Consider the following 51,049-nt stretch of genomic DNA (forward strand, 5'->3'; position numbering starts at 1 on the left):
CTGTGGTACAAAGAGAAAGGGAAGACATGGATGACTGGTAAAAGAAAGATAGAAACAGCTGAGGATGTTCTAGGTCTAGTAGAAGCTAAGCATAAGGATGGATATTTAGAGGTTTTTTGCACAGTATCAGATGACACTTCCCCTAGTCAGGACCCACAAACCACTGTTGTTGAAGATAAGAATCCCAAAGTAAATCCCACTTTAAACCAGCTGCAATCCACATCAAAAAACCCCAAGTCCAAATCCACTTCAGCCCACACTGCTACTACATCAAACCCAACCCAAAAAAGGCCTAGACAAAGACAACAAACTGCAATTCCACAGCCCAGTTCACCTCAAACTCAAGATAACTCAAACACAAATGCATTTGTACTGAGAAGGAGCCCTAGACTAACTGTTATACCTGAAATAAAAGAGACAGTGAAAGAGGGGTTGGTGAGGAGAAGCCATAGGTTTTCTAGATCTCTTGAGAAGGGGGAGGGTAAGCTGACAGAAGCAGCTGGCAGTTCTGTCTTGAGTGTGAAAGATCCTGGGGCAGGGAAGGGTAAGACTGGTTTAGGTAAAGGGAAGGGAAGTAAAGCAAGGAGGGCTTTAAGGTTGGATGATGAAGATGATGCATCAGGTTCTAGTTCTTCCAGCTCAGATGAGTCTGATCTTGACATAGATTGGGAGGTTGGTGAAGAGGAGGGAGACAGTGATGTGGATGAGGATGACAAGGCAGGTTCTCAAGCAATTTTAGGTGAGGTTAATAGGATTTTGGAGGTTGTCACATATAGGGAAGAAGAGAAAAAGGAGTCAGATTTGCAAAGGGAGGAAAAACTAAATCAACTGGTAAAGGACATAGGTGGTGCAGAACCTGAACTGAAGGATGAGGGCTCTGAGTCAGATGAGCTTAGAAGTTTGAATGGTTCAGATGATGATGAAGATCAAAGCCCATGGTTTCATGCAGACACTGATATCAAAAAGGGTGTTGTGCTTGTGAACAAGCTGCAGTTCACTAACAACACTGTTTTGAGGAGAGCTTTAAGGACTCATGCAATAGAGAATAGGTATGAGTTTTACTTTTCGCACAATGGTGGTGACAGAATAGCTACTTATTGTAAGAGGAGGTGTAATTGCAAGTGGAATGCAAAGAGGAGCAATCTGCCAGAGTGCAAGTGTGGGGTAAATGTGAAGAAGTGTCCATTTCAGGTGCTTGCTAGGAGGTTACCTAATAGCACTGCCTGGAAAATCAAAGAGTTGGTTGTGAAGCACAATTGCATGAGGAGTAAGATGAACTCCAAGGTGAATGCTGAGTATATTTGTGATAGGTATCTTGAAGAGTGGAGGCATAATCCAGATTGGAGAATCAAAAGTGTACAGGCTAGGGTTCTAAGTGACTTAGGAATTAGAATAAGTTATGCAAAGGGATGGCTTGCCAGGGCTAGAGCAAAGCTGAAGATATATGGCTCAGCTGCAGAGCAATATGCCAGGGTGTATGACTATGGGAAAGCTGTCATCAAGTACAGCCCTGGCTCAGGGGTGTGTGTAGTTGTTGATGGTGATCACAGCATCCCAGAGAGACCATTATTTATGAGAATGTACATCTGTCTTCAGCCACTGAGAAGTGGCTTCATTAAAGGCTGCAGACCACTCATAGGAGTTGATGGATGCCATCTTAAGGGAGCATATCCAGGTCAAATTCTTGTGGCAGTGGGCAAAGATGGAAATAACAACATCTACCCATTGGCTTGGGCAACAGTTGAGGTGGAGAATAAGGAGACTTGGTGTTGGTTCCTGGGGTGCTTGAAAAAAGACCTTGGTGATGTGGCTGAAGGTGGTGGTTGGACTTTCATGTCTGACAGACAAAAGGTCATTTCTGTCCTGTTCCTTAAATAATTTTGTATTTTTCTTATTTTTTTTTTCTGTCTAAGTTGCTCTAATTTAATGAGTTTGATGTTGGTTGCAAATAAACAGGGCCTACTTGAAGCATTTGAGTTGGAAGTGCCTTTGGCTGACAAGAGGTATTGTGTGAGGCACATCTGGGCCAACTTCAAACTTCAGTTCACAGGCTCCACCTTCAAGGAGCTGTTCTGGAATGCTTCAAGAGCTACTACAGCTGTGAGTATACTGCCTGTTTGTTTTTTTTTTGGCTACTGATAATTTGTGTCTGTTTTGAGTGTGTACTGTATGTTATGGTTTATTTGCTTTGTATATGCTTTATTTTTTTGCTTTGTGTCTGTTTGAAGTTGTGAATAGTTAGATTAGTGAGTCAGTTAGTTCAGTGAGTCAGTTAGTTCAGTGATTCAGTTAGTTCAGTGACTCAGTTAGTTCAGTGAGTCAGTTAGTTCAGTGAGTCAGTTAGTTCAGTAAGTCATTAAATCCTTGTGGTTTTGTGCATTTTTTTGCTAGATTGATTTTGAGATAGCCATGGAATCAATAAGGTTTCTTTCTGAGGATGCCTATGTCTACTTAGATAACATTCCTGCAAAGCATTGGTCTAGACATGCATTCCCAACTGTGTGCAAATCAAATATGCTACTAAATAATGTATGTGAGACATTCAATGCAATCATTAGAGAGGCTAGGGACAAGCCAATACTCACTCAAATGGAGTGGTTAAGAAGATATGTCATGAAAAGACACAATGACAAATGGGAGGCTGTGAAGAAAATTGAAGGGAAACTGATGCCCTATGTCACTAAAACTTTCGAGAAGATTGAGAGGGTTGCTAGGCACTGTATAGTGCAAGTCTCAAGGGGAGACTCTTATGAGGTTGAGCTAAATGGTGATACAGTGCTTGTGGACTTAGGTAGGAGGAGTTGCACATGTTACCATTGGCAACTAACTGGGATACCATGTGTACATGGTTTTGCTTGCTTATTGGACAAGAGAGTTGATCCTGAAGACTATGTGGATCTGTATTACACAAGGCAAACATATGTGTATGCATATGAGGAACCAGTCCACCCCATGCCAGGACCTAAGCATTGGGAGAAGCATGGATTTAAGGAACCTCTACCTCCAGCAATAAGAGTGATGCCTGGAAGGCCAAAGTCCAAGAAAAGGAAGCTAGAGAGGTGAGGGAGAGACTGAGAAGCCAGCAAAGTCCCAAAAACATCAGAAATCTTGCAGCAACTGTGGCCAGCCTGGTCATTACTCCAAGACATGTAAGAATCCAGCTGTGAAGACTCCTAAAGCTCCACCTGGCAAGCCAATTCTCAGTGATGAGTGGAACATTGAACAAAGAAGGAAGAAAGAGCAAAGGGCTGCAAGTAAGGTGTGTAATATGACAATCCACCCTAAGTTATTTGGTGTTCTGTTCTTATTCTTACTTTTTTTTTGGATTTCTGATTTTTTTTTTTTTTTTTTTTTTTTTTTTTTTTTTTTTTTTTTTTTGTTGTTGTGTGTCACAGGTTGGTGCAACTCCTGGGCCTCACAGTATTGCCACCAAGAATCCCAAGAAACAACCTCCATAGAACCAGCAGACAACCTCTCAGGATCAGGCAGCCACCCTTACCCAAGCTTCACATGCATCAACAACAACAGCCCTACCACAGCAGAAGACAGCAAAGAAAGGAAAGGGGAAGAAAAAGATGAATTAGAGTCATACTTGTTTTTTTTTTTTTTTTTTTTTTTTTTTTTTTAAGGATTCTCCAAAACAATTTGGCTTTCATTTGTACTGTATTCTGTAGCAGCCAAGAAACAATGCTTATTTGGTTGTTACACTTTTGTGGAACTCACTTTTTCAGCAACTTTATGTATATGCCTGTTTTCTGCATATACTGCAATGATAACAAGCCTTTTGTAAACTATTATTTTATGCTACTGTTATGCTAAATGGGCAATGATGGCCAAATTTTTTGATAAACAAAAGCATATCAGCTTTAATTCATTCATAGTCATTCAAAATACATCATATCCATGACATCACATTCATAAGTTAAGTTCATACATTCCTTCAAAAAAACTAGTACATTGTCACTCTAATAAATCAGAACCCTAAACTCATTTGAATACAACTACAACAACAATAAACAGCAACAAGAGACACATGACAGTAGCTACTGCAGCTGTGCATCCACCAAGATAGACTTGTTGCCCTTCCTTATTGTACTCCCTTCTGTCACTGCTTAAAGCTTTGCACTTCATTGACAGGTTGTCATTCTCAGTCAGCAGACACCTTCTTTGCCCTTTTAAATCTTCAAGTTCTGCTTGCAATGTGTTGATCTCACCCTTCATCAGTTTCTTGTCCAAAAGGAGTTGGTTGATTACGTCGCGTTGCCAATCCGTCCCATCTTCCTCATCAACCCACTCAAAACACTTGCATCCCCTAGTTTGTGTCTTAGGATCATAAAATTTGCAAGATCTGAACTTCCTCCCAGGATTCTCTCTTGTCCATGAAGTCAGCTTACCCATAGGGATCCCACAGTCACACTTCCTCTGCTTTGAGGGAGAATACCTTACCATTGCCATTTTAGCCTACAATTACACCAAGTTTATCAATAATTATACCCTAATTACAGTCACACATCAATTTAAAACATCAATTTTAATCACTAATCTCGCAAATAAGAACCCCTAATTTCAACATACAAGAACCCTAATTAATTCCCACAATCATTAAAGCAATTAAAAACCAATTCAAAGTCAAATTAGGGTCTAATATCACTCACAAACACTAACTAAATCAATCAACTCACACAAATTATTGGAAAAATCGCAATTCGAATTTCCCCTAAATCGCAATTCTAACTAATTAACTGGAAAAATTTAAGCTACTAACCTTGTTCTTTTCACGACAACCACCAGTATTGATCAGCAACCCTCACCAATTTCATCTCAACAAAAAAAAATTTGGCTCAGAGCTCAGAAATTAATCCCCTCAGAAAAGCGCTGTGCAAAATTTGAAGATTGGAGCAATAAGGTTGACAAATATCAACTAAATACATGGAACATTAGGAAAGAGCCGTTGGAGTGGGTCCCCTAAACCTCTACAGTAACAGAAGTTAGCCTTGGTAGCAAAATTTAAAAAAATTTCAAAAGTTAGGTAGTAAAATAAAATAAATCTTTTCATAGGTAGTAAAAATGAAATTGAGGTGTTTCCCAGGTAGCAAAAGTCAATTTTCCCTATATTTTAAGTTGAAGGAACAATTAATCCAATACATGCATTGTCATTTGGATATAATTTCAAATAAGTAGAATTGTCTACACATATTTAAAGTACAACAATACTATTACAAGGTCTCCATCAACCCTATAAATAAATTACAAAGAACAAAACAAAAATATTGTAAAAATACTCAATATTTAATTTGGGATGGTGATGGAAAATGCGCCGACTAAAAATGACAATGAACTAATCTATCTCTCTAATATTTTTATTTAATAATTTTAATTATTTTTCGAGGGAATGAACCAATGGCAATTAGTAGCAAACAAATCACACCTCCAATAACCATATTCCACATTTCCACATACCCCCAAAATTTTTAATTTTAATTAAATAAAAATTGGGGCAAAACCCCTAAAAAATTAAATTTTTTTAAGATAAATAATTTTGACTTCTTAAATTATAATTCCTCCTATTTAATCCACAAAGATCCTCCATCCACTACCCCTCTCCTTCCCAAAAAAACATCAACTTTCTCTCTCATCTTCCAAAAATGGAGAAAGAGAACAAATTCAAGCTAAAAATCCCAAGAATCTTTACTTCTTCATGCAAAACCCAGGATCTTTCTGAAGTAGTTGATCATAAAGTTCCAATCTTTACCCCTGAAAACACCATTTTTCTTCAAACTCCATTAATGGAGGTTTCTCAAGAAGATGAAGATGATGATTACCCTTTCCATTCCCCTGTAATTAAACCCAAACAAACACATTCATCATCTTCCTCAATGATGTATTGTAAGCCTAGATGCCCTGAAACTTTTGATCAGATGGTTCGAGAGAATTGCATCATTGCCGGAAACCCTTTACCTCGCCGGAAAATTGCTGGAAAATACTCACTTTTATCGCCGGCTGTGGAATATTCCGGTGGCCGGCGTTGTCCTCCTGCATCCCCTGCTTCTCCCCTGTTTTCACAAAAACAGGGGAAAAAGAAGAAAAACAAGAAGAAAAATAAGGGATTTTACAAAAATGAAAATACCCTTTTGAAGAAAAAAGAAAACCCAGATAAAATATATTACTCTTCTTCAAATGAGACAGACATTGGTGATTGGTTCAGCAGTGATGATGAAAGAGAAGAAGATGAAACAGAGACTTTATTTTCTTTAAAGTCTGTGTCTTTTTCATCTAAATCAATTTCTCTATCTTCTGATTCAGATAATCCAATGAAAAAGTCAAGCAGAAGTCGAACCAGGGCTCGGCCTCGAACACGAAGGCGAAAGCTGGGTTCGAGGCTGAGAAAAGAAAGCAGAGCAATGGTGAAGGAGAAAGAAGGAGAGGAGGTTGGAGTGGTCCCATTGGAAGGGAAAGTGAAGGATACATTTGCAGTGGTGAAGAGTTCAAGTGATCCTTACAATGATTTTAGGACATCAATGGTGGAAATGATAATTGAGAAGCAAATATTTGGAACTAAAGAATTGGAGCAACTTTTGCATTGTTTTTTGTCTCTTAATTCTCCTCATCATCATAGGGTTATTGTTGAAGTTTTTACTGAAATTTGGGATGCTCTTTTTTCTTATTGCTCTTAATTATTTATTCCCATTTAAAAAAAAAAATCAAATGAAGTTTTTATTTTTATTTTTAGGATGTTAAAAAGGGTGAGATTTAGTAGTGATTAGTGCTGTATTGTACTTGTACTAACTATTATTATTATGATTATTGACTGTAATCAATGAGCTTTTTTTTTTTGGTTCATTTGTATGATCTTATTTGCAATTTTCTTACACTATTTTTTTGTCTTTCTAATTAATTTAATTTTCATCTCTTTGGATTTTCTGTCTTGTTGCTGTTTGATAGTTTGTTTGGTTGTAAGAGGTAAAAAAATAGTGTTCAAATGAAAGGAGGGAAATGTAGGTTGGAAGAATTGATTTGGAAAAGATTAAACAAACATGACTTTGGATGTTTCCTTAACTTTTGACAATATTTGCAATTACTTTCCATAATTTTAGATTATGGGACAGCTTTTGAACTTAAAAAGTATGATAGTTTTCATTGAAAAGGAAACTTGTTTTAAGCATGAAAAGTTGGGAATCAACTTCTCTTTTGACAATAACACAATTGACTTTCAGAGATTACTTTCTCTACAATCCATATAGAGCAAAAAGAGTTTGAATTAAAATTAATAAATGACTAAATGTATGGTCTCATTTGATCCTTTTTAGATTAAGGGGTTTTGAATTACACTTTTTCACTTGACAATTCAATTGAGCTAATTTTTCATAGGTGTCATTCTCATACTCAATTTGAGATGGTTACAAGTGGAGCAACAGTTCACCAGTATAACAATATTTAAAGGATGAATGTTGCATTGTTGGTTTGCTTGGATATGGTTTGACTAGTATTCATATGAGAATTAAGGGCCTGTTCTGATTGACTGAACTGAGCTGAATGGAATTGAACTGAATTAAATTGAGTTGATCTGAACTTATTAGAGCTGAACTAAACTGAACTGAATATTTTATGAGAGAAGGAAATTAAGATAAGAACCGAACTGAACTGAGCTAAACTGAACTTTATTGGAGATTAAGATAAGAACCGAACTGAACTGAACTTTATTGAAGCTGAACTGAACTGAACTGAATTGAACTGAAAATAAGTTGAAGAGAACAAGCCTTAATGGAAGTTTTGTTAAAGGCTAGGGTTGGATCTTATCCACGTAGTATAAATTTATTATGTACCACGTAGTATAAATTTATGTTCTTATTTCAAAAACTTGCAGAGTTACAAGAAAAAGAAAAACTTGTAGCTTGTTATAATTTGCTCGTAAAATGTAAGAGAATCCATCGAATAAAATTACAATAAGGAGTACAAAACATTAATCGATCAATGAAAGCCATTGAGTAATTATACATAACTTATACTTTAATTATCATATCGATTTAGTTGACAAATAATATTTGGACCATAGCTTATTTTAGCCATGTAAACAATTCAAGTACAGTGCTGTTTTTATGACTTTATCCATATTAAGCTACTTATTTCAATGTCTGCGTATCAGTAAAATATGGTCCAGATTTTCCATGAGAAAACTATGGCTGTGAACTCATTTATGTTACACCACTTGAATAAATTGACTTAACTTAAGAAACAATCTTTAGATTAGACAAATTAAAATCTCTTGTAATAATATAATAATGGACCACCTCATTAGAAATTGACTATTCTTCACTATCCAGCTATCACGTTCTCGCTTAATACTTGTTCTTTGCTTCACTGAATCACAAAATTCATACATGGATTTTTCAAAAAAATTAGCAACATATGAATGTCATGGTAGCCTAAAGACAACATATATATTTTCCCCGTTCTTTCTTATTGCAACTTGTACTACTGTGAAAGTGAGGGATATCACAAGTGGTTAGAGCTCTCTCCCAGTTCTATGATATCTTGGGATTGATTCTACTCCGCCCTTGTGGCTCTCTAAACACTAAAAAAAAAACAACTTACTCTATGGGCCTGTTCTCTTACGTTGAAATTCAGTTTAGTTTAGTTCAGCTGATTTCAGTTCAGTTTAGTTCAGCTCAATTCAATTCAGTTCAGTTCAGCTCCTAATTTCCTTCTATTATAAAATATTCAGTTCAGTTCAGCTGAGTTCAGTTCAGTTCAGCTCCTAATTTCCTTCTCTTATAAAATATTCAGTTCAGTTCAGTTCAGCTGAGTTCAGTTCAGTTCAGTTCAGTTCAGTTCAGCTGAGTTCAGTTCAGTTCAGCTGAGTTCAGACAATGAGAACAGGCCCTATAAATCTATCAAGTGTAAGTAAAAAAACGTTGCAACAAATATGAAACTTTTACATAAGTGATAAGTATAACATTGCAGTAGCATTTAAATTATTATAGAAGATAGGAAGTGCATATATACATACATCACCGAGCTCTTTAAGGCTTATGTTTTTTAAACAAAGTCATAATTATAAATTGGTACAATGGTATTCGATCGTATTAATGTAAATATAAACATATGGTAGGTAACATATGTTTGTTTGGACTCTTTTGAAATTATTATAAACAAGTACTCTTAATTAAATTAGTTAATTAATATGGTTAGATTTGTTTGTATTATGTAAAGTGCAGATGAATATGAAGCAAAAGAACCAGCTTGTAAGATTCGCAGGTTCGTACATCTTAACAGACAACAACACTTGAACCTTTAAGTGTCTTTTCTGCTTGTTTAGTCAGCACTGTTTTTAAATTCGTACTAATTAAAAATTAATTAAGATTAGATCGATCAAGCATGCAAGTTTGTATGTATTTGTGTATCATTTATGAAACATATTAACATAATAAATATTAACACAACACAATGCAAATCCAAGTACGTATCAATTCCTTGTAATTTTGTTAGTTGTTAACTTGTTACATATTCAAAACACAGGAATATATTGGTGCTTGCTTTGTACACATAAATGTAGACACCGCCCTTTCTCCATTTGGTCGTCATTTCTAAAAGAAACCTAGCTAAAATACTCATATATATTACAAAATATATCGATGTTTTATTCATTAAGATACCTATTTGTACAAATTAAAATAATATAATTGAAATGTTTGGTTGCATTATTGCTAAAGTTAGAGTGGAACAATAATTAGTTATATATTGTGGATAGGAAGAGTGTATGTAACTTGTTATATACTACGTATTAGGGATGTTCTAATGTCTTATTTTTGCTGAACATATTAATAATGACGCGAGATTGTGGCAAAGTAACGAGTGTGATTATTAATTCTACAAGAACGTCGAAGTTATTTTTGGGTGATTTATGGATACTTGCCAATTTGCAATAGGTGAGGGGAATCCATGCATGCATGCATGGAAAAGGCAGATTTTATCTCAATCTCAAAATTTTTGAATCAAGTCACGTCACAATTTCAGCCTAAGAGAAAAACAAGCATGTGAATTATAAAGCAATAATAACAAGAATAAAAAGGCAAATAATTGTTCCACTCATTTGAAAATAAAACCATAGAATTATGTGTATGAAAAAGAAAAAAGAAAAAAAAAAAAGACAAAAGGAAAAACAAGAGAAAAAGTAGGATAACAAAGAATGGAGAGCTTCTTCTATGTCACTTTCAAAACAGAAGTAAAAAGAAGATTAAACTTTCAATTGGTACTGGTGGAATGAGCAGTTATATTCTTACCATATTTTTGTATATAATATATGATGTTGAGTAATTATAAAATTAAAAGTAGCAGTAATATTTAGAGATGTCTATTTCAATGGAGCGTCGTCCCCCATGAAAATGGTTGCTGTCATGCATGAATGCATGATGCAAATTGAATTTAAAGGAGGGTCACGTACAACATACAAAGTATATATTAAATCCATTATTCGTATTATTCAATATGAACAAACCTTATTATATATACTTCCAATAATGTGTAGGGTAAATTTAAATTATTTTGTGGGGCTATTTTTACTTTTTGCTCTCATTGTCCACTGTTTTGATAGCTCTCTTACATTTGGAAGAGGATGGGCTAGATTACATTATGTATATAATTCAATACTCCACTGTGTTTTGTACCATCAAAGTAATATTTCGTAAGTCCTCATGTGTTTTTTCTTTAATTTTTGGTGAAAATAGTATTTGTACATTATACAAGTACGTCTTTAATACTCCAGTAGTTATCACTTGTATTTTAGAGAGCGAGAAATATCACAAGTGCTTAGAATTTCCCTTCAGATTTCAAGGGATCCTGAAATTGATTCTCATCACCTGTCCTTGTAGCTCTCATAAAAAAAAAAAATAAAAAAAAATTGTACTCCAAACGATATACACATAAATCAATACATTTCAAATCATTTATTTTTTATTTAAAATTTAAACATACTCATGATACATAATAAAATTCTATTCCTACCATATGAGCTCTTTAATTCTACTCGTATCATGTGTTCTCTCTTTAATTGGTTGTTAAATATCATTTCCACAAAATGTTCTATTAGAGAGTACACACTTTCAAAAACTGTACTTTTATCATCAGTTTCAATTACTCGGTATATCATATTCAGATTAATATTGAAAAAATTCCCAAAAAAAAAAAAAAAAAAAAAAAAAAAAACACTCACCTATTCATCAAATGTTAAAAAAATCTAATACTCATCTTATTCTTATCATTTTGTATATATTGAAAATATAGAACAAGAAAAAGTAAAGTAATACTAGTATACATGAAAATATGATAAATCACTAGAGTAGCTATCAATCTAGTGCAAGTATGCAAGATATTCCTTTTCTATCAAAAATAGTAAATGAAATAAGGATGACATAAATGATACGAGTACTAATAAACACAGAGGTAGTTTTACATAAATGTGGTAACAAACTGTAAGAATTAAATTCAACTTTGGGGAACCAAATTTCAAACACATTCCCAAACTAGAAAATTAATTTTATGTTTTTTAAATTAAAGAAATGTTCAGAGAATTCCCTCAATTGTCTGTACCTGCACCTTAAATTTATTGCTGTTGTTATTACTGTAATATGCAAGTACTTTTGATGTAATTTAGCATAAAATAAATAAATAGTTAAATACTCATATAACAGTGTTATAGAAGCATAGCATGTAGCACTAGTTTCTAGTACTGGTGGTACTGTGTTATTTTATCTGAGTAGTTCTATTAATAGGTTGCTGTCTCATTTATTGTTTCGCATTTTTTGGGTTCTTGAGCCTCCACTATGCGTTATGTGTTGCATTTAATGAGTCTTCTGTGTTTGCTATATTTTCAATTATGAAGCATTCATTCTTCTTCCTTGTTTAATCTCTTTTTGCCCTCTTGTCTTTGTTGTTTTTCCTTTTTTTACTCTCTTTTGAAATTTGAGCTAGCTTCTTTCAACTTGCAATAATTCTCTCAAGGTAGAGCCGTAGAGGTAGCACCGTGACACGTCAACGAGGCTAGCTCTACAGATACTAGCTGCATTATGGACATAGAGATAGGTACATCCAAAGTTAATTTTCTATTTATCACCAAATGAGTAAAAAATTATTCGATGTAGATACACCAAGGTTAATATAAGAATTGATGGATTTAAATATTCTATTTGAAGAAGTATTTGAATTGAAGGTATATAGCTAAAAATCGAACTCAGTAATACTCGTGATCCAACTTTTTTGTTTTTACACAGAAAGTAATAATTTAGCTTAGTCCTTAATATGTATCTTAGTGGAATGTGCCAGAAACCCTACATTTACAAATTTAGAGTATATACCATTACTAATTTCACATTATAAAAAATTGTACTCCGTATGTGATATTAAATATGAATATATTGCATTTATTTATACTCTATCGGCAAGGGCCATTAGCTAGGACATTCTCCACCCCTACTCCCCTAGTGATCAAGCAAATGAGAGAAAGTTTTGTTGGGAAAATCAAAATTCAAAAAAAAGGTGTTGCAAGATTATACATTTATAGAAACAATAGTGGTAACGGTCCTATAGGACTTGGGCCTAAAATAGAAATTATGATTAGGGCAAATTTGATTTAGGCTCTCTTGTGGACCTGCAGCTAAAGTAGTACGAGTACTTATTAGCTAGTCTACTACTTTTAGGTTTAGGCTTCTTAGTTGGGCTGCATTATTAGGGTGGCCATCCAACCATGTTAGCCTGTTACTGACGTAACATCCAACAGCTTCAAATTTGGGCAACAAAACCATATTTCAGGAGTACATAATATAGTATATTCATAGAAGTACATGTTTAAGCGTTTTGCTAATTAACAAAATTCAGCAAATTATATGATACTTTACTTCAACTTTTTTTTTTTTTTTTTTTTTTTTTTTTTTTTTTTTTTTGGGGTGTAGCGAGAGTCACAAAGGGGATATGCATCAGATACTAGAAGGTTTATACAGTAGCACAAGTTTGATAAAACTTGTTTTAAAATCAAGGATAATGGCAAATGCAAATATTACACACTACCATATCTTATTGAATTATTCAAAAACAAGTTCTTAGCGACTGAAATATGAGTATTCTGTGTTTTGTATTAGGGCCTGTTCTCATTGACTGAACTCAGCTGAACTGAACTGAACTGAAATGAATATTTTATAAGAGAAGGAAATTAGGAGTTGAGCTGAACTGAACTGAATTGCGCTGAACTGAACTGAACTGAATTTCATCGTAAGAGAACAGGCCCTTAGTCTCTTAAATCACTCTGGAAAAAATAAATAAAAAATTGCTAGTATTTAGAAATTACAGAGTATAGCAAAACAAACAATTCTAAAATATGGGCCACAATTCACAAACTGTTGCCTAGTTATCTTATACGAACAGGCCCATGGCCCAGCTGAAGTAATATCACAATCCAATAATTCTTGAAAGTAAGCCCAAGTCAAAAAGCCCTAAATAGAGCATTTGTCTGTTGCTTAATTTTGGCGCGAAAACGTGCCGTCTTTGCTCACCAAACTCCGTCTTAGGTTCTTGCGTAACTTGACTTTTTGTCACGTTTAATAATACTCAGATTTACTAGTAGTAAATCCTAGGATGATTATATGGAGAGTATAAAACAAACTACTCGAATTTCCTAATTCCCTTTGTCCCATTGGCCAATGGATTTACTTCATACGATATATTATGGAGAATCGAGATAATAAAAAAATTGGTGGGATTATAGTACGTGACACTAAAATTATGATTTATAATGTCACTTATAGTATTAGGTTGATTTTATAGAATATTTAGAAAAGAACTATTGAGTATGAGGCAATTCTAATTAAATGAGGGAGTACTAATGTACTGTAGTGATAAGGCATAACGATAACAATACTAGAACTCTAGAAGTTGTATTGTTTGAAAGTTTCATTTCAAGCAAGATGGGAAAGTTATTTCTCAACCTCCCTATAAGGTCTTATTTTTAAAATGATAATTACTTATAAAAAATGATTACGACTAAAACTAAAACTATAACTAATAGAAGCTACCTTTCATACTTCACAAGTTTAACTTATAAATAAGATTATACGAAATAAATTTCAGGAGGCAATAATCTCATTTTAAAACATTGTAAATATTCACATTTAGCTTAGTCATTTTGTGAGTGTAAAGTATTAAAATGACATTTAATTTGAAGTATTAGGCAAAACTAATTGGCGCCAAAACCAAATGATTTTTCTTTCTTCCTTTTTAAAGATATAAATAAAAGAGAGAAGATAAGAAATAAAGTCCTTTAAACACCAAAATTAAGATGCTCTTCGTCAAGAAAATTGCATGCCATAAAATCAAAATAAAAAGTGGGTTTAAAGCCTTATGGATGATGGAGCATACACGGTGTTAGATTGATATTTGATTAGACAGTCAAACTTTTTTTTTTTTTTTTTTAGGAAGAGGTATTGGGAAGACAAAAAGAAATTCTCTTTCTAAGTTCATGCGGCAATCACGGTGACCATATTATTATAATTACAACATTGGAAACTAATCAATCATGATAACTGATAAGTACATATTCTAATGTTTAGTGCCGCTAATACAACTAGTCTAATTTTGCTAATCATCATGAATAGTCAACATAATACTTCCATTATGAGAGTCATTATGACCCATAACTCCATAAGCGACAAAACCATATAACCTTCTACCCGAACAAAAATCAGATCAATTTGTTTTAGGATAAAACCTTAATGAAAGCATTATTGGTTATTTGACTAACTAGAACACGCTCTATGTGCTCGAGTACTTGAGTAAATTTAGAGGAGAGCAACAAGATTGAAGAGAAGACAACTTAGATAGACTTTCAAATTTTCAATAAATGAAAAAGTGACTTGTAATAATTAGATGGCCTAAAATAGATATATATGTGGTATACTATTAAACACAGAGTCTACTTATAACGCTAAGTCTACATTGTTTATCTACTACACTAACAAATTAACAATGATTGACAAAATGAGCTATACCCCGATATTCCTAAATTCAACTTAAAATTAATAACCTTTCCTTTTCACATTAGTAAAAACCTAAATGTTATACTCTTGCGAAACAAGAAAGAAACATCCAAAAACAAGGAAACATAAAATTTCAAAACATACAGCTTGATAAAATTAAGTCACATCTAAAAACATTGATTTGGTTAACAGAAGTAGTTGACACATGACTTTCTAAAAGATGTGTTTGTCAAGTAAATAGTAAATGCAATTCTAACCTTCATAAACACGAACCTTGAGTCTAAATATAGCTACTACCTCTCTTTGTCTGATTAAGACTCTCCTCCAAATTTATGGGTATGGGTCCTCTTCACGGTTATTTCTTACTAAATATGTATGCTTGTAACTAGTAACATACATCACTTAAACTTACCTATATACTACTTTTACTAATGCTTAGCATAATTATGCTTCATGTGAATCAAGTACTCAGCTAACCCACTATACATCGGTATATTTGATAATCCAAAATAATCAATGTATCGGATTCTCAATACTATAGACATAAGTATGGACACTTGACACTTCATTTTAGACCAGACTAATCAATGTACGAGATTCTCAAAATTGGACATATAGACACTTGACACTTCATTTTGGACCGGAAACATGGACAATTTTCATACTCCGTATAATAGCTGGAGTATGAAGCTTAGACAAGTGTTAATGTATGTCATCAATAATACAGATATTGATTAGTCTTAGGGTAAAAAGTTTTACATGATTGGAGGGAAAGAGAGATTAGAAACTAATCAAAAGCAAAGAGCCTGTCAATTCCCTAAAGTGGCTACACACCAACCTATATAGCATATAATAAAGTACAAAAAAAAACGAAAGTGCAATCAAATTGTCTAATTAAATTAACCCTATAAAATACTAGTGAATTCCCCCCTCCAAAGCTTTAAAAAACTTTGGCACTTTTGATAATCTTAGACAGGGACCATTAAGTAAGGTAGAAGAGAACACTATGAAAGCCAAGGAGCGTGTGATCCAAAGAATTCCTTACAAAAAAGCACAATCCTCATTCTTTTATACTAATCTCATACACCATTTTCGCTTACAATATTAAAACAGTCTCTCCTTCCATTGTATGTTGTTTATGAAGAAGTTGCTGCAACTTTGTTATTCGTCTTTGAAACTCGAACAACGATGCTGCTAAGGAACTCCATATCCAACACCAAGAAGTTCTTCCAAAAAACTATAGATAATGTGAAGTCTTTTCTTTCTGTAGGAAGCACTTATGAAAGGCTGCCTAAAACACCTCCCTTTCACCCCTTCTCTTGTGGGCGCGACACCAACAGTGGAAGGGATGGTGAATCAGGGTATGATAACGAGTTGGACAATCTCTACAATGAATTTACTCATCAATGGGACTCGCGTAAGGGCAAGGTTAAGAAGAAGGCTCAAAAGAATACGGTTCGTGCAACTACGAAAAAGAGTCAGCAGTTTTTCTTAGATCATTCTTCTCAGAAGGAAAACTGTAATAACTATGGTGCAAGAACTGAAGACAATGTGAAAAAAACAGAGAAAAAGGGTGATTTTAACAAGGGGAATTCTGTTTCTAAGGAGAATAATAATGCAGAAATAAGAGAGGTTTTGAAGAGCAAGGGATTGAATGTTAGTCCAGGGAATAAGAGGAAACCTGAACTGTGTTCGAGGAGCGTCAGAGAAAACAGGCTGTGTTTTGTAGCAGAGAAATTGAAGGAATTAGAAATGATGGATAAGGGGAATGTTGAACATAAGCTTGATGTTGAAGAGTTTCTTCGTTACTATTCGCGTCTTACATGTCCTGCTTACCTTGACATAGTTGATAAGTTCCTAGGGGAGATGTGTACAGAGTTTTTCGGTCCTCAGACGGCATCTCCTAAGGTAAACTTTTCTAGACCCGTGTTGCAAGCATTGAAGGGTTAGACAATGCACTACTAGTTTTGGTTTGAACACAATATATTATTTTGCTGATCAGTGATTCCTAGGTTTCTAATAATGATCATTTTTTTTTTTCCAATTGCTTAATTTTCTTTTTCAACTCAATGAGTGTACTTTCAATTATGTAACTCCAAATTTTTACAATTTTTATGTATGTAATGAGTAATGAATTTTACAGATGAAGGAATAACTATGGCCAGATAAAACTAATGTGCAAGTTTTCAAATGTTTTATATATCCTAGTCCCATAAGGAAGACAATGATTGAAGTTAAATTGCAATCCTTTAAGCTGCAGTGAATATCATCTTGTATACTTTGATGATCAAACGAGCTATCAACTAATTACCAAACAGGGCGAAATGGTAGTATACACGACACATGTATGAGATACACATAGAAGATCAAAGTGATAGAATTAAGCATAAAGGGCTTTCAATATTTCCCTAACGATCAGAATTATAGCCAAACAATCAGAGTTCAACAATTCTGATAAACCATTTTTGTTATCAAATAACATCTCAAAGATATCATAAAGTCTTACATCTAAAGAATATATCCAAGCAAAATCAGTCATATAGATACAAGCAGTCAAAAGATACTTGACAAAAATGCAGGAATGTTATATCCCCCACAACCACAAGTATTGACAACACACTTACAGATTCAATTTGGAGAAGCAGTGATGAAACTGTATAATCAGTTGTACCAGTCAGTCGATATTTACTTTAATCAGTAAATACCCAGTTCACCTTAGTAAAATCCTGCGAAATTCAAATCAATAAAACTGCATCAGGTGAATCAATCTAAAGTGTATTCATGTAACTTTTTAACATATTCTATTTATTCATGTAGCTGTGCACCTAAATAGTCCCATTCATTGTCCAAATCTTCATCAGAAAGCAAGAAAGAATCTTCTTCATCTTCAGACACATAACCACCTATATCAAAGAATATTTAACCACATCAGATTGCATAGTTAGAAATTTCCATAAAATTGCAGTTAAGCTAGAAATTTCTATACCTGGAATCTCTGAAATCAACCAATCTCTTCTACACATCAGTGCTTCAACTGTTTTTTCACCCAGCTTATCATAATATTGCTCCAACATTCTACCAACTGTACAAAATGCAGCACCTGAATCTACTTTCGAAACAGGTATAGCAAGAACATCCTTGGCTATACTTTGCAGGGTAGGATATTTCAGCCCATTGGTGTGCCACCAAGATATTACATTGAAATCATTGGTTCTTGGCAAGACATCTTCATCTAGATAATAGTCCAACTCAGTTGTTACACCTACCTTATTTTTCTTCCTCTCATTAAGAAACAAATCAAACGCAGACATGGCATCTTGCTTGCCAAGCTCATTAATCTTCATTTTAGCTTGGTATTCTTCAAGCAACTCAGAGCATACGTTTCTAATACGGTCAATTTGACCTTGCGATCCATCTCCATATATCTTTTGGTAGTAATATTCCACTATATACATCTTGTATCTGGGATCCAATACAGCAGCAACTGCTAAGACAGTGTTGACACAATTCCAATACTCGTCATATGTTTCTTTCATATTCAAAGCCATCTCTCTCACCACCTCAATGTCGCAAGCAGCCCACTCTAGTAAAGCTAATTTGACATCACAGACCTTGGCGAAAAATAAAATGGCAGTAGCATGATTCTTCTCAGAAAAAAGCAATGCAGTTTCGTAGATTAGCTTCAGTTTTCCACAAACTTTTTCAGTCAGACTCCAATCTTCGTCACTAGGTATGGCAATATTCCCTGATTCACGAAGCATTTCGTCTTTAAACACATCCTTGTAATACAAAGCTCTCTCAAGCATCACGTAGGTTGAATCCCACCTTGTTTCACAGTTCAGAACCAGTTCTTTTCCCCTTATGTAAAGATTCAGTAGACGAGCTTTCTGATGAAAAATATCGTTTCTCTCAGCTGTTGCTGTCCAATAATCTACAATATTCCGAATTCTCAGACTTGTATCACCAAGAATGGCAAGACCTTCCTTCACTAGCAACATCAGGGCATGTGCAAAACATCTCATACGTAAGAACTTCTCTCTAACCATAACAGAATTACTAGGAAACAATTCAGAAAAGTTCTCATAGACCATGGCATCACTGATGGAGTCTTCAACTGTCAGCGTGGATATCTTATAATCCAAATTCCAGCCAGCCATGCAATTGAGGTAATATTCCATGATCACTTTCTCCGAGTATTTCTTTGGCAACTTTATGAACCTATGACAACGTAGATAAAAATTCAATCAACTTACATGAAAGAAAAACAAATGTCTGGCAAGTACAACAGCAAATATACCTGTTACTATAATATTACCTAAAAAGGAAGCTCTGTAGAGTCCAAGTATCATCAACTAAATGTGCTGTGGCAGCTACAAACCTTCTTTTGTCATGAGATGTCCACAAATCCAAAGAAACAGCAATTTTACCCTTGTAATTTTTTAATAATTGCTTCCTTTTCTCTACTCCGTCATTGAACATTTTGAGTAATTCTTCCCTCACTTGTATTTGAGAGGGCATTTCAAAATCAGGGTTTAAAGTGCTTGTATAATTCCTGAATCCTATATCATCCACGATGGAAAAGGGATATCTGTGAAGGACAATCATGTTAACCAGCTCCTTCATTATTACCTGAAACTCATCCATGCTTTGGCAGCTTTCTCCGGAATTGGAAGCCTTGCTAGAGGTTTCTAGAGATAGCGAGCCTTTGGTCATAGCTAAATTCTGACAATAACCGTTGCACACTTGGTGCTATGACTGGCCAATGATGATCCAGACAAGATCCTCAAGACCTCTGCTTTTGTTGGATACTTGCACCCTACAACTAATACAAGAGAAAATAAATCTAAGTCCATTTGAAAATTTATACTGTATGAAGAAAACGAGTTTTAAGATACAGTTAAGAAAGACTTTTTTAGGAGCTAAATGAGGCAGATAGCAATCTGATGCAGAAATTCTGTGGTTTTCCTCCTGCATAATCCTGTGCAACTCCTAATCCGAATGACCGGATGTTAGGTCAATCAAGCACGTAGAGGTTCTGCTTTCATACGATTAACCTGAGTAGCCTGTGCCTTAGACTAAAACTTTTCCTATTTCAGGACTCCAGGTTATGATGTGTGAGCAAAGAGGTTACAAATAGAACATAATGTTCTGCTCTGATGTTACTTACAGTTCTAAGAGGTCAAGATGAATGCAACATTACTCCTCAGTCCCTAACTTTTGCATGAAATGCAATTCAACAAATCATCCATCAATACTTCAATAGGTAAAGAAGTGAACACGAAATAGCCGCTTTGTTACCATCACTTAACACACACGAAATAGCCGCTTAGTTACCATCACTTAAAGGTATGTATATCCAACCCTACTAAACTCAGTAACGCTGGTGGAGGTCTCGTTAGATGTATTGGGGTAAAGTTGATATTAATATGCATACATGTTGTTTAGTTAGCAATAAGCATGATTTAAAAAGCAATGAAATGAGATTATGTTAGCTTTCTTTATGTGCTTAGTCATTCTTAATTTCTCATTGATTGATTTACATGTCAATTTAGATATTTCGCCATTAAATTGCCTTTTTAGAGAAGATAGCAACACATTTCCATCAATTCTCAATCTACTTACATACTTTACAAGCCAATGCTCACATCCACAGCTTCCATACACAAAGACAATTATACAAGTTTCCATTTACGTTAATAAGGACTTGTTCTCTTCAACTTATATCAGAAACAGATTACATATTAGCTTTTGATTTGCTAATATTGTTAATTGCATATTAGAACAATGAAAATAATGGAGTACATGGGAAAAGTATATAGTGAGACGAAGCCCAAGATTAAGATCACTTATAATAGTGTTTTTTCTTATGCAATACTCTACTTTTATTATCAAAGTTTAGTCAAACTAGTAAACTGGACCAACCAACAAGAAAAAATTAACACCTTAATTAACAAGTGAAGATAAAAAAAAAATCCTAAGCAACTAAGTTCCATTCAACGCTTCTGACATGAATATCAATTTCCTGCTCGAAATTTGAATATTAACATAAACCCTAATTTATTTATAATTTTTACTCAGTTTTTCAGAATTGATGCATCATCTAACTTTGTAAGCAAAAAATTAATTAAACAGGAAAATTGATAAGTACAGTCCTAAATTGAAAAGTGAACAAAACAAATATAACTTGCATAATTGGCTGAAATGTAAAACGCGTTTAGACAAAAATGTAGCGATTTACGAATTTTATTGAGCAAGAGTAATTTGTCATTTTGTCAATGTCGTACTTTTTGAAGCTTTACTCCGAGCAGCAACACAATTGAGGGAGGAAAAAGAGAAATTAGAAGAAGAAATGAAGATTTCTTTAAAATGCATGAATGAATATATTACCGAAAAGAACTATTGTTACTACTCAGTACTCACAACTTCACGGCTTTACAGTACATAATGTATGTAACGAGTAGACCGTCCCGAAATATTACTATTGTAAACGTGCAATTGATAAATTTGAATGAGGTTAGGGCCTGTTTATATTTACTTAATTTCAGTTCAGTTCAGCTCCAATCAGTTTAGTTCAGTTCAGTTCAGTTCAGCTCTTAATTTCCCTCTCACATAAAATATTCATTTCAGCTCAATTCAGTTCAGTTCAGTTCCAATCAGTTCAATTCAGCTCCAATCAGTTCAGCTCAGTTCAGCTCAGTTCAGTAAATGTGAACAGGCCCTTAGTCAAAGCTAAATCTGAATGAAATTATGTTCTCAAATTATAAATTCAAAATTGGGATTTTTGCCATATAAGACCTAAAATTAACCACAAAATAAACAAAACTACTACCTTCGATCCAAATTACTCGCAACTTTGGGGTATTATTTGTGAGATATAAAATATTACAAAGTTGCGAGTAATTTGGACCGGAGGTAGTATATTTAATTATCTGACGGCCCAGTTTTATCAAAATTTTGTTTTGGATTAAAGCACCAAGATGATTAGAATAGTTGAATGGGTTAATAAGGAATGTGATAAAAAGAAATACAAGATGAACACATACCATAAGAAGCCCAGTACCAACTAAGCAGGCCAATTTTTTCTCTTGTCCAATACGGGCTTTATTTTGTGCAATGGTGCAAGCATGATTTTTGGGCATTTCAACCGGACATCCGTATCACATTTCGTACACACGGAGCAACTCATATAAGACCATGTTTTCTTAACTTTATTTTTTTTAAATTGAAATTATTTTTAGAAATTAATATTGGTAAATTTCAGTCACTAAAAGCCTGTTCACTTCAACTTAATTTCAGTTCAGTTTAGCTCCAATTGGTTCTCTTCAGTTCAGTTCAACCCTAATCAGTTCAGTTCAGCTCCTAATTTCCTTCTTTCACAAAATATTCATTTTAGCTCTATTCAGTTCAGTTAAACTGCAATCAATTTAGTTCAGTTCAGTTCTGGTAAATGTGAACATGCCCTAAGTATTTTGCTTTTTTTACCGATTTTTTATTATATTTATATATTAAAAATACTGATTTTTTTTATAAATTATAACTTATGATTACTAAATTAGAAATATTGTTAGTGAATTAAACTTATTTTTATTGAATTGAAATTAAATAAATTAATCCAATATTTTAATTTAATTTATTATAGATCAAATTTGAGTGTCTAGTCATTCAAAGCAAATAATATTCATGTTAATTTTAATCAGATTATTACAATAAACTGTACAGCAATCTCATCGTGGTAATCAGTAAGTGGATTGTTTTTAAAAAATTGGATTATTATAATAAACTATAGTATTTTCATGTGTACGTCTTGTGTGCGGCTGGCCATACAAGCCCTTTGTAAAAGAACAAAGTAACTCCTATAAATCTACTTCTATATAACAATGACCGATCCAAGTAACTTTATAACACTAATGAAGTAACATTGTAAATTTGTAACACTAAGCGGGTAATAACCCTTTTATACTAACGAAGCAGCCCCATGATGGCTAACCACATGACTCGCCACATATAAAAATTTGTATACTATTTTTCAGTGGCAAATGGAACGAGTCACCCTTTTGGACCGTATTATTTTGAGTCTTTTCTGGATTGAATCACGCAATTAAGGTCTTCATCATAAACTTGGGACTAGACTTTTCAGATCGAGTTTTTTTTTTTTTTTTTTTTTTTTTTTTTTTTTTGTGTGACAGTGAGTTTTATATGCTTGATCAATCAGGTACTATTCGGTTTGTGTCCAAGTTCATGTACGTACCCCTAAAAGGGGAAGAGTTAACTATATACTGTGTTGGTTATTATTATTTTCTTGGCCATTTTAAGCACAACATAAATCTAGGGCAAGCCAAAAACCTCGGAGTTAAAGTGTCCATAACATGTGGAATGATGAGTGCCCACTGCTCAAGAGACAAGACTGATGCTTTGTGATAAAAAAATGATTGATATAATGTACGACATTTTACAAGGAAAAAATTAACAAAATTAAGTAGTCGTCGCTGCATTTGTAGTATTAACAACGGGTAATTGCTTTATTTTTGGTAAGATAACCTATGCCCTCTCGTTAAGGGTTCCCCAAAAACAAATGACAATACAATTGGTAATAAAATTTATTATAATTTTTCAATTACAGAGAGAGCATTAAGTTATATATATATATATATATATATATATATATATATATATATATATATATATATATATATATATATATATATATATTTATAATTATATATTCATTTCAAAGATCGAGGTTCTAATTTATTTTATTAAGAAGGTTGTCGTTTCAGAACTGACATATGGCCGTCTAGGGCACCATGAGAATTGTGTATGTACTTGCATGCACCATCTAATTTGCATCAAAACAATGAATTGCATCCAATTCCATTATAAGGAAGGGGTCAGCTAGCTAGCTAGCTAAGCTAGATATCTAAATTTGATCATCACTTTTTTGTTGGTTGAATTCAGAGAAAATTGGTACGTCTTCTTCTTTACCGTTGCTTCCCTTAAGAAAAAACGCAAAGGGATAATTGGTTGAAGACCTGCATGAAATGGCCCTTTCATCCGACGCAATAAAGGGTTAATGATACGATCCCCACGTTTTCTCCCACACTCTTTAATTCATTCGTTCACTGCCCTTCATTTTGGGGGATTATAGCCTAATTGGTAGGGATGGACCCCTTTAACTTTGTACCAAATTTGGTGATAAAAGTGATAGATTTCTCAAGGCAAATACCTTGATTTGCATTGGTCCCTTTTTCAATGGAATACAAATTTTTAAAAATATCATTTGATGGGTTATAAAGTATGCCACGTTTTGAATGTTATCTATGTGATTGTTACTAGCTAGCTATACAATAATCCAAAGAACTACTATTTGGGAAGTTTAGGAAAGCTAGTTGCATACAAAAGTGGTGGTTGGGGAATATGCTTGGCCCCTTGAACTCCGGGTCTCTCTATGCTCTCTTATACGGAATAATACTACTATTTCTGTCTTGAATGATTGATGACATTTAGTTGATTCGTCTTTTTTATTTGAGACATTAGATTCTGATAAACAAATAAAGAATAGTATACGTATCATTCCTTTAATAATTTATAAATTTTATGCCATCGTGTTGTGATTAAGAAACTAGAGCTCACTCCACTATGTATGTTTAAGATTTAAGAAATGAGTATTTGTGTTGATTTCAAGAATTAATGTTCTTATTTCCTTTTCCAATTATATGTGGTCATTGTAGCTTAAATTTCTCGTTTATTAAGATCATATACTTTGCCTATATTAATTCATGTAAGTATAACATTTAAATGATTAAGAACATTCTTCATACATGATCATATATAAATTATTATTCAACAAGTTTCAAGAGTTTAATATGTATGCGTAACATTATGAATAGTAAATAAATAATACAATACTGTACATTTGATATATTTGTATTTTGAGTTAAATGTGATACATACATGCAATAAACCGTTAGTGGTAAGTTTTAGATGATGTGATGATGCAAAGCCAAGTTACAGACGACCTTATAGTTTAGATAGCATTGTCCATCCGTCTTGAAAAATCTTGAAGAATTTAATTCATCACCTCAGTGTCCTGTGCTACGTACAATAACAACTAATTTGATTTTGATGCATTTTACCAAAATCGTCAATAATAGTAGTAATAGTAATGAATATAAGAGACTTTAACATCTATCCATTTCACCAAGTTGATTGATTTTTAATTGTATTGTATTAAATCATAAGTTCACTGGTTTGTTCTTCTCGTATTTGCAAATTTCCGCCAAAAACTATAATGGTATATGTTGATTGTGAGTTGACCATTTACAACTAGCTAGTTGGTTTCAAAATTCAATAATTTAATAACAAGTTGATACAAGTACGATGATCTATAATCTAGCTACTTGGAACCAAGCTAATTAATAACAACTATAGTCTATTGTTTCAAATTGATGACTTGGTTTGTTCCTTGTCTTTAGAAGACTCTAGCACTAATCCATACCTTTTAAAATGTTTGAACAATTATACTCTCTAAAATGTTTATTGATGTTAATGACCTCTCTTTTGAAAAACCTATGTAGACATTTATAACCCTAAAAATATTTTTCTTTAATTTATTTTCTCATTACTGCCAACAACTAAATTTGTGACATAAGATCAAACTGAAATAGCTCTTTAAATATGACTAGGTATGGTATGCACGCAATTTAGATCAAATCTCATTGTATCAATCAAATTGACTAAGGTCATCCGTGTATATAAGTAGAATAGATTATTCCAAACCTCGGATTAATTGTCCAAATTAGCAAATGGGGGACCTAATCGCTAGAAATTATGGGAGAGAGTCAATCACATAGAGTGAAAGAATTTTCTTCATATGGACCACGGTGGTTAAAACTTAAACGTACCGTACCAACGGCACATGATGAACCATGCTATAGTATTGAATTTTATGGTCCTTAGTCTTAGCTACCATCTAGCTTTTCTACGGGTGGGTGGGTGAGAATTACATTTCGGGTCACATTTTGCCAAGTAATTTAAAGTTTTATGTTCATACATGAAAGTGTGATGAAACTCCTTACTAATACTACCAAGTTTAACATTTAACACTTGGTATAAGGTATAACCCTTGTGGAAATCACGTGCAATTGGACCCCCCTTTCATTTGTCCATCATAATCTAATTGTATGTACTCTATCAACAAATTCTCAATTTTAAGTATGTTTGTTTTGCATTAATTGCTACTATGATTTTAGGTGTATTATTCACATATGTACACTGTATAATTATGTTGACGTAAATTATATTAGCCGATTATTATATTGAGTATTAATGACGATGTGAATTTATAGGAATTCTTTTGAAGTTTTGAGCTTGTTAGGTCATATAGCTAGCATTTGTACTTGTACGATGCAATTACATAAATACAAAGTAGTTAACTAACAATCATGCATAGGCGCATAGCCCTATGCATGCATGCATGCACTCTACTATCCATCTCTCAAATTGCATGCTTCAAGATTCATCTGAGTTGCAGACCATCAATCCTAGTTGATATTGTCTTTAATGCTAGAGGGGGTCTTACAATGGATAACAAGTATTATGTGTTTACAGAACTAAGCTACAGAATAAACCCTTACAAGATTGCATTTGACATTAAATATACATTTAAATTAGCAAAGAGCTACTTCCTCCGTTGTTTTTAGTTGACACCGTTTGACTTTTACACTATTCACGTAACACGCTTTGACTTGCTTAGAAACGATAAAACATATTCATGTGGAATCTTGTTTGAATCATTTCAATGTATATTTTATTAATATCCACTGTTTATAATTTTATAATGTTGATTAGTAGAGATATTAATCGTTAAAAACATGTGTTGGCAAACGTGATAATAATGAAAAGGTGTCAACTAAAAAAAAGACAGAGGAAATACAATTTATTGTCTTTGACACTGTTGATTGCTTTGTACCTCTTCATGATATCAAATTTTATAACCACTAGCGCAGCATATAGCTAGCCATATATGAAATCTCTTAGCTTTTGGTTTAGCCTTACATTTACAAATTAAGTTATTCGCAGGCTCGCAATTAATGAGAAAATATATAAATAAAAATGAACTAAACAGGAAGAACTAAATAGTACCATACCTCTCTTGCATAATCCCTGGATTTGATATATCTTACCAATTATGACAACTTAGGGAAAGATATAGATATCTACCACTTTTATTTTATGGTCCAATCTCAATCATGTTCAATCTCTTAACCTTTGTCTTTTGTCTTAAATATTCATATAGGTTCCAATTTCATAGATATCTATTATACAGTAACGAATGTCGATTTGACCTAAGTCTTAGTCACCCTCAAGTCCTTCATCTACCCACTATCTTTTATTGCAACATAAATTTCTTAGGACCTTGCATAATCTACTATAATTTTATTTGATAAATAAACTTAAGATCACTTAAAATCATGTGTTAGACACAAGTAGATCAACTTTTTTTTTTTTCTTGAAATATAATTAAGGAGATAATAATATGTGAGTAGTTAACAATTCAGTTACTAACTTTCCCCGTTTAAATACTATTTATATTTTAATAGTAGTACACTAGTACTTGGTACATAGGAGATGTTATTCGATCTGGTGGTTAATTATATATTGTTGATTTAACGAATTCTTACGTAAAAAATGAGCTAACTCATCATGTGTCTACATTACAATTTACAAGTGGTCACATATTGTAGGGAGAGTCCTTTTCTCTTCTCATTAGTCCTTGTTTGCAACCTTATCACTGATTCACTAGGTCAATAGCTAGCTGTTTAATGTTCATCTTCATTCTTCAATAATGCGGACCACAATTAATGTTACATTCTTGTTAGTCTCAAAATTGTGCTCTTTGTCAAAACAACTTGATTGATTATTATGATATATTAATAGTAAAATCAAATTATGAAACTTATGCTTAATTAATTCATGTGCAAAATTCCATTGTCCTACTGCTTTCTTTTCGTTAAAATTTATGTAATATATATGTGCCTAACTATGATTGTAACAACACTGAAAAAGCCACAGATAAGATCATGACTTAGGTATGTTGATTTTGGATAGCAACAAGGATACTTATAAGCTTATTATGAGCCAAATAATGACAAAAGTGTCCAAATTAAAAACTAAAAAGACGGATTTGGATTTCAAAATCAGTTGCAAAATGCAATTCCAACTAGCTTTAATTTAATTCATCGCGACAAAATGTACTCGTAATTTAGATCCTGCAAAACGGATTGATCTTATTCAATTTAAGCTCTCAAGCTCAAGATCCATTCCAATTGATCTATATTCTAATTAATTTCCAAAATGATATTCTTGTGTCCAAATATAAGCAGCTCACTATAATATTATACGGAGTACACTCACATTTTAGTCATTTTATTTTATTTTATTTTAGAATTTTTAGTTCAATAATGAAAACCTAGTCAAATAATTGACTTTTAACTACTCTTTGTTTATAATAACTATCTTTAAGAATACAACTCGAGCATTTTCTTGAACAGTTATTATGAATTGGATAAACAATGTAAATATATCACCAAATAAGGTTAAAACTTGAAATCGAGAATGAATAAAAAAAAATTGTAATTATTCACTTCCACGGTTCCACCTGAATACATTAAAGTAAATCTAGATAAAACTATCTACTCGTATTATTTTATGGAATACAGAGTACCAAGTAAAGAAAATTGAAAATTAGGGTTATGAGAAATATGCGAGTAAGTAGGTTTATTCAGACCAAGAAGGAAATAAATGAATGATAGATTAGATTGTACAAATATTAATGTCAACATCAAAGTGTTACTTTCAAAAGGTTTTTCTTCATATTCAATCAAAAAATATTAAAAATATGAGAAAGACTGAGAGGTCCAGCTTCATGGGCCCAACAAATAATTGGCCCTTCTTCCTACATAAATTCCCTCTCTCTATCAAATCCTTCTGCTCCCACCTCTTTTATTCCACTGCCGACTTTTATTTATTTTTTTTTCTTTTTTTCTTTTTTTTTTTTTTTATTTTTTTATTTTTTTATTTTTTTTTTTTTTTTTTTTTTTTGCATTGTTTTTGTTTACTTTCATTTGCGTCCGTATAAGCCATAAAGGTCATACAGAGTACAAATTACAAAAGGGGTGAAAAATATACTTCGTACAAGTTGTGACCTTTTGTATACAAATCACAAAGGTAATACGTAGTATAAATTATAAATGAGAATGAAACATTTAATGTATTCTTTCTCTCGTACTTTTTTGTTGTTTTGCCTCAATGTTAGGTTTTTTTGTTGGAGCTACTAATATGTTGGTATCAAGAAAAAAAAATAAAAATTAACTATGCTTAATTATTTAATTAATACTTCATTGTTCTAGTCTGAAATTTACTCATAGAATTAGTGTTTAATAACTTTATATGATACTATAAAGTTGCATTCGTGCGAAAAATTGTTGCACTATTCATTAATACATGCTTTTGATGGTATATAGTGTAATTTATTTGCGGCTAAAAATTCAAAATTTCAATGGCAACATATACTATATTTATAGTTCATATATACGCAAATACCACAATTGTCTTAGAACATATAATCATATATGCACTAGTCTAAGTCAAAGATAAGAAGAAGAATATCAACTTTGATATTCAATCCTCCAAACTCTCTCTATTTTGTCCTACCTAGGGCATTTCTAGAACTATATACAAAAAACTATTTACATGGAATCATGATATGCTTCATTACCAAGAAACCACAAAATCGATGCCCTAGTACATTTACCTAACAATAATTTTGAGCTCGTTCCTTACTCAAAGATTGAACTTTGTTGAATCAATCAATTGTTTTGCTTTAGTTTTCCAATCTCGATCGATGTCTTCTGCTATCATTATCGCGTCATGAGATGCACCAAGCAAGCCCCGTTTGGTGAAACCTACCGCATATAACCCATTTTCGCCTTTCCATCCTTCCGGAAATGGTTTAACAGGATATCCATCCTCTTCGGAGAACATAGTGGTATCCTATAAGGGATAATAAGAGTTGTAAAAAAAAAAAAGGCATTAATATCATTATACGTGTGTCGATTATTTTTTCAAAAATAATAGTCATATATGTTTCTTACGGAGTAGTAATTTAAATTACTCCCTTTGTATATGAAAAATTGTAAGCATTAATTTGTACAAGTATTTGGAAAATCTTTGATCAATTGGAGCAAAATTAATATTTAAGGTTACATAAAATATTAACCTTTAACCAAGATGGTACGTTGCTTTTATAACCCGTAGCAAGAATTATAGCATCAAAATTTTCCATTCTTCCATCAACAAATTCTGCCCCTTGACGTGTTAATCTTTTAATTGCCGGAAAAACCTGTGCGTAAAAGATTTAATGAAGTTAATTAGAGCTAGCTTAATTGGTTCTTTCAAAAAAAAAAAGAAGAGCTAGCTTAATTGATTGGACCATTAATTAATGTTGATTAAAAATAGTGATCATCAAAATATATTAATGTCTATTCATTAGACTCATTACTCCATCCGTTCTACAATAAATCTAGCGGAGTATTATAATGAACGCCTTCTTCTATTAAATGTTCATCTTTTTTGTAATGCAAAATATTATGATTATCTCATAATAGCTTAGGCCTTTACTATCTATCACTTGCGTGCTATTGACTGTGAGCAAAATCTATTACATATGTGGAAACTATATATTTCATAAAAATGGTAAATGTAACCTAAAAAGGGAATATGGTCATATGGATAATCATTTGTCGGTCAATTCATCTAAAATAAGTTTGAGTGTTTGTAAGTTTTGATTAGAAAATAAATATAAGTTAAATTTAAGTCAATCGCTATCAAGAAATCTATTTAACACATATTGCATACAAAGTGCCAAAGTAGTCCACTCGTTATCTAGGAGAAAGGACTTTTGGGAAAATCCCTCTTAAAATAGCTGGTGAAATTCGACCTATGACTTTACACGTGGTACTCAAAAAGTTAGCCAACTGCTTTAATCTCCTATTTCATTAGTCTAATCTTATAAAATTAAATGATAAAAGTATAGAGCAAACCTTAACAGTTTCATCTTTGACTTTAGAAAGTGTCCCAATATCCAACACTGGAGTCTTTCCTGTGACGCTCTTATATTCAAGGGGGCCAATTGCCGGCCTATTTATGCCAAATTGGGCAGTATCACCAAGCATTAATCGAGAGATTAGTAGCAAAAATTGATCCACTAACTTCAGTGGAAACCACTTTAATAAGCACATTGCCAATCCAAAAGTTGAAGTTCCAAGCATTTGTTGTGGAAGTATATGTACCTAAATGGAAAAAAAATAAAAGAGAAAAAAGGCAATTAATAACAAAAAAGTAGACTTATGTGTACATAAAGAGTCACTTGCGGATCCAAGGAATTTAATTTGTCTATGCATAATATTAATACTAATGTATACAACGCATAAACAATGATTGTCCACAGATTGAAGTGGTGTTTTGTGAAGAAGTGCATCGCTTTCATCTCATGGCATATGAACCTATAAAATAGAATATTTGCACTTTTCCTCTTGATGATTAGTAAATTTAACCTGTATTCGAGATATATAATTTTTTATATTTTATTTTGGTAAATTTGTAAATGTGAGGAAAACAAGGATATTATATAACATCAAATGTACATAAATTTATTTGTAAGAGTTAAAAGCAATGTCTATCACATGATACACACTAACACACCATATAGGATAGTCATATACTCTTGAAATTATTTATTTATTTATTTATTTCATTTCAAATGTAACATGCATGTAGATTTATTTGGAGAAGGCCAAAATTGTCAGTAAAAAGTATAAGGCAGATTCGACTAATAAGATGTATAAGCATGCAAACAGCCTCCAAGAAAGTGAAGTTTACTGGGATAAAAGAAGACTGCAAAAGTTCTACCATTGAAATTATTATAATAATAATAACTAAATTAGCTATCTATAAAATAAAATAATGAAACTGTTAATTAGGCCTTCTTTTTAAAAGGACGAAATATGGTGTACATGGTCGTCATCCCATCCTAAAAAAGAAACAATTCGAAACAAAAAGGTTATGAATTATTGTTAATGCTGAGATTAGTAGATTAAGATGACCTTAATGGGAAATTTTTCCACTAACACATGGAAACTCGTCATTGAATCTTTCGGTAATTGGTATGTTTGGACTTAAAGTTATTCCTAACTAGGTAAAGTTTTTGTGCATATTCTTATCTAGAATCAACATGCTAGCACATTGAAAGTATATAAAACCATTTCCAATAAACAGTATATGAAAATAAATGTATTGGTCCCTGTTTCTTTTTCGTTATGTAAAAGTCCATCTTAAGCTCAGAAAGAATTAAAATAAAAATGAAGGTCCTATCAAATGATAAAGATATCCAATCAATTACACCGATGTGAAAGACATATTAGAAAGAAACAAAATGATGCTCGATACTAACACGTACTAATTAATCATCATTTCTAAAAATTTTAATATCGTCATTTCCTAACCAAACCAATTCGTGGCAGCTGAAATGCATACCATAGCATGAATTTGAAGTAATACTCCAAATTTATGTTACTTGGATCATTCATCTACCTTGCCATACTCATAATGCACGTCATACTTGTGTGACTTGATTAAAATCATTCCTTAACTTTATAGTATATTGTAAAAACATGAAAAAAAAAAAACCAACTAGAAAGAAGGAGATCGATATATTATCAATGCCAAACACCAAATTCGAATTTGATGAAATTTGAAAGTTCATTAGTTAACATACTTTGTATCTCACTCTGCTAATACTCCAGGAATCACATTTTATTACTCGCCCTACTTCATAAACATGAGGGAGTAGTAATTATCATTCTCGCTCATACAATTTTTAGGATCATTAAATAATCACTCCTTATATCATAAATAAATTTATTCTCTAACCTATTAAAAATATAAAGATAAAAAGAAAAAGAAAAAGAAAAAAAAAAAACCTCTAACCTAAATTAAACAATACTTTGATCTCTAACACCACCACATCAATCAATCAATCAATCATGTTAGTTAAACAATCAATATTGAATTCCGTGATGGTAGTTAAATCCTCATTGAAATTTGTGCAATGCATCAAAAAAAAAAAAGCAATAAATCATGAATGAAAAAAGAAAGATAGAAAGAAATGCTTACAGAATCCCTAACAACCAAGGAAGGATAAGCATTATAATTGCAAAGATCCAAGCAAACCTCCATACCCGAATTACCACACCCGACTACCATTACCTTCTTTTCACTATACTCTTCTCCACTTTTATACTCACTTGAATGTATTATCACCCCTTTATATTCCTCTCTTCCTACTATATCTGCCATATATGGTTCCGCATTTTCGCCCGTTGCCACTACCAACCATTGACACACATATTCCACCACTTCTTTTTTCGGCCCTGATACGAGTACCCGCCACAGCCCGTGGCGGGTATCGTACTGGGCTTTAACCACGGGTCGCCCGAACATGGGCCGGAGGTTGAAGTGTGTGGCGTAGGAGTCAAGGTAGGTTATAAATTGCTCTTTTGTGGGGTATGTAGGGAAGCTCTGTGGGAATGGGTAGTGTGGTAGCTGACAAAACTGCTTCGGGAGGTGGAGCCGAAGGCGGTCGTAGGTGTGGAGTTTCCAGAGCGAGCCCAGACACTGGGCCCGCTCTAGGATTAACGTAGGGATTCCCTTCTCCTTTAAACATGCCGCCACTGCCAGGCCCGATGGGCCCGCCCCGACTATCACCGGGCCGGGTACCCACACCCGCCTCGCCGATGGCGATTGCGGGTGAGGGTGAGGGTCTTGTGTTAGCTTGGCTGCCATTTCTTTTAATGGGTCCATATATATGATAATAATAATAATACTCAACAATATAGTAATAATACTAGTACTACTGATTAAGCTTCTCCCATGTTGAATTTGGAAAAGATTAGAAATACAAACAAATAATTAAGAATATACTTGATCTTTACTTAGTGTAAATTATAAAAAGGATAATTTTAGAAGAGAAATGAGATATTAGTAGAAGATTAGGAGGGTATATTATGATGATACTTATATTCTTATCCAAAAATGAGGATAATTATAAGATGAGGGTGTTAATTAAGCTCTTAATCCTATCCAAAATATTGTTGAAAAAAAGAGTTTGAAAGAAGAGAAAATATAGGAGCTTGGTAACCCGGCCTTAAAACCCAATTAAAATGTAATATACGAAGGTGTTTGACAAGTGAAATAGTTATCAAGGAGGAAGTTGAATGAAGTGTCAATTTATATGGTGGTGAAGGGGTCAAAAGAACTACTAGTATAAGTTTTCTAGTTTTGTGGGACATGAAACATGCTCCTTGAATACTTTAGTACTTCGTAACTAATTAGTTTAGTACCCGTATATACGTACCTGTTTTACGACATACTCATTTGATGTAATTTAAGAAAATTTTATTTGTATTTTGTATTGTGTAATTATCATTTGTGTTGGTTAACAATTTATATTACAAAGTATACAATAACAAGAAATATGTCAAAATAAACTGAGGATAGATCTTAATTCGTTTATCAAGTAGATTTCCAAATAAGATTATTTAGAATTATGCTAGAATAATTCCCATTTGTTATTTGATAAAGCTTAAATTGATTAAATAAATTAATCTATCATCTATAAGAATTCTTTAGCTATAAAGCTAACAAATGACAACTTAAGTTTAATATAGTATATAAAGATTTTTATTCATGTTGCTTGTTTACTGTATTTTTTTTTTTCCTTATTATGTAATTGATTTCAATATAATCCATGCAACTGAATTTTCAAACAAAGTTAATATGTATACAATCCATTACTTGCACCAAAAAAAAAAAAAAAAAAATCCATTACAAGTCAAATTTTATTGTTGTTTTTACAAGCACAAATTATAAAATATCTTTAAAACACCCTATAGATTTATAGGAAGACTATTCAATGGCTACATAAAAAATGTAGCCATTGTAACTAATTTTAATCTTAACCGTTTAAATATTAATAATTAATCTTATCCGTTCAATACTTGACTTCTAAATTATAAATATTTTAAAAACTACTTTATCTTGAAAAAAAAAAAAAAAAAAAAAAAAAAACTGAAAAAAAAAAAACTACCTACCCGTTTCCACCATTGATGAACTTCTAAGTATTCAACCATCATCCTAATCTCCATAGAATAACAATATGAGAAACAATTAACATGGATTGGATTAAAGTATAACAAACAATCAATGGAAAACTGCCAACTAATCTTAAAAAAAGGAATATAATTTTATTCAGTGGATAGTTTAATACGAAGTTCATGGATATATAATTGGATAGGATCAAATTTCCTCTTGCACTAATGGATGGATTTCATTTTAAGTGATTCTATCTCCTCTCAACACCCTGCTCTTCTATAAATAATTGTCCTCATAAATCTCATGAATTTGGTATTTTTTGATTGAGTCATGAATTAGGCAGCAAGTTTCCACGATAAATGCAAAATCGTCGGAATCTTTTGCATAGGAAAGCTATTCAATTGCAATATCTTTCCTTTGGTTGATTCATGGATAATTAGATAGGATCAAATTTAATTTTTCATAGGAAAGCTATTCATACTTTGCAGATTATCATCAATGGAAGATTAGAAACTGCCATTGTATTTTAGTTTTTAGAGGAATAAAGAAAAATAGAAAAAAAATTGGGTATTTTTCTTGGTCAACTTATATCAATGGCCCTTCTTCACATAATATTAATCAACGGTTTAGATTTCGTTTATATAATGACTACAATTTTATTGTAGCCATTGCAAAACTGTCCTAGATTTATATTATATGGTCATATAAGAATATAAGAATTTATCACATTGTCCATTTACTTTTCACACTTCTTCATATATAAATGAATGCTTTCATGGTTACATATCTCTAATTCTCTGGTATAGTAGTATGTACTATGTAGTTTATGTACATGGTTGCGTAAGTTGAAATCATAAGATACAGTATGGCATATGATTTAGTTATAGGTTTACTTTCATGCATTGTTAGTTTGTTACATTACTTGCGTACATTCACTCACTATTTAATACATTGCGTTATTCACTCGAGACTACATTATTACTCTCGCTTTCATACAATATATTTGAGAAATTTATGTACCAATATAATAACAAAATTACTTATAAGTGTTTTTTTATCTTTTTTTATATTTTCTTTATTGTTTTTGTAATTTATGCACGGAAATTTTCACCAATTGAGTTGCGAAAGGTGGTAGTATAACTAGTGGGAAGCTATATATAGTTCTCAACCCATTCCAAATTCCATGGAAGTAGGAGAAAATCTTGGTAAATTTGTCACTTGGTGTCTGCCATACATGTTGTATAATCCTTAGATACTAAGACATGCATGGTTGCATTTTATGTTGTCACTTTTTTAGACTTAGGAAATAGGATTTGACTCCTTGTTGAGTTGTTGACACATTCGATAATTGAGAATATTCGTCTTAATTTAGAAAGTTGACTCATATAGTGTATGCTTTATTATTATTTTTTCATTATACTACCCTATATAGCTAGCTAGGTTGTAAACTTATAACACTATAAAGTGTTTTGAATCCAATTACAGCATTGGAGAAAAAGTAGACCATAGCAAATATAGCAACATGAGCAAGAGTTACATTACACATGCAACATCTACTTGTTTATTAACGATAAGTCATGTCTATAACAATTAACTGTGTAATATGATATATCAATTGGTTGTTAGTGTAGTGGTGCTTGGGACTACACTTCGTAGGGAGAACCCGTGTTCGATCCCACGCAACAACAATTGAGAGGGGATCATAACCTAATAGATCTCTGAATCCAGATTAGCCCAAAGGGTGAATCGGGTGGAACACACACACACACAAAAAAAAAATGTATAATATGATATAAATATTGAATAACCAAAGATAACTTATTATTAAAACACAACAGTTAAAGAAAACTATCATATAAAATGTACATTACTGTTTAAATGTGCAATTGTAGTCTCAAAACTTTTTACCACCAGGCCCCGAAATCTCAAAATTTCATTCCTCCAAAAGCGTGGATTATAACCTTCAATTTTGTAATTTTTTGACCTTCTTTCGCACAGAACTAAAAATTGTCAAGATATTTATCATGGTCCCTAATACCACCCAGGAGTACAATTGGGTCAGTGGAACCATCCAATATGCCCTTAAACGGTCATTTTATCCGTTCACAACTTGCAGTGATTTTGTAAACTCAAGCCTACCGCGGACGTTTAGGACAACATCTAATGATCATATACAGTTTCAAACGGAATTATATGACCCCGAGATGTATCCCTTAGGGTTTCAAGACTTTTCGCCACCGGGCCCCATAACCTCAAAATTTCCTCAAAAAGCGTGGACTATAACCTTCAATTTTGTAATTTTTGACCTTTTCTCGCCCGTAAATAAAAATTGCCGAAATGAAAACCATGGTCCCTAATACCCTCTAAGAGTCCAATTGGATCGGTGGAACCATCAAATATGCCCTTAAACAGCCATTTTACCCGTTCACAACTTGAAATGATTTCGTAAACTCAAGCCTACCATGGACGTTCATGAAAACATATAATGATCATATATGGTTTCAAACGGAATTATATGACCCCGAAATGTATCCCTTAGGGTCTCAAGGCTTTTCGCCACCGGGCCCAAAACCACAAAAATTCCTCAAAAAGCGTCGATTATAACCTTCAATTTTGTAATTTTTTGACCTTTTTCACTCGTAAATAAAAATTGCCAAGATGATAACCATGGTCCCTAGTACCATCCAAGAGTCCAATTGGGTCGGTGGAACCATCCAATATGCCCTTAAACAGTCATTTTACATGTTCACAAATTGAAGTGATTTTGTAAATTCAAGCCTACCACGGACGTTTATGACAACATATAATGATCATATGTGGTTTCAAACGGAATTATATGGCCTCGAGATATATCACTTAGGATCTCAACGCTTTTCGCCACCGGGCCCTAAAACCTTAAAATTCTTCAAAAAGCGTGGATTATAGCCTTCAATTTTGTAATTTTTTAACCTTTTTTCGCCCGTAAATAAAAATTGCCGAGATGAAAATCATGGTCCCTAATACCCTCCAAGAGTCCAATTGGATCGGTGGAACCATCAAATATGCCCTTAAACAGTCATTTTACCCATTCACAACTTGAAATGATTTCGTAAACTCAAGCCTACCACGGACGTTTATGACAACATATAATGATCATATATGGTTTCAAACGGAATTATACGACCCCAAAATGTATCCCTCAGGGTCTCAAGGCTTTTCGCCACTGGGCCCGAAACCTAAAAAATTCCTCAAAAAGCGTGGATTATAACCTTCAATTTTATAATTTTTTGACCTTTTTTCGCTCGTAAATAAAAATTGTTGAGCTGATAACCATGGTCCCTAGTACCCTCCAAGAGTCCAATTGGGTCGGTGGAACCATCCAATATGCCCTTAAACAGTCATTTTACTAGTTCACAACTTGAAGTGATTTTGTAAATTCAAGCCTACCACGGACGTTTATGATAACATATAATGATCATATGTGGTTTCAAAAGAAATTATATGACCTCGAGATGTATCCCTTAGAGTCTCAACACTTTTCGCCACCGAGCCCGAAACCTTAAAATTCCTCAAAAAGCGTGGATTATAACCTTCAATTTTGTAATTTTTTGACCTTTTTTCGTCCGTAAATAAAAATTGCCTAGATGAAAACCATGGTCCCGAATACCCTCCAAGAGTCCAATTGGATCGGTGAAACCGTCAAATATGCCCTTAAACAGTCATTTTACCCGTTCACAACTTGAAATGATTTCGTAAACTCAAGCCTACCACGGACGTTTATGACAACATATAATGATCATATATGGTTTCAAACGGAATTATATGACCCCGAAATGTATCCCTTAGGGTCTCAAGGCTTTTCGCCACGGGCCCGAAACCTCAAAAATTACTCAAAAAGCGTGGATTATAACCTTCAATTTTGTAATTTTTTGACCTTTTTTCGCTCGTAAATAAAAATTGCCGAGATGATAACCATGGTCCCTAATACCCTCCAAGAGTACAATTGGGTCGGTGGAACCATCCAAGATGCCCTTAAACGACCATTTTACCTGTTCACAATTTATAGTGATTTCGTTAACTCAAGCCTACCACGTACGAACGTTTATACAACATATAATGATCATATATGGTTTCAAACGGCATTATATAACCCCGAGATGTATCCCTTAAGGTTTTAAGAATTTTCGCCACCGGGCCCCGAAACCTCAAAATTTCCTAAAAAATGTGGATTATAGCCTTCAATTTTGTAATTCTTTGACCTTTTTAGCCTGAAAATAAAAATTGTGTAGATGTTTACCATGATCCCTTATATCCTCCGGGAGTCAAATTGGTCGGTGGAACCATCCAATATGTCCTTAAACGGTCATTTTACCTATTCACAACTTGCAATGATTTTGTAAACTCAAGCCTACCACTTACGTTTATGACAACATATAATGATTATATTTGGTTTAAAACGGCATTATATAACCCCGAGATGTATCCCTTAGGGTTTCAAGGTTTTTTTGCCACCGGGCCCCGAAACGTCAAATTTTCTTCAAAAAGCGTGGATTGTAGCCTTCAATTTTGTAATTTTTTGACCTTTTTTGCCTGGAAATAAAAATTGTCGAGATGTTTACTGTGGTCCCTAATACCCTCCGGGTGTTCAATTGGGTTGGTGGAACCATCCAATATCCCATTAAACGATCATTTACCCGTTCAGAACTTGCATTGATTTCGTAAACTCAAGTTTACCACATACGTTTATGACAGCATATGATGATAATAAATGATTTCAAACGGCATTATATGACCCAGAGATATATCCCCTAGGGGCTCAACACTTTTTTCCACCGGGCCCCGAAACCTCAAATTTCCTCAAAAAGTGTGGATTATATTGGCTCTATACTATGTATTTAAAGTCGTTACCAAACACTTTTAGGTGCCACGTGACACTCTTCTCATTTAAATCAAGTTTTTCATTCCATATGTTCAAAAATATGAATCATACAAGATTTGAACCTATAACTAGATAAGCTTACACTCTAACATGTTAACCACTAAGCTATTAGCTTATTACTTGTCATTCTATCAAAATTAAGTATTAATAAGGCTTTCTATCATGATATAATACAATAACTCAGGGCATCGTCCGAGCCTCAAAACTAATTATACTCTCAATAGCAGTTTTACCCAAATTACTTATAATATTACGATTTTGCCCCCCTAATAAATTGGTTAACAATTAGGTAAAATGGAGCATCCTCGTTTTAGAAGATTTTTTCACTTTTTTAGCTAAACGCTCTTTTCAAAATAAACATTCAATTTAAGGCTCGAATGTAAAATTTAAACGCCGACTTTATCAGACTAAAGACAGCCCACTATACAAATTATGCGAAGATTCTACGAATCTAACAGTTCTAGTAAGTTTAAGCTTTCACCTTTCTAAGATGGTACTTGTTGAAAGGAACATTTCATGTATATAAGCTTCTTTCTATACTTTCAACCAATGTTTTTTACTCCAGGAATCAATCTAAATTCACTTGGCAAGGTATCTCTTACTTACCATATTAAGGTCAAAGATTCTATAGAACAAAGATTCCACGAAAATAAATAATTTTTACAAGTAAAGTTTGAGGGCAAGGTGAAATACTTTCAAAACCTCATCATTTTTATTAAGCATCTATGTGCCTAAAATGAAGCATTATAGAAACTCATGCAATAAATTTAGGTTTTTAGATTCAACTTATTTTAGAGTTAATTAATACTCTATTTCACTAATATTTCACATCAGTATATCACATATCCACTAGTGAATCTACACCCCTTCCACAGTTCATACAACAACAATTAAGAATATTGACACATTGTTTTGTTCACGATTTGGACTCGTAACCTCAAATTTGTACTCTAAATAATAAACACACGTTGATACGTACTTGTAAATGTTGAAAGCAAAATTACTTTTTAAATGTTGTGTACTCTAATAGCTAGATGTTGGTGGGTTTTTACTTGTAAAATGTCTCATTTTGTATAAATTTTTCCATCTGTTTGCATCCCTTTAAAAGTTAGCATCATACATGCAGTTTTGTTATGACCTTGGCTCTTGGATATTAATTAAGATAAATTTCTTTAATTTAATTAAGATTATTTCCAAATGCTTTTTTTCCCTTGTAATTCTAATATTCATTAGTCTTAAGATTACTAAAGTGTAGGTTTCTTTAGTTTCCATTGATATTAAAGAAACAAAAAAAAAGGGGGGTTAGGCTAGTATCTTGATTTATTGGACTATTTAGCTGCTTTTTGAGATGTAAAAAGTCCATGATAGAAGGCCCAAATATAGTGAACTGTACTAATTTTACAGTAGTTACAGTACTAAATGGGCTGTAATCAAGGTTTAGCTTTGGGTTAATGGACTTCCTCTAAAATCTAATTGGGTTTATGGGCCTGGAATTGGATCTGAGTAGAATTACACACAACTATTAACGTGCAGTTGTTGTTACTAAGGGCCCGTTCAGTACTATGGTATAGTTTGTTTGTTTTTTATTTATTTATTTTTTTTAACAAGGGTCCTATTGTAGTTTTTTGTTTTTGAAAGTTATACTTGTATAAAAATATGTCATTTAAACAATCATCATTTTATCTAACTTATTAAAATCAAAATTATTCAGAAAATTGACAACAAAAAGAGTAAAAATTACTTTTTCTAATTTTCTTTTTTTTGGTTTTTGTTAAAAAAAAATGAAAACTAAAAAAATTAACGAAAAGGCCTTTAAATATTGATAGCACTCCCCTCCACCTCACACGCTACCAATTAATCCAAGTAATCTCATTTTAATCATAAAGTGTTAGAATGCTCCATTAGGTTCCTTGCGCAAATTTCTCGTGTAGATTATAGATTTTCAGCTGTAACATCTAAAGTAGATTTGAGTTGAAAAATTAAATATTCAGTCTAAAAGATTTCTAAACTATATAGTTGAAGTAGAAGACAAACATGCATGGTAACCCTCGCATGCTTGCAACGAGTTTTCGTGGGTGCGTCAGTGCGCGGCCTACCATTTATAGTCATAGTTGAAAGATGCATATTTGGAAAGATTGATTAGTCTTTTGTTAATTTGCATCATGAAATTGACGTTAAATATTAAACTCGAGTTATAGATTTGTCATTTATAGCATAAAAATGCTACAAAAATATAACTTATGCTCTTGTAATTAATAAGCTTGTCTTATACTTTCTCTATTTCTTTTTGTTTCTATTAGTCTACAACGAATACTATATTTTTAAATAATGTTCCTACTTCCTAAATAAATATATGTGTCATGTGAAATCTCACTTAAACAATATTTTACCAAATTCAAATTAACTACATTAAACTTTGAGGATATAGATCTTAGTTAATGGAACTTATTTTATATGATTAATTATTACTTTAATTTGTTTGACAGTATGACTGGTTTAATATATTTGACATGTCACAGAATTTTCCATTAAAATATGTAATTTTGTATAAGTAATAGATATTTTTTTAAAAAAAAGAATTGATATAGCCCCCCCCCCCCTAAAAAAAATCTATAGAATGAAATTTACATTGTGACTAATGTAACAATATACTACGTATTATCAATAAACAACATGTGTTTAAAAAAAGAAGTCAAACCTAGTATATGAATCGTGTAAAAGTCAAATTGTTTTTATTTAAACAAATAGAGAGATTGGAGTGCTATGTTTTATTGCTCTAGCTTCTAATTTTGCGCTCTTATTTTAATTTATTGAATATTGTTTCATCTACACTTGTAACTTAACTATCAAACTATACAATTTTTTATCAACTTAAGATATAGAACTAGTCCGTACTAAGTTTCTTGAAATGTAAAGTAAATGAAAAAAATAAGGTTTGTAAACATATTTGGTATTTCATATGTTGATAGCTTTTTTAAGACAAATACTAGAAATGAAATAGCTTAAGTATTAAGAATTCATGTTTAGCAAACCACGTCAATCGAGTGTATCCTAAAATTCCTCATGAAGAGACACACATGAGTTGTCTATTATTTAATATGGCTTAATTTTCTACATTTGACACTAATCCTCAATTAACATCCAAAACATCCTTATTATTAAGCTAATAAAAATGCTTAGGTCGGCAATATTTCAAAGCTTTGTCGTATTTGAGGAAGTTAATTAGCAAGTAACCAATTACAAACTCTTAGAATCTTTTTACAATATGCTATATGATCAGTGGTGGACTGGTGGCTAATTGTCATTGGTTGTAATATATTGTTATTTTATTTATTATAATAATATTATTCATTTAAAAATATTTTGTCATTTTCCTAAAATTGACACTCTTGTTGTCTTGTATGGTGGGGGCCTAGAGGCACATATACTTTACAAAGAAATCTATTCGCATTTACAAGTTCGATAATTACATGTTTACAACTTTACATCCATAAATTTATCCATAATTCTAATATCTTGATTGATTATAACAAAAATATACGAAGTATACTATATCTAGTGTACTAAGTGTATCTAAAATTCTAAGTAGGTAATATTAATTTTTTGTATCAATTTTACAAAGTTGATATTCAAAATATATATATTATGACGATTTTAATCAATACTCACATAACTAGGATTAATGAAAGTGGTGGGATGGGATAGCTCAAAGTGGTTAGAGCTCAAAGTGTGTTTTAGCTAAAAGGCTAAAACACACTATTATCAAACTGGGCCTTAGTAGTAGAGATGACAACATAAAATAATTACTCGTATTTTCAAGTACATATGTAAACTGTTTAGATACACCTTTCAACAATAGATTTTCATAGACAATATACATTACATAAATCTGGTATGTAAACATGTCAAGCAAAACTATTATGGGTTGAGTACTTGAGTTGCATACTTTTTTTTTTTTTTTTTTTTTTGGAGGGGGGGGTGTTGGAGAGAGAAAAGGTTTGAGAATTATTATACAAAGACGTCAACCAATCAACATGCTCTTAAATTTTTCTCCCCTCAAATTTAGAAGTATTTTCGCTCTCAATCGGGTAGGTCAAGCTTTTGAGTTAGGCCTTGTATTATACTCCATTCAATTCATAATAGATTATACTATTCAATACATCAGAATTCACATGTTAATGAACTGGCTCAATTATTGGGCTTCAAATACACATTTTTGAATTAATATTTCATTAGCTTTAATTTGCTTGAAATCAAGGTATTTGTTTAAGAGTGATTTAAAGATTAAAACTAATATAATAACAATGTTGACTTAGAAATCAAATAAAACTTGTTTCTTTGTAAGAAAGAGGCTTCAAGAGTAATTACACTTTAAACAAAAGATTTCATATATAATTGATGACTAGAATAAATCGAGGACATCCATTGGTTTAAAGGTCCTATCTCAAACCAAATCATCCTTGTCTTCACACAAAGTCACAACTCACAAACCACATTCAATCTCACCAATCAAATATAAGAACACATAAAATCAGTGTCAATCACTATACACACTAATTCATCTATATACATTATCAACTTATACATAATGAATTAATGACCCTACTTTATCAAATAGATGTTAAACTTGACTAATAACAATCTTACACGTGTATTGTACATAGTACATAAGTTCACACTAATAATTTCTATTGTTTACAAAGAGAAGGTAAGGAAGAGAACAAAATTATAAAAGGGTCATATGAGAAACCAAATTTAGTACATTAGAAGGAATTCGCAAAAATCCTAAAAGCTCCCATCTAAAAGTGAAAATGGATATGATGGATTTTCCTCCTTCAAGGGCATATAATTAGGACTATGGCCTAAATATATACTATTGTCCATACCTCTTTGAAAATGGTCATAATTTGGAACCAAATCCAAAGGCAATGGTTCAGAATTAACGCTAATATAATTATATTGTCCTTTACTATTTTGTAACCTATTTGAATACATAGGACTATTACATGTATTGGGTGACGAGGGAGAGTGAGGGAACTTATCCACCTCGAAATTAATATGAGATGACGAAATTGCCCCTGCATTCGTACCCTCGTCCTCCTCACTATACGAGTGGGCCATGCCGGAGGATGATGTAGAGGATGACATCATCAAGAGCCGCCTCCGTTTTTCGGGGCTGGCAGCACCGTCGTCGCCACCACCACTACATAGATGCTTAGCTCGATCTCGCTCCATCATGACACGTGGCAAGATCTCGGGATCCTCAACAACTTTGCATAGGAAGGCCATCATTTGTTGAGGGCGTCTCTCGGTGGCTTCTAACCGTCGATTCATACCCTTAAGCTCATCATCTAACGTCTTTTGCTCCTCTCTAAGGCGTTCGATTTCGACTAATAACTCGTGATCGTCAGCATCTTGAAGGTGGGGATGGGGCCGGTTGGTATGCTTCTTGCGTGCTATATTCCTTAGCAGCTGCTTTTGCCCTCGCAAGAACCACTCGTTCGCAAATTCCCACCTGTCTGGGTCTACCTTTCTAAATCCCTGAAACACACATCACAATTACTAATCAATAATCTTTTATAACGACGTCTCATTTTCCTTGCCCCATAAAACAACAGTACTTGTATTATCAATTTTTCATGGTTCATTTACATAGTTGTATAGTACTATACAACCATTTGTGGGATCATTAATTCGTCATCTCTCACCAACTGTTCTTGCTAAAGTAAATATTACTACACCAAAAGTGAAAATGATTTTAAAATAATGAAATCGTTAATATCATCGATACAAATCATACAATGACAAATTATAGATAAATATCTTATTTGTCTAGTGTAAATTCAAAATAAAAACATAACTCATATTAATATATTTGAACTCTATAATTTTTAATACGAAGGTATGTTGTATTTATGTACCCTGAATTAATTTTTAATATCGATAATATAAACAACATAGATATATAAATGTATAGGGACCATTTCCAAATTGGTAATGGTCCCATTTGACCTCATGCTTCGACATGGATTAAACCTTAGTGCCCATCCCCCCTTTTCACATGAATTTCATTAAAAATAAATTCGTATACTCAAAGAAGAAAAGTCATTTGTACGCCAAAGCAATTAAGCTCGAACCTTAACCTTAGTTTTCTATATTCAAGCATAAGATAAAATATTCATACATACGAGTATTAATATATGCTCTCTCTGTCTAAAATATATACACCTAATCAATTATAGACTCAAAGTACTTTCATATAAACTACTGATGTAAAAATTAATTTCGGACTGATGAAGTAAACCCTACTCACTAATTAGAGTGTATGGTTTGTGAAAATATAATACGTGGAGTGCACGCTTTATTAACCAAAACAAATGGAGTATATATTCCTATCTACCTTGTGAAAGTTAACATTAAGTTGTTAGGTAACCCTTTTAAACAAAAAAAACTTGAAAAAACTACATGAAAATTTGTTGAATTAGAATTGAATCAATATTTTACACTCTAATTCCAAAAACTAAACAAAAAAGATTGGAAAACTTACATAGGTATTAAGTTGTCGAACAAAACTAGAGAAATTGTTATGCTTGAAAAATGAAGGAAGAATTCGCTGCGAAAATTCTAAAGGTTCAACAACAATGAAACTGTTATTAGCTCTTCCCCAACTAATTAGATGATCGGTTGATGGATCGCTAACCATCTGATACGTTTTCATCACGAAAGGCGCTATCATATTCCCATTTTGCTCCATCTTTACCATGTACCCTTTCACATACGATCACTCCTCTGTTTTTTTTTTCTTGGGAGTTTTTTTTTTTTTTTTTTTTTTTTGGAGGAGGAAATAAGTAAGGGGGTATGGAAATAAAGGAGACAAATGTGAGGTGCTTAGCTTAGAGGTAGTGGTGGGTATCTATCTGTTATATATAGAATAAAGAGGACAACAATATAAATTACATCATATTGATTTGTTTTTTTTTTTTTTATTTAATTATATTTATATTAATGATAAGTACTCTATTTGTTCTTTTATTATTGCAACAGTTGAGTTATTAACACTTGTTCTCTTTATCTGATATAAGGTGTTATTGTTTGTTATAAATATTGGCCGAAGTGTGTTTGATGGTATGATTTGAATAAAATGAAAATAATTGTTTGACTAGAATATTTTTTATCTAACCTGATTTGATCTAATCTGGTCTAATTATAACAAAAACAATTAGTCATCTGAATAGAACAATGCAAACTCTACCAAGTCTTTACAGTTCACAAAGTACTCTAATTTTCTTGAGTCTTGACTCTATATTAATTATCGGAGTATATGTAAAATTTTATATATTCCAATAATTAAATCCAATAATATAATGTACTACTTTATATAAATTTTTTTGGTGTTCCACCCGATTCACTCTTCGGGCTAATCCGAATTCGAGAATCAGTTATGAGTGGTTAGATTTTAGTTCACTTCTAATTGTTGTGTGGGATCGAATACACAGTTGTCCTATAATTTTAATTAGTTAATTGATTATATAAAGCAAAAAGGGAGTAAACCGATGTGTAAACAGTAACACATAATATCGTGGCAGTCGTAAATGCCATTTAAATGATATTTTTAAAATAACAAGAAAAGGTTAACCTGTGCTTTTTCTCCCTTTTTTGTTACACGTATTTGGTCCACAGTGCAGTGTGCTTAGATATTTTGGGTTACAACACACGCTCCCCTCTTTGTCGCGTGCTAAGTGATTACAAACTCAACTGTACTCCTTCTCCTTCTTTCCTTTGATACTTGTTGTATGAAAAATAAAATAAATTGATCCCCCAATTGTGCTCAAGAGCCAAAAGACTCAAGGGTATGGATGCCCCGGATTTGGGTATGTCACTAGACTCACTACTATTATATGTCGAGGTTGTGTGGATCGAGGCCATATTATTTTGTGCCTCTCCGTGCGAACTAAATAACCGAGGTTGAAGTGATGTGGTAGAGTAGTGACATTATTTTTCTCCTTAAATTCATATACTGTAGTGTAAAGATTAAATTTCATGAGTTTTGTTTAAGAGATTTCCCTTATCTCCTATTCATACAAAAAGGTGTAAACTATATATGATTCAATGTTGGAGGCACTTATTGTGTACACGCTGAACATATATTAAGAATAATTCAAATGAACATAATATCATCTAGGTTAGTATTCATGTTATGAGCCCTAACCCTGTAAGCCCACACCTGTGTAGAATAGATTGTTCAACACCTGGGCTTTTAGTCTTGATGCACGGTAACACTGTGCATATGCCTCCACCTTCATTTATATATTCATGCAATTAACAAGAACATGATTTAACAAACAGCAAAAAGAAATTAAATCAAATAAGAAGCATATGTTGAGAAACAAAAACAAATGCACACTACATAATCTGATTAAATATATATTTACATGCACTTTCTGATCCGAACTTCAAAGGAGATATTGATTCTAGAAAAAAAAAAAAAAAAATCTCTATGAGCAACTCATTCATCATGTTGTGTGTATGTACATTAACTAAAATATACGAAGTAGTTTGTATCTTAGTAAATTAAGTCGTACGGAGTAGAAATTTAGTAGTCAGTCTTTGCAATAAAAAAAAATAATAATATGGATAAGTTTATGATTTACATGTAGACTACTTCCATCATATAAAAGGAAAAAAAAAATTACATGTCGCGTCGTAGGCTAGTTTCTCAAGTATTGACTTTTCAAGATTTCTTATCCATCATTATGTCAAAGAATTAATACATTTGATATTTTAGGGTGATGATTTTTCAAATCAATATTTATTGTTGTCAATACAAATGTTGATAAGCAATAATTTTCTAAGTATGATTGACAAAATAAATGCATAAGTTTTGTCGTTTTAATTAACACATGTGTCAATACACAAGTTCGACGTCTAATTTTTCTAATTACTTCGTATCTATAATGGTAAAATTTATGAAAAATTGCTATTGTTAAGTATACATCAACTCATCAAGATGTATCTGATAACATCTTTATACTCGTTTTTGCTCACATAATGCTAAAAAAAATTATAGTCAAACTATCAAAGCGATTTAAATAGTGCAAAAATATACATAAAGATGAATGCAAAAAAAATTAATTCAAAAATATGGGATGCTTCTTACTCTTCCATTTCTTAGTTTTTGTTTCATTTTGATTTGTTCATAGCTTTCAACTCATATGTTTTTTATATTCATAGCTTGTATAATTGATTATAAATTATGAATAGATAATATATTGAGTTATAAACCATCAAAACAAATTTAATTTATATAATCAAATCTTTTCGCTATTCCAAAAATTTTAAAAAAAAATAGATAAAAAAAAAAAAAAAAAAAAAAAAAAACCACGTTCTTAAAAAGTTATGGCTATACAAAGCAAGGGGCTATAAATTATACTTCCTCCGTTTTCTTTTACTTGCAACACTTCCCTAAAAAGGAAATGTCACAATACTTGCAACACACTATAAAAGGAAAGATACTTTAGAGAAAAACTATATTATACCCCTTATTTAAAGCACATGGCCCACTAAATTACACTCCTAACAAACACTCATCCTATTTTAAAGTTTATTATATCATGTAAACCCCACCTTTCTTAATTACCGCGCTAAAGGGTGTGTTGCATCTAAAAGAAAACGGAGGAAGTAAACAACAAGCAAGTAAGGCCCACGCACTTATGCGATTGAGACTTGGGGTGGCCTTAAAGGGACCTTAAATTTGTAATTATTTTTAAGGGTATTTTGTGTGTAAATGCTTCATAACAAATGAAAAATAATGATATAGGGTGCCAAAAATAATGGAGAGAAACAGTGACCCAGATTTGGTTGCTGGAAATCCAAATCTTATTTTGGCTTTCTTGCTCCTAATTGGCACAAATAAAATAATCGCCATAGACTTACAAGTGTCAATTCTTAATTTTGCCACGTATCAACCTTGGCTTATTCTATTGGTTTTGCTGCGGTGTCTATGGCCCATGAAATTAAGCATTAGTTAAATATTTAGCTTCCAATTCAATCCACTTTTTTTATACTTGTGAATTTGTTTTCAAATATTTATTTATTTTGTTATTTTTGTTACTCTATTCTTTTTCTCCTTTTCAATATTCTAATAGCAATAGAGTATAAAGAATTTGGGAGAAATGGGTTGAGTACAATTTTTTAGCTGACCTCTCACTTTAAGATGATCATCAAAATAATGAGCTTAAAAATATTAATTTAGCTAATTATACATATATTTCCCAGACTATAATGAAAATTCTTGGATGTATATATAACTTGCACAAATTGTTGTTGACCTGAATAAGTGTTTCATTTAGATTCACCTAACTTCAGTTTTCTTGTAATAATTATGGAATACAAAATGTTGTTTATTGTTTATTGTTACGTATGCATGAATTCATAGGGAGTAAGGCGAGGATCCTAATTGTGATAGATTTATAAACCTAACACATTACCACATAAACACATTTTAATACAAAAAATTTTGGTACAAAATAGTTGATTTTCATACAAAAATGTGCTTGTTTGGTACCGCTTAATTAACTGTCTATCACAATTAGGTATTAAGACTTCTATCCATATGTCAACTTTGTGGACATCTAAATACTTTCCTAAGTCCCAAGTTACATGATTCATAATGTGAGACATAACTCAAAGTAAAAAAAAAAAAAATTGTCATAAAGAATTAACACCCATTATAAAAATCTGCCTTATTTTAAAAGCATACTTTTAATTACGGAGTACAGGTTTACAACAAACAAAACTATCACATGACGAACTTGGCCTGCTATTTGGAGTCATAATTCATAAAGATGCGTGCCCTTTTTTTACTACAAATATATAAAAAGATATATAAATAATATTATACTAC

The 51,049-nt window shown here is 32.5% G+C and overlaps 4 protein-coding genes across 4 annotated transcripts; 2 read left to right on the plus strand and 2 right to left on the minus strand.

The window, feature by feature from the left end:
* Nucleotides 1–5,615: 5,615 nt before the first annotated feature.
* Nucleotides 5,616–6,775, plus strand: LOC145612394 (uncharacterized). The gene has a single exon (XM_081667768.1). The coding sequence runs from the start codon at nucleotides 5,646–5,648 to the stop codon at nucleotides 6,672–6,674; it is 1,029 nt and encodes a 342-aa protein (XP_081523894.1). The 5' UTR covers nucleotides 5,616–5,645; the 3' UTR covers nucleotides 6,675–6,775.
* A 9,204-nt stretch (nucleotides 6,776–15,979) lies between these two features.
* On the plus strand, nucleotides 15,980–17,171 carry LOC145612381 (uncharacterized). The gene has a single exon (XM_081667756.1). It carries the CDS (start codon nucleotides 16,209–16,211, stop codon nucleotides 16,968–16,970), a length of 762 nt encoding a protein of 253 aa, XP_081523882.1. The 5' UTR covers nucleotides 15,980–16,208; the 3' UTR covers nucleotides 16,971–17,171.
* Nucleotides 17,172–29,722: 12,551 nt separating this feature from the next.
* On the minus strand, nucleotides 29,723–33,938 carry LOC145611592 (indole-3-pyruvate monooxygenase YUCCA2-like). Its single transcript, XM_081666931.1, has 4 exons — nucleotides 33,252–33,938; nucleotides 31,121–31,369; nucleotides 30,298–30,420; nucleotides 29,723–30,071 (listed from the first exon to the last, which is right to left on the minus strand). The coding sequence occupies exons 1-4, from the start codon at nucleotides 33,936–33,938 to the stop codon at nucleotides 29,862–29,864; spliced, it is 1,269 nt and encodes a 422-aa protein (XP_081523057.1). The 3' UTR covers nucleotides 29,723–29,861.
* Nucleotides 33,939–44,863: 10,925 nt separating this feature from the next.
* On the minus strand, nucleotides 44,864–47,007 carry LOC145612342 (heat stress transcription factor C-1-like). The gene is made up of 2 exons (XM_081667714.1): nucleotides 46,694–47,007; nucleotides 44,864–45,687 (listed from the first exon to the last, which is right to left on the minus strand). The coding sequence occupies exons 1-2, from the start codon at nucleotides 46,907–46,909 to the stop codon at nucleotides 44,932–44,934; spliced, it is 972 nt and encodes a 323-aa protein (XP_081523840.1). The 5' UTR covers nucleotides 46,910–47,007; the 3' UTR covers nucleotides 44,864–44,931.
* Between the last annotated feature and the right edge of the window lie 4,042 nt (nucleotides 47,008–51,049).

Source organism: Chenopodium album, chromosome 24 (assembly GCF_948465745.1).
Source record: "Chenopodium album chromosome 24, dcCheAlbu1.1, whole genome shotgun sequence".
Taxonomy (NCBI): Eukaryota; Viridiplantae; Streptophyta; class Magnoliopsida; order Caryophyllales; family Amaranthaceae; genus Chenopodium; species Chenopodium album.

What these genes read in the sequence shown, in the direction of transcription:
- LOC145612394 (XM_081667768.1), top strand. Translation starts at nt 5,646, where the DNA reads ATGGAGAAAGAGAACAAATTCAAGCTAAAAATCCCAAGAATCTTTACT.
- LOC145612381 (XM_081667756.1), top strand. Translation starts at nt 16,209, where the DNA reads ATGCTGCTAAGGAACTCCATATCCAACACCAAGAAGTTCTTCCAAAAA.
- LOC145611592 (XM_081666931.1), bottom strand. Translation starts at nt 33,938, where the DNA reads ATGGACCCATTAAAAGAAATGGCAGCCAAGCTAACACAAGACCCTCAC. An exon ending in TCAAAGATGAAACTGTTAAG is followed by an intron (nt 30,421 to 31,120) that starts GTTTGCTCTATA and finishes TTTTACGCACAG; the next exon opens with GTTTTTCCGGCAATTAAAAG. An exon ending in ACGTACCATCTTGGTTAAAG is followed by an intron (nt 30,072 to 30,297) that starts GTTAATATTTTA and finishes TATCCCTTATAG; the next exon opens with GATACCACTATGTTCTCCGA.
- LOC145612342 (XM_081667714.1), bottom strand. Translation starts at nt 46,909, where the DNA reads ATGGTAAAGATGGAGCAAAATGGGAATATGATAGCGCCTTTCGTGATG. An exon ending in TTCGACAACTTAATACCTAT is followed by an intron (nt 45,688 to 46,693) that starts GTAAGTTTTCCA and finishes TGTGTGTTTCAG; the next exon opens with GGATTTAGAAAGGTAGACCC.